The 72,089-nt window shown below is 38.0% G+C and overlaps 2 long non-coding RNA genes across 2 annotated transcripts in view; one reads left to right on the top strand and one right to left on the bottom strand.

The window, feature by feature from the left end:
- The first annotated feature begins 20,340 nt into the window (after positions 1–20,340).
- On the top strand, positions 20,341–26,598 carry LOC140143111 (uncharacterized). Its single transcript, XR_011857620.1, has 4 exons — positions 20,341–20,726; positions 22,893–22,978; positions 24,520–24,689; positions 25,900–26,598. It is a non-coding gene; the product is annotated as an uncharacterized lncRNA (long non-coding RNA).
- Positions 26,599–56,574: 29,976 nt separating this feature from the next.
- The window catches only part of LOC140142464 (uncharacterized), a 24,903-nt gene continuing 9,388 nt past the window's right edge, over positions 56,575–72,089 (bottom strand). Inside the window, exons 3-5 of the long non-coding RNA XR_011857515.1 lie at positions 67,233–67,416; positions 65,810–65,988; positions 56,575–57,750 (exon numbers count right to left, since the gene is read on the bottom strand). This is a non-coding gene — a long non-coding RNA (uncharacterized lncRNA). The remainder of the gene's footprint in view (positions 57,751–65,809; positions 65,989–67,232; positions 67,417–72,089) is intronic.

Below are 72,089 nucleotides of genomic sequence, written 5' to 3'. Positions count from 1 at the left end.
TTGGATTCGTGGGTAACGCCGAATTCGTGGGTAAAGCTATAAGTACAATAGTGCCGTTTGGGGTTTGCGTTTCTTAGGTGCATAAACTGTAAGTACTGTAAAAATTATAGCATACCCATGGCTTGAATATGTGCTGATTTAAACTTAAAATAAACAATCTCCTTGTTTTTCAAGGTTAGCATCTATTCGGGATTCGTGGGTAACAAAAGTTTAAACCGTCGTAGATTCTTTTTAAAACGGTGAACGTATTTTTACGATTTACAATTTTAAGCGCTTGTCAAACTAAATTCAGTGTCCAAAGTCATTAAATGTTAATTTAAGTTATGGCAATTATATTTGCTGGACTCGTGGGTAACAGTTGATACGTGGGTAACGTCAAATTTGATTTTATGGAATTTTATGGGTAAAACGTATTTGCATAAAATAATCACTTGGACCTCAGAATTATAGAACGAAACTTCGTTTCATGATATAGTCATTTATGGCATATTTACTTAACATTTTTCAGAACGATCATTTTATTTTTGACACGCGGGTAACAAAATTATTAGCCAAATTGACTTAATGGCCTCTAGAGTCCACAAACTTTGATGGAATTCAATCGTTTTACATATGATGAGAGATCATGCAAACGTCTTTCTAACGGTAATAATTTCATTTTGATTGAAGGACATTCAGTGACATATATGGTGCTTTATCTTTGAATTCGTGGGTAACGCCAATTCATTTAAGCCATCATAACTTGTCCCTGGTATGACTTGCTAGTAAAGGCCTATATGCACAAAGAGAGCACATTGGACGTGACATGATATGCTCCATCAATAACGTGATTTCCTTTATTAATGACATTTTAAAGTGGAAAGTTAACATAGAGAGAATTTTGTCCCGCTTTCGCTGGAATTGACCATATACGCGTGCACCTGTAAAACGTGCACCGTATACCCGAATAGTATACTTCTATGTGAACGCAGCCTTATAGACGAATCCAACGAGCCAAGTCATGGTCAGGATTTGGTCAGACATCTTTGGGTAGCCGCTAGCACCAACTTAGTGTTTTGAGCGTCCAATTGTGCAAATAAAAGCCGCCTAACACCTAGAGAAGATGCAAGGACGAGAAGTACATCAAAGCATAGATACCGCGTGTAGTTAATCCGATTATTATGAAAGGTGTAAAACGGGTGATGGAATGCAGTTTAAAATTTCCGCCAAGGCCGAATCATTTCACATTTTGAGTGCATTGCAGCCGACGGCTACCCAACTAAAGGCTGCTAGTCAGGTGTAGGAATGCGTGAATTTAGATTCGTCTATACCAAATGATAGAGCAAGTTACTATGCGGCTGGAGTGTATTGTGAATTATACTCCTCACCAAATGACAAAGGTACCAAGATTTGAATTTTGATCATTTTTACGATCGTCCGGATGAGCAAATCACTGAATGGGCCTTTAAGTATTAAATGCATGTATTAGTGCAATAATCATGTGTAGGTTTACTCTCTAAAAGAGTGAAAACTCACTCCCCAAAGAGTGAATCACTTATAAGATCACTCAAAAAAGAGAGAAATGTGTTTTTTTAACTTTAAAACCACTCAAAATAGAGTGAAAACCACTCTAAAAGAGTGAATTTCAACTCGTTCAAGGAGTTAAATGAAGGACAACTCGAAAAATGTGTTGTCCTTCATTTAACTCCTTGAAAGAGTTGAAATTCACTCTTTAGAGTGGTTTCTATTTTGAGTGGTTTTAAAGTTAAAAACACATTTCACTCTTTTTTGAGTGGTCTTATAAGTGAATCACTCTTTTGGGAGTGAGTTTTTCACTCTTTACATTTAGAGATATACCCGGGGTGGTGAACTATGGGAGGGGTCAAGATATTTTGGCAGGCCAAATGGGGGCAGCATTTTGGCAGGTCGGTAGGTACAGGTGGAGGGACAAGCGATTTTAGCAGGTTAAAGGGGCGGGGGTAAGCAGGGAGGTAAATAGGTAAATAAGGATAATTTATTGGGTGGGCGATTTTTGTTATTTTTGCCCTCAAGTCAGGGAAAAGAATTTGCTGGGTGAGCAGCTGTAATTAATGGCCATAGGGCCTGCACTTTGGCTCGACATTTGAAAGGGGTGTGAATTCATTTTTGGATACGCCCCTATTATAATTAGGTAATACTCGAACACATTCCCTATATGTATATACATGTACCACATGTAGTAAATCTGTCTGCTTTATCTGTATTGTGCCTTTCTTAAGCAAATAGTTAAACACGATTTCATCAAACATTATAACAATAGCTCTTTTACAGTGTGCAATCATCCCGGGCAATAATTGGGCAATAATAGAGGATGTGCGTGGAATTATTGATTAGCTCCATACAAAGGATTTGAACCGGTGTCCTTCACCGTAATCATGGCGCAATGCAGTGCATTCAATCAAACGTTGTCGTCAACCTATTTGATCCTATAGTGCATTTGTTATGTGTGTGAGACGAGCTGTCGCGGTAGATTGCAATAGCTTGTAATCATGCTTTTGTTGAATGAATTTGAGTACTCCGCCATATTTACGGTATGAACGTCATAATCTAGGTGATTATTTGCATTGGATGTCTTGAATACGCTGGCGAAGTTGTGTAATAATCGGATTAATGCTATAACAGTAGGTGAATACAAGTTTTGAATATATCGCGTTGCAAAGCCCCATTCAGTGATCCCAGCGAAAGTGAAAAAAAAATCAAATTGTTACTTTTATAAATTTTTTAATGAAAAATATGGCAAAAACCCAAGAAAACGGCAGTATCGACGAAGTTGAAGCCCCATTCAAATAGGCCTACATGTAGCTAATTTATATATACTGTCAGTATATAAATTCAATCAGTTCAATTCACGCCGAGTGTCCTTGACAGGTTTGACTCTGCTTCAGCGGTCATGAAAGAATTCAAAAGATAACCGCTGCCCCAACAATTCCAAGCAATTGTCTGAAACTGCTCTTCGGATGATGATAGTCATATAATGATCAACAGATTATTACTGACTATATCATTGAAGACTGAGTTCCGCAGTCTAGTACAAAATCTGAATTTTGATGATTTTTACAATCGTCCAGATGAAAAAATCACTGAATGGGCCGTTAGTTCCTCCACTCCTTACCCTGGCAATATGAATCAAAGAAAAATAAAGACAAAATTAAATAAAACAAGAAAAAAAAGACAAAGAAAAGAAACAATAAAAGAAAAACAAATATGAAAAGTTCGAACAATATTTGGTTTATAAAATTAATGTGACCGTGATGAGGCTCGAACTCACCACCTTCCGATTTAAAGTTCGAAGCGCTCGTGTACCAAATTCTGACGCCTTACCAAGTGAGCTGTGCTCCTGAGATACGAAATAAAAATAAAATAATACACTGTATACCTGCTTGTGTCGGTAATTGATTAATGGTACAGTGCAACTGAGCAAAAATGCCCAAAATTTAAAAGCTATATAATTTATGAACAATATACACTACACATAAAAATACTAATACAAGGGAATTTCAACATAAGAATCCAAACAATTAAGTACCAACATGCACAGCTTTGTCCTTATATCACATTTGGTTTTTAACAAAATGTTATCAAACCTCTACTGTGATTGGCAGCTGCACAAGGCATCTCTTTGATAGCTGATAATGGCCATCCATTCAGCAAGTGGCTACTAACTGACCCTGACAGGCTTGAATGAGCACTGTCATCTGCTACAAAACCATCACACTCTAGGACCTGGTCGCCTATATTAATTTACTAGTCAACATTTGCATAGGAACCGCATAGTCGGAGGCAAGGTTCATTATTGATTGGAGATTATATACGTATTTATTAGTAATAGACAAGTAATATATATATCGTGTGTTTGCGATTTATTCCGTAATCAATAAGTATGATGAACAAACGCATTTCTGGCAGAACCACTCACAGCGTAGTGGTATTCGATCTCGACTGTTAAATAAAAAGTTGTGGGTTCGAAATCTGGTAGAATTTTAATTGGAATAAATTTGTTTTTCTTTTGTTAAGGGATCTAAAATGAGCATTTATTGCGTTTCGACAGTATTTTTTGTGGGACATGAGAGCACCTCAGACCTATCGAATTGCATTCTGAATACGAAGCATGTCTTTCTCAATCTGATATCAAATAATTTTCATTTTTGAAAATCACAATATAATAAAATTTTATGACAAATTATAAAAATTTGATATTTTTCAAATTTTTGATATATAACAGTCCTCGAAGTAAATTATATGAATCTAATGACATATTCTTAAAGTGTATGTAGCAGGGAGGAAAAGCCGACAGTCAATTGAAAATTTTGACCTTTCATATTGAAGATATGGATTTTTTTCCCAAAAAGACCTAATTTTTTTGGTGTTTTGGGAAAAAAATCCATATCTTCAATACGAAAGGTCAAAATTTTCAATTGATCGTCGGCTTTTCATCCCACCTACACACACTTTAAGTATAAATCATCAGATATATAAAGTTTACTTCAAGTACTGTTAAATATCAAAATATCAATTTTTAATGATTTGCCATAAAATGTGTATTAAATTGCGAATTTCAAAAATCTAAATTATTTGATATCAGAATGACATTCTTCGTATTCAGAATGCAATTCGATATGTCTGATGTGCTCTAATGTCCCACAATAAATACTGTCCAAACGTTCATACCCCAGCCCTTAAGTAAGAGGTAATAATTATGGCAATAAATCCGCCGTATAAAACTGAACACACCTCAATCCAGCCTCATATAGGCCTATATCATGTAAATGTATTATGTGATGCAAATGTTGACTAGGAAAAAAAATATCGCGACCTGGTACAGGGAGCACAGTACTTTGACAATGGAGTGAAAGACTATTATAGGCGCGGATTCTAAAAGTACAGCTCCTATGCGTGTGTAGCAAAAAAATTGGAATAGAATGTTTGGAATCATGTAACTAAAATACTAAATGCATTCTGCAAAATGTGTCTTACCAATTTATAAAGCATTTCATTAGCTTTAATTTGACATATTGTTTGACATGTTTGGAATTATGGTAAATCATTAAATACAATATTTATTAATTAATCAATTATGTCAATTTAATGCAAATATGCATATTTTCTCTGACATAATTGTAGGATTTGACAAGAGCCATCTTTCTTGTAAGTTTGATTCTTATAACATACCGGTATCGTATTGCGTCCCGTTATAGTTGCAGAAAAATACGCGTGCAGGACACACATACGCACCCCCTCCCCCCACACACCCCCACACACCCAGAGGATCGTACCGCTTTACAATCGTATAACATTCATTGGCGCTAGTAGTAGTAAATTCCAATTTTCTTTGCTTTACCTCACTTGTTCTGCTCAAAATTAAAAGGGGACATATCTGACAGTAAAAGCTTACATTTTATGGAAATTGTGTTTAAATTTGCTTAAACAGCACAAAACAGATAAAGCAGACTAATGTACTATACATAGGCCTATACATGTATGGTATGCCAGGGACTGTTTAAGAATATATCATTAGATTTATGATATTTACTTCGAGGACTGTTATATATCAAAAATGTGAAAAATATCAAATTTTAATAATTTGTCATAAAATTTGTATTATATCGTGAATTCCAAACAATGAAATTTATTGGATATCAGAAAGACATTCTTCGTATTCAGAATGCAATTCGACATGTCTGATGTCCTCTGATGTCCCACAAAAAATACTATCGAAACGCTCAAAACGCTCATTCCAGATCCCTTAATTTGGTTAATTTTCTTTGTCTTTTTTTTTCTTTTCTTGTTTTATTTATTTTTTTCTTTATTTTTCTTTGATTTATATTGCCAGGGTAAGGAGAGTAGGGAACTAAAGGCCCATTCAGTGATTTTTTGATTTTTGTTTTCAGCCCGACGATCGTAAAAATCATCAAAATTCAGATTTTGGATACTAGACTTCGGAACTCAGTCTTCAATGATAGTCAGTACTTTTTATATTTTGGACATTATTATGACTATCATTTGAGGACTGAGTTCTTATGATCCGAGGAGCAGTTTCAGATAATTGCCTGGGATTATTGGGGCAGAGGTTATCTTTTGAATTCTTTCATGACCACTGAAGCATAGTCGAACCTGTCAAGGACACTCGGCGTGAATTGAAAGACCATGTCACTCGCCACAAAAGAATGTCAAAGGTCATAAAAGGCCTATGGCTGATTTTGTACCTTTCGTCATTGTCATAGATGTGCTAACATAGCTTGCTAGTGTAGTGGTTCAGCCGAAAGCCGTGTGTCTAAGACAAAAAATAATGCATTTACGTGAGTCTGTAATTTATATACCGGTACTGACAGTATATAAATTAGCTACATGTATTTGAATGGGGCTTCAACTTCGTCAATACTGTCGTTTTCCTGTTTTGTTTTTTTGCCATTTGTTTTTCATTAAAAATTTATACACGTAACAATTTGATTTTTTTCACTTTCGCTGGGATCACTGAATGGGACTTTGTAGCGCGGATTATTCAAAACTTGTTTTTACCTACTGCTATATAGTATTAATCCGATTATTACATAACTTTGCCAGCGTATTCAAGACATAGGTTATGTAAGGGATAAACTGTACATGGGTATAGGGTATAGAGGCCCTGCATGCTTTTATCGATTGGCTCCAAACAAAGGATTTGAACCGGTGTCCTTCACCGTAATCACGGCGCAGTCCATTCAATCAAATGTCGTCAGTGTGCGAGACGAACGATGTATAAATCTGGAGGTCACATCATCACTTATCATGCTTATTGTAAAAAGTTTGTCCAACGCATATACTGTGTGTATTGTTCCCGGTATTGGCAATGCAGTCAAGCAAACAGGTATTATATTTTGAAAAGGCCGCTATAGTATATTCACAGGGGTGTCTTGAATGGCCAATCATATGGGACATAATCAAATTGCAGTGACTGCTTCCTTTGTTACCACATGTCAGTCATCTTGTGATTATTGGACCATGTAAACCTGCAAAAACGAGCCAAAGTGCAGGCCCTATGCATCCATACGTTTGAATTTAGACCTAGGCCTATTCAGTGGCGTTCCGCGGCCGCTCATATCCAGGGGGCTGCGGAAAAGGTAAACTTTGCCGCCCCGTCATCAACAGCCCGAAAAGGTTGACCCATTTTTTTCGATGGTTTGAAAAATTGAAAAGCAAAAAAAAAGGGGGATTATAGGCATTATCAGGCTAAAAGCACAAAATTGTATGTATAGTTCAAACTTTTAAAACATTTTTCATAATTTCTACACCTTGTTTTGTTTAATGATTCCTATTTACCGCTCCTTTTTTCGACGCCCCTTCTTTTTACCGCCCCTGCTCGCGCCCCTAAAGCCCCCAAAAAAAAAAAAATACAGTCATGTACGTGACAAAAAACCCAAAACAAAACAACAAAAAACAGCTCAAATTCGGTGTAAAATTGGACTTTACCGCTCCCTAAATGAACAATTGGTGGCTCTTTGCATCATATTTCCTCAATTGGAATTTTGCTGTGAACCAACAATCACAGTGCGGGTTCCGCTCCAAGAGATCAACAATTGACATGATCTTCTCGCTACGGCAACTGCAAGAAAAATGCAGAGAGCAGCAACAACCCATTTGGCATTCATTGATTTGACTTAAGCGTTTGTTCTAGTTAGCAGGGTCGGCCTTTTCAAGATGCTTCCTCAGATTGGCTGTCCACCCAAACTACTCAGCATAACTCGTTCTTTCCATGATGGGATGATGAGTTAGAGTATACTGTCCAGTTTGATGGCTCAATGTCTGAAGAATTTGGTGTCAAAAGTGGAGTAAAGCAAGGCTGCGTACTCGCACCAATACTGTTTGGCAATTTCTTTCCAACTACTCAAGCACGCCTTCAAGTCATGCACAGAGGGAGTGTACCTTCACTCACGATCTGACGGTAAACACTTTAACATTGCACGCCTGAAGGCCAAGACCAAAAGGGAAGTGCTGATTAGAGACATGCTATTCGCTGATGATGCTGCGATAGCTGACCACTCTTGAAGTTGAGCTACAGAAAGTGATGGATTATTATTTCGCATCAGCCTGCGACCTCTTCAGCCTAATCATGAGTCTGAAGAAGACTTAAGTCATGGGACAGGGCACTATAATAGCTCCACCATCAATCCAAGCACATCATCAGTGATCAGTATAACTTGAGGTAGTTAATCAATTCACCTATCTAGGCTCTACTGCCACAGACAATCTATCTCTGGATGCTGAGCTCAACGAAAGGATCGGCAAGGCGGCCTCTACTCTCTCCAGCTTATCTAAGAAAGTAGGCCTATAGGAGAACTTGTAAGCAACTCACCAATACAATAAAAATGGCGGTCTACAAGGCAAGTGTAATCAGCATGCTCATCTGGTAGTGAATCATGGACGACTTAGAAGAACGGAAGCTGCAAGTATTTCATTTGAGATGTCCCTATACGCCGCATTCTTGGAATCTCCTGGAAAGACAAGGTCACAAACAATGAAGTCATGTCCAAGGCGGGTGTCCCATCAATGCGGGTATCCCATCTTCGCTACTACGTCAACGTCGCCTTCGATGGCTAGGACATAGGTCATGCGAGTCGAATGGAAGATGGTCGCATTCCCAAGGATCTCCTCTGCGGTCTACAAGGCAAGTGTAATTAGCATGCTCATCTGGTAGTGAATCATGGACGACTTAGAAGAACGGAAGCTGCAAGTATTTCATTTGAGATGTCCCTATACGCCGCATTCTTGGAATCTCCTGGAAAGACAAGGTCACAAACAATGAAGTCATGTCCAAGGCGGGTGTCCCATCAATGCGGGTATCCCATCTTCGCTACTACGTCAACGTCGCCTTCGATGGCTAGGACATAGGACATGCGAGTCGAACGGAAAATGGTCGCATTCCCAAGGATCTCCTCTGCGGAGAAGTGCCATCAGGACACAGAAGAAAGGGTCGACCGCTACTCCGCGTCAAGGATGTCTGTAAGCGTGACATGAAAGCACTTGACATGATCTGGGTCACCTGAGAATCTACTGCTAGTGACGGAAAAACTTTGAAGCAACATCTCTCTGATGGCCTGAAAAGGGGAGAAGACCTCATCCAGAATGCTGCTGATGACAAATGAGCAAGGCGCAAAGCCAGTCAGTGAGAACATTCAAACCAACCCTACCAGTCGCACCATCAGTCTTCAAATGCCAGGTCTGCAGTGGCGTAGATTTCTTTTTGACATTGGGGGATGGAGTTGGAAAAAAAATTCTTCAAGTATAGTCAATCCAGCACCTTTTGGCGACAGAATAAGTATTTATGGTTCAATTGTGCAATTTTACTATTTTGAAGCTAAACTGATGAAATATGGTGTAAAAGTAGAATATGTAAATGCGTGCGAAGCGCGCGAAAATTTACACTTTTGGAGCTAAAATGGGCAAATATGAGGTTAATTTGGTCACGTAACTCATTATCAGGAGTCAACATTAGGGGATGATTGTATGGACCATCCCCCCTGGTAAAATATTGGGGATTTGCAAGTCTCGCATTGGTCTATTCAGCCACACAAGACGAAGCTTTTCAACCACCTCAGACAGCGCTACTCTATAGTCTGCGAAGACTGACGGATGCCAAAAAAAAATCTAATTATAATGTCCGTTTTATTTCAACAAGTAATATTCAAATTAACAAGATTATTACTTAACGAGATTTCAATTTTCCAAGATTCTGTTATGTCCCCCTCTGGTAATTTTGATGAGAATGCCCGATTCATAAAATAAACGTAATTTTTGAACAGGTATGTAGAAAAAGTTATACCGGCCGGGATCGAACCCACGACCTTAGGTTTACGGGACCTATGCCTTAACCACTGGGCCAAGGGAGCTTAGAATAAGGATATGATTGCACCATCTAGGATGTTTTGTTACCTACCCAGCAAACACAAAAACGTTTTAAAAACGTTTTAAATAAGTTATATTTTGGCTTTTGGTTTATGTAAAAACGTTTTAATAACATTAAAATATCGGGTTATATAAAGGTCATGATAACGTTTTAAAACGTTTTGTATGAAAATACACTACAACAATATTTTTAAATGTTTTCAAAAAATGTTATTGTAAACTATTTTTGCAAACATTTTTGCCAAATATTGTGTCAATACTTAAATATCATTATGTTAAAACATTTGAACCAAGCAAACACAGAAATGTTCTTAAAATGTTTTTTCAAAACCTTTTAATAACATTTAAATGTCGGGTTATATAAAGGTCATGAAAACGTTTTTAAAACGTTATTGAAAATATTTTGGGCAAACATTTTTCGCAAAATATTTTTCAATTCAACCCCAAAATAACATTCTGTTTAGAATGTTTTGTATCAAGTTTTCAAGAATGTTTTTGGAATGTTATTAAACCGTTTTTATACCCTTTATATAACCCGACATTTAAACGTTTTCTGTAAAACATTTTTGTTTGCTGGGCAGTAGATTATCAAAAGATGTTTTTAAGGTTATGAAAACGTTTTATACTCTTAATATATCCTTTATATAACCCGACATTTAAACGTTTTCTGACAACCTTTTATAACCTTTTGCGAATGATGTCGAACACGTTTTGTGTTTGCTGGGTAGATATAACACAGCAAAAACTTGAAACAGATTTTTTCAACTGTGAGAAATCAACCTATAGCTACCTATGAAATTGGGTAGAAAAGTGTAGTAAAGTGTACATTATTATTGTCGTGGAATGTGAGTTAAAAGTGTGACATTTCCAATCTTGACCTATTTTCAACATGATACACATAGCAGCATTCTCATTTTGAGGGAACAGGGCAACAGCAACAGCATTGGGCTATTCCAAAAAATAAGTGCACACCCCCTATAGAGGATTTCCAAGTTTGCTTTCTGAAAACGACTGGAATTCCAGTTGCCAATGTTACTGGAAAAAAGCTTGGAAATCCAATCAAATGAAGGAAAAATCACGGAAATGTTAAAAATGAGCTCTCAAATTGAGGATTTCTGATTTTGAACTATTGTTCTGCCGGATTTTTTTGCCTTTGGGTACTTTAAAAGTCTGGATTTCCAACAGTCACGACTGGACAAAAAATCCGGATATCTGAACTCCTCTATAGGGGATGTGCATCTATCTTCTGGAATAGCCGATTACAATAAGCAATATTATGCACTCTGTGTAGCTTCTCGAGGATTAGAAATAATTAATTTACTAAAACTATCATTTTTTAACAATAGGCCTCAGGGCCGCAGCTAGAGGGAGGATATTGGAGGGGGAGGGAGGATATGGGAGGGGTGGGGGATATGGGAGGGGGCGAGAGGAGAGGAGAGGAGAGGAGAGGGAGGAGAGGAGAGGAGAGTATTATTAAGAGGGACTCCGTGCTGACTTCAACATCGATACATGCATGCTTTAATTGTCTCAATCTCAGTTGTAAAGCAATGATTTAAATACTGTAAAAATGATGCACATAAACAAATGGCCATTTTCGCTTCTGCTTTCAACATTTGGCAATTTAGGCCTTATGTGTGACATAATTTATACACTTACAATAATAGGGAAAGCTTGTCCACGAAAGGCTTCAAACTAACATTTTACACACTAATAGTGCCAAAATGGTCCACCAAATCTGAAATCGCTTCAATTAGGTCTTCATTTTGCAAGTTTCCCTGCGTAGTGCACAAAGAGTAGCCATTTTCGCTTCTGCTTTCGACATTTGCCAATTTATGTTAAACACAATTTATAGGCCTACAATAATAGGAAAACTTGTCCACGAAATTCGTGGGAAAGGTTTCATGGACCGCTCATTTCACAAATTTTCGGCTTTTTCAAACTAAAATTTTACACTCTAATAGTGTCAAAATGGTCCACTAAATCGCTTCAATTAGGTCTTCCTTTTGCAAACTTCAGACCCCCCCATGCGTTGTGGTCAAACAAATGGCCATTTTGCTTCTGCTTTCGACATTTCTCAATAATATTTATGTGTAACACAATTTATAGGGCTACGATATTATAGGGAAAACTTGTCCACAAAATTCAAAGACCCCCCCTGCGTCGCGCAAACGCGATGCGATTTTTTTTTATTTTTTTATAATGATTTTCCCATTTAACGGACGTTTCTACGGAGCCCCTGAAGTAACATGTTAAACATATTTTTTTAATGTTAAAAATATTTTTTTTGGAAATTATCTCGAGATAATAAAATTATCGGGATAAGATCTCGAGATAATTTCCGAAAAAATATTTTTAACATCCCAAAAAAATATTTTTACCATGTCACTTCAGGGCTCCGTACGTTTCTAATCGTATATAGGCTATAGATAAAATTTCTTGGTACACATTGTAGTATTTATTCATTATGTATACCGATTTGACCACATTATACTGTTTATTCAGCTATTTTCTTTGTCTTGTTATATAGTTTTGTAGGTAAATTACTAGGCAATTGTAGGCAATTACTAGGCATATAATTATTAAATCTGAAGTCGCACAATTGGGCTCCTAACACAGGTTTGGTAACTTTTTAGATACAATAACTGCCTGTTTGAACTTAATTAACTAATTAATTATTAATCAATTAATAATCACGCCCCTAATAAATCATGCCTGCAAATCTTTGTAAAAGTAAATAAATGGCCCATAATATATTAAAGGGGCATTTCGTGATCCACAGCCTCATCCCCCCACTTTTCTCAAAAAAAGTTGAGATTTTTATATCACTGGAAACCTCCGGCTACATAATGTTTATGTACAAAATATTTCTTGCAGATTAATTCGTTTAGCAAAGATATCGTGAAATTTGAATTTCGTTCTGGTGCACCAGAACGAAATGACAACGCATTGTCTATGTAGCAGTGTAATACACATAATCATGCATAACTCGCGAACGCAAAATCGGAATCAACTGAAATTTTAGGAATAGGTTTTTTCGTGGATATCTACTGAAAAATGTCATAAAAAGAGAATGTTAGTATCACGAAATACTCCTTTAAAAATTATTTCCTACCGGGGTGACACTCCTCACAAGCTGGATCAGTATTCATATTTTGGTCCATTTCGAAATGCCAAGAAGGTATACCTATGATCCCCAAGGTGTCAAATGAAATATAACAAAGCCCCCCCCCGGCTGATCACATGGTTCAGTTATCATGCGATAACCGCTCTAGTATTTGGTATGTCGGCACACAGATGGCTCGCCTGCAATCATTGACTCTTACCCCCTTAATGAAATAGGTCTGGCGACGCCCCTGATAGGCCTATGCATGTAAACTATCTGTAGTTATTTTGTGACTCCCTACATTTTGGTCATTAAAAATTTTATGACGCCCTATTTCTCTTTCCAAAAATTTATGACCCCTATATTTGGGACCTCCTTTCGAAGAAAATGATAGCCCCCAAGTAGTACTAGCTAAACAACATGTAGCTTTTATAACACTGGGAACCATGCACCCCTGGAGAGCGGAAACCATCAAAAATTATTACCTGTAATATTTGTTCACAAAAATAATTTGCAACATCCAAAATAACAATCCATGAAAACAAAGATCAATCAATGCAATTAGTACCAGCTGAAAAACATGGAGCCAATCTGGAGAGTGGAAACAATAAAAAATTATTAATATTTGTTCAAACAATAATTTGCAACATCCAAAATAACAAAATCCACGAAAACAATGATCAATCAATGCATTAGTAGGCCTACCAGCTGAAAAAAATGGAGCCAATAACACTGGGAACCACCTCTGGAGAGTGGAAACCAATAAAAATTATCATTATTTGTTCAAAAAATAATTTGCAACATCCAAAATGAACAAAATCCATGAAAACAAAGGTCAAGCAAAGCATTAGTAGGCCTACTGACCAGCTAAACAACATGACAACTTGGAGCCAATAACACCGGGAACCGTCATTGGAACGTGGAAACCATCAAAAAGAAGATTTTTGTTCCAAAATTAAGTTGCAACGTCAAAAATAACAAAATTCATGAAAAAGGATCTTGAAGCAACGCATTAGTAGGCCTACCAGCTAAACAACATGGAGCCAATAACACTGGGAACCGCTACTGAAACGTGGAAACCATCAAAAAGAAGATTTTTGTTCCAAAAATAATTTGCAACATCCAAAATAACAAAATCCATTAAAACAAAGATCAAGCAAAGCATTAGTACCACCTAAACAACATAAAAACTTGGAGCCAATAACACCGGGAACCACCACTGGAAAGTGGAAACCATCAAAAAGTAGATTTTTGTTCCAAAAATAAGTTGCAACATCAAAAATAACAAAATTCACGAAAAAAGATCTTGAGAAACGCATTAGTACCAGCTGAACAACACGGAGCCAATAACACCGGGAACCGCTACTGAAACGTGGAAACCGCCAAAAAGTATAATTTTTGATCAAAAAAAAATTTGCAGCATCCAAAATAACAAAAATCCATGAAAACAAAGATCAAGCAATGCATTAGTAATAGCTAAACAACTTGGAGCCAATAAAACCGCGAACCACGAATGGAAAGTGGAAACCATCAAAAAGTAGGTTTTTGTTATAAAAATAATTTGTAAAATTCAAAATAACAAAACCCATGAAAACAAAGATCAACCAACGCATATACGTACTATCCAAACAACACAGAGTTAGAAAAGAAAAGAAAATGGGAACCACCACAGGAGCCATCTGGAAATTAAATCGGCCAAAAACTTAAAAAATAAAGATCATGCCAAAAATATTTGAGGTATGTGAGATTGCATTTATGGCCAATTGGACGTGGCAAATGGACGCGCGTCCGTTTTGAAACCGACGCCAAAAATGTCCAAATGGACGTGAGAAATGATCAAATGGACGCAGTGTCACTACTCGTGTCCATTTCCAAAACGGACGCGAGAAGAGGGCAAACAGACGTGCGTCCATTTCCAAAACGGACGTCAAAAGAAAAAAAAAAAAGAAAAAAACCAAACAGACGCGGATTGAGAACTCAATCAAACACTGCTATCACTGACACTGCACTCCACCGTACTATCGTAACATCAAGTTCCCGGTCATATTTTAGTATTAGAAAATTAGTAGGCCTATTGTAAGAAAAAGTAACATTGTAAAATTTGTTTATTTCTTCTCATTCTTCCTGTTATTTATGTATTTATTATGTATTGCTTTAAATTATTTATTGGTTGTTTATTTATTTATTTATTATTATTTATTTATTATCAATTATTTATTATCATTTAGGGGTCTACTTAAAGTGTTAGTAGGCCTACTTTTTTGTGGAAACTATTTATCTGTTCATTGCATATTGTATAATAGGTGGTTATAATAATAATAATAATAATAATAGTAAAATAGGGCCTAATGATAAAAGATAATAGCTTAAAATAGAAGGTGAAGATTGCATAGGAAATGATATCATAGCAATATGTTTGTATTGTCCACTTTATAATCAGGTGATTAGCGCAATGCCATGCCACGTTATATATACAATAGGAACAATGGCCGAATAATGGTTAGGATATTGAATTCGTTGGTACTAATCAGTGTGCTATAAATAATCAATGGTATTATAGGCCTAGAATACTACATGAACCGATGAACGTTACATCTCTAAAGACCTAATTTTGTCTTGTTTTCACACAAACGGCCCATTTTTGCTCCCAAGATCTAGTGGAAAAAGTCTGTTAAACATTTGAAACCAAAAGCCGCAAGTTTTAGAATAACCAGAAAGAACTAATTTGTTTGGTCTTCCCTCCTCAAAAGGTCCCACCGTTTAGCATCTGCCACCGAAAGACCCCATTTTTCGCGCGACCCCCCCAAAGACCCCATGTTGTATATAAAGTTGCTACCGCACATGCATGTGACTTTACTATTGGAGTGACCCCACCACCATCAGTTTGAACCATTTGATTGCTGACAGAGTGTACACTTGGCATGTGGTTTAGTTCATGGCCCAAAAGACCGGGTTTTTCGCACGACCGTATATAACTGAGTCCTCTAAATTAATTTTCTAGATTATAATTTTCTAAAAGGAAGACAAGACTAACTCAATTTCGTTTTGTTTGAGCATAATTTGTCAGTTGAATACTATTAGTATACATGCATGTGTATTTGTCCAAGACTGAGTGGTTACTTGTTTTATTGGTTTTTTTGGGTTTTTTGGGGTTTTTGGTTGTTTGTTTGTTGTTGTTGTTGTTGTTGTTGTTAATTGTTGGTTTTTTTAATTCATACTAACACATGACACAGAAAACAAAGGTATTATTATTTGCGCAAATTCACTCAACAAACAACATCTATTACTTTTAACAATAAAGGACTACTTCGTATAACTTCCAAATCTGGGTGTTTGATAAACCTAGATTTGGAAGACGTGTGTGAACTTTATTCATTACAATATTCATAGCTAGCTATCACACAAGAAACTGTAATATAATCAAACAAGAAACAAGAAAGTATTCACTGATTATTCAGGACTACTGAGGCACATCCACTATTATGGAATTCCATTAAGGGATGGGGTATGAGCGCTTGGACAGTATTTTTGTGGGCCATTAGAGCACATCAGACATATCGAATTGCATTCTGAATACGAAGAATGTCCTTCTGATATAAAATAATTTTGAATTTTTGAAAAATTCGCGATATAGGCCTAATACTTTATGACAAATTATTAAAATTTGATATTTCTTTAAATTTTTGATTTATAACAGTCCTCGAAGTAAACTTTATAAATCTAATGATACATTTAAAATAGACTTGGTGATTTATTAAAGCATGCAAGCCAGCCGAAGCCGACCTACACTCGTCAGAATATGCTTATCACTGGAAACTGATTTCTATTTCTAGCGCGGAATGCTCACGCCGCGAAGTGGCGACGGCGAGCGCGAAGCGCGATCACCGAGCGTAAAACGCGCGGAGCTAGTGCTAGATCTTTAAGCTGAATTTATACTCGATCGCCGAGCGATGCGATTAATCGCTTTTGAAAAAGCGATTTGCAATCGCCGAATTTTGCGATGCATCGCCCGTCGCTTTTGCATTTATGCTTATCACGGCGATAGCGATTGCAGACGACAATTAAAATATTCTAAATGCCACAAAATACATTTTTAAAACATCAGTTGCTGTCAATAATTATTGCTTTGAATAAATTCATCATTAAAAGTTAAAAATCGAGAAAGGTAAATTAATTAGCAAAATAATAGATCCAGTTGGTTGTATATGATTGGTTGACGCATTCACGTGTCAAGCGATATCGCTGGGAAGTTGAGATTTCTTCAACTTGCAAAAGCGACGTCGTTTTGCCTCCGCGATTTGAATCGATTGATCGGCTTGACGCTCTGGAAATGTAAGTAAACATTGAGCATGCGTGAAAATCGCTTTTCTGCAAAAGCGATTGAGTATAAAGACAGTTTAATTGGCATACATATCTAATGATATGTACTTTAAGTGTATGTAGCTGGGAGGAAAAGCCGATGATCAATTGAAAATTTTGACCTTTCATATTGAAGGTATACATTTGTTCCCCAAAAGACCTAATTTTTTCAATACGAAAGGTCAACATTTTCAATTGGTCGTCGGTTATCATCACAGCTATACATACACTACATATCATCAATGTATTTATAAAGTTTACTTCGAGGACTGTTAAATATCAAAAATATCAATTTTTATCATTTGCCATAAAATGTGTATTATATTGCGAAAAAAAAAAATCAAAATTATTTTATATCATCAGGACATTCTTCGTATTCAGAGTGCAATTCGATATGTCTGATGTGCCCTCATGTCACACAAAAATACTGTCCAAGCGCTCATACCCCATCCCTTAAGGGAATTCCATAACGGTGCACGTGACTGTAGTCCTGAATGATCAGTGAATACTTACTTGTTTGAATATACTTACTACAGTTTCTTGTGTGATAGCTAGCTATGAATATTGTAATGAATACCTGTAAGATGTTGAACAATTTCTTTAGCTATTTTTTTTTACAATGAAGTTTCCTACGTCATAGCTTTTATTCTGATCAAATTTGTTGATTATCTTCAAGATCTCCGAAATTAATTTTTTGGCATTCTGCGTTCAAAATCTTTCAAGTGTGTTGTGAGTACAGAAAAAGATGCTCTAATGTCCCAAAATAAATACTGTCCAAACGTTCATACCCCAGCCCTTAAAGTATTTATAAATGTTTACCTCCCGGGGACACTCAAGTCATATGAAATTGGTATCCTATGTATAGGGCCGCATCGGACACTTTCAAATTGGATGAGGGCATGATCATGGCATTCGGTGAGAGCAAAAAGTACAATTTGGGTCATTGGGTGAGAGACCGTCGTTTGGACCTAAGGCGGGCATGGGTGAATACATGATTTTTTTTTCAGGCCTATGGTCTTTGGGTGAGAGCCAAAACAAACCCACAGCAGGCCTAACCTCTAGTTTTCGCTTAATTGCTTTGTTATTTCAAAAGAAGTTGTTAAGATTAAAATTTTGTTCCTATGGTGATAATGAATTTGCTGTTCAAAATAAGGACCCTTGGACGATGAAAGAATAAATGGCGAAATAAGGGGTCTTTAGGTGCATGGCAGAACATTAAAAAAAAAGTGGTGAGGAGCGGGGGTGACAGCGATGCTGAAAAGGGGCTTCCTAACAACCTATAGGCTTATTGGCATACGCGTCACCTCCAAAGTTAAACACGTTTTTGCATATAGGTCCTACTATTCAATTCAATTTAAATTTTACCCATATGCCTACACAGAAAGGCACACTCAGCCCTTGAGCTAGTCATTTTGAACATTCATGTGTCAACTTCCATAAACATTTATTGACTAAACATTTATCAAAATTCAATGGCTAAACATTTGACATAGTAAATAATGTTTCCATATAGGCCTATTATAAATTATACAGGACCAAGTATTTTAAGAATGTGTACATAGAAAAAGTCTTAAATTGATAAACACAGGTTTTTGCAGTGTAGGCCTATTATACCAGGAAAAATTTGAAACGTTTTCAATAATAGTAATAATTAGATGAATGATGATCAAAACTTATCATAAGCGCCGGTGAGTCCACAGATTCAGGACCTATAATCAGCACTTCGCTCTGGTTTCGATAATACAGAAATAAAACAAAATCAACCGCGTTTTAAACATGATAACATCTAATTTTCTGACACAGTAAGCACAAAAATGTTTTACGACATTATTTAAAATGTTGTCGAATATCGATCAGGCCTAAATTATTATATATTTTTGCAGCAAACTGTACGGGCAAAACACGGAGTATGCGGCCCGTCTCTACATAATAAAGCTTAATAAATATGTATAGTAGGCCCTACTGAATGACTTTTATTCAATTAATAGGTATGAGGCCGTAAACGGCTGGAGATAAAGACTATCACGTCCATTTCCCACGTCCATTAGGGCATTTTTGCCGCGTCCATTTGCCACGTCCATTTGGCCATTTTCCACGTCCATTTGGCCTTTATTGCAGACTGGACGCGCGTCCGTTTTCCACGTCTGTTTCGTGCTTTTTGCTCTGTTACATACCAGAATATTTTGTTGATGACTGCATGTATAGATGGGCCTGGTATGTCTACATCTGCAGTGCAATCGCATGTATGCAATCATAATGCTAACAGATGTCTACATCTGAATTCTAACTAGGTGTAAACATCTTTCAGCATACCTGTTGTCCACATCAGGTAGGCCACCAGATGTCACCACATCCTCATGTCCACCTGGTGCAGCTGCATCCAGTTGCCCACTAGATGTTGCCACAACCGGTGGGCATCTAGTGGTGCACCTAGTTGCCCACCGGATGTCGTGACATCCGGTGGGCAACTGGATGCGCCAAACGGCTGTGATACCCATTTACATGCGCGCATAGCACTCACTGACTCAGACATGTATGGCCGTACATGCATGGCCGGTCTCGTTCTATTTACTTGCATACGAGACTCATACCGGTATATATAATAATGCCTATTACTATACCTCATAAATATTTATTAGGTAATCCATACATCTTATTGGTTAATAACGTCAGCGTCCGAGTACGGTATTTTGATTACTTCCCCGCGCCTGTGCAATTACGCGCACGCGGGGAAGTAGGAAAAACTTCCGCACCCTACTACCCATCGATATTAAATACAATCAGATGTCTAACGTGCGTACTGAAGAATAGTACGAGTGCGTAACCGCATTTTCGAAAAAAGTTCCACAAATTATGATAATGAGTTCCACAAATTATGATAATGAGTCGAATATCTGTTAATGCGCATGCGCAACATGTACAATATGCCGTACATTGTACATGGAATTTGATGAAATCTTATGACGTCATTTTTTGTTCGTCCGATCAAAAAATTAATGGCGACCAATTTTCACCGCTTACATTGAAATTTCCGGGTTTTCATCCAAAATATCTCAACATCAGCTGATGTTTATGACTTGGTACTTTGTCACCCGTGAGCATTTGCGGACTTTTACCACTTGGATTACATTGGGCACACGTAGCTCTTCGATTTTAAGTGATTTTGGACAAGAAACTCCGTCTCCAAATCGGTGTACATTTTACACGCAATTTTCGCATTAGGCAGTGCACTGCAATGCAGTGTGAGTTGAGAGGTTGTACTGCAATGGCAACAACCGGGTCACGGATGTCATGGATAATGTAGTCTGTAGTTCTCTGACCGGGATCTCTGATTGATTTCATCAGCTACTTCTCCTGTCACTCACGGGTAAGTAAGTTTAGCCCGGATTTTAGCTCATATTTGGACAGGAAATCTACTGTTACTGACGGCCGTATACATGTATACCCATCAATCCCATCATTCAATCATGCCCATGCCATGCATGCATGATTGCATGGTTACATTTTTCACTTGCATGCTTGTCAATGCTGAGACTAGCATGACTAGTAAACCAACAGGTCAATGTCATACTCATAGTCGACAAATTGTCGTTGATAGCAGTAGTTATGCATAGACTCTGGAGTTTAACATTTGTGACATTAAATCACCGACGACACACCAAGTAAATGTTCGCGCCCATGCCATGCCGGCATGGGTTTGAATTTGATCTTATTTAAATAGAAAAATTATTTAAATAGAGGCCGTCAGCGTGACGTCATATGCCGCCATCTTGTGGGTACACGCTGCGATGGTCGTTCGATCTCCATGCGTAAACAGCAAAATCACGGCGTTGTTGCGTGATAACAGCTGCGTGGCAAGCTGCGACCATCGCAGCGATCATTTGTACGATCCACAAGATGGCGAAATGCTGACGGCGTGGCCTCTATTTGTGTACATCGTGGAACATTCAACTACGATTGTTACTCACAACTAATCATGCTAAAATAATACACGAGTGTACAGTGCTACTCTACGCGAGTACGCGTCCATATTAGCGAGGTTATACTATGATCAGCTCTTAATAGGCGGGAATTATTCGGTTTTTGTTACTGCGCGAGTCAATAAAGTTCCAACTTACGCACACGTAAATTCACAAAAGCACGCATCTTCACGCAAGACGCAAACATGGCAAAGCGCAGATCGCGTAACTGCTGCGCCCAGCTGTGTGTACGCCGTTCTATATCAATCCACGATGTTATGAGTCCCCGCCTATTAAGAGCTGACCAGAGTATATCTGTGTACAACAGCTTACTACGCATAGCCACGCAAAGAGTATGTTCCACGATGCACATGAATTAAATAATTTTTCTATAGCATGCTTACAAAATGTAGTACTAGTAGGCAGGCATATAATGTAAATTTGACGAAAATTTAAGTACAGGGCGTTCATGCGTGGTCTGACGTGCCGCTATACCATTTTTCACCCTGATGTAGCAGTGCGTCAGTGCGTATTTCATTGGGTGCAGCTTCAAGTCGCTAGTTTTTGCTCTAAAGCGCTGGCGGTGGCGGCATACATGCACATGCTCAAAGCATGAAAGATGTGCGACGTCGCATGGATGCGTGTGAGATACAGATGCCACAACTCGTTCACGTCACTGTCACATCAGGCTGAAAAATGGCACACACGACACCGCTATTCCGACCACACAAATCAGGGTCTTAGGCAGGATTTGAAGGTTTGGGTGGGTAAATAAAAAAAACTGGGTAGGCCTACTGTGTAAATTTAAAATTTGTGTGGGCTAAAACTGGGTGGTTACAAATTTGGGTGTGTAAAACATTAAAACACTCCCTATATGGCTGGCTGCCTAATCCCTTGTACTGTACATGCTGTATGTCAGTCCGAATATGAAAATCACTGCACTCATCTGACACTGTCCGAAATTTAATTCTAAAAAACATGTAGCTAGTCCAAATGTTTTTCAGACTAGTGCAGTATTTTATTAAAATTCTGAAAATCATGTCACCAGCCCAAATCTGAATAGCACAGATTTAGATCAATATGCAGCTAGTCTGAATATGAAAAGTGTATACTGCACAAGATGGCAAGAAAAATACTGCACCAGTCCAAAACTGAAAACCATTGGCATTGCTCTAGTCTGAATCTAAAAAAAAACCACTGTGCTGGTCTGGATATGAAAAACACTGCGCTGGTCTAAATATGGGAAATATTTGGACTAGCTATGGACTATGCAGTGTTTTCAAATTCGGACTAGTAAGTCCTGTGGTTCTCAGTGTCGGGCTACAACGCTATATGGTTTTCAGTTTCGGACTGGCGCTGTATTTTTCAGATTCGGACTAGCGCAGTGTTTTTCAGATTCGACTAGAGCAACACGAACGCCACTGATTTGAACTCCTTACTATAGGGCCTGTGGGCTATTTTGTTGGCAGGGCCCTTATCCTTAAATCCGCCACTGGGCTGCAATATGCTAAAAAAATAATAATTAATAACCACAATAACACACTCATATTTCACTTTTTTATTTCACAAACTAGGTCGTGACGGTGACAGTAACCTGGATTATGATGATAAGGAGAATGAACGAACAATAGTACATCATGGATGGAATATAATTAACCTGGTATGTTGGCCTACACTACAGTAAATTTGATTTAAAGCCATTAAAATGTACATTGTACAAACTACTAGTACATCAAATTTTAATTTTATTATTCTTTACACAAAATGTGGAAATAGTATTAGAAATAACTGTCAGAAATGGGGTCTGTCCATTTTAACAAGATAAAGTTAAAGAAACCCTGCTGGCTATTTTGGCTGTCACCTACAACATGGAGTTCTATGGGGAATTAAATGTCTGATTAGTTTGAATATAAATGCGACATTATGTCAAAATTACATTTTGATCTGACCAACACAGTGTAAACATTACAAATATGCATTTTTACAAATTTCATAAAATTTTACAAATATGGCTTTAAATAAAAATGCAAACAAAATTGTATAGTAGTATACACATTAGGCCTAAAAAATTGTTTGATTGGGGTAACATAAAAAAAAAATATTAGGGTAGGTCAGTTGGCAATTAAAAAAAAAAATTTACTCACACAATTTAAACTGTAGGCCCTATTTACCGTAATTGCATGATAAAGGCCTTGGAACTTTTTGTTTTGTTTTTTTAATTTAATTTTTTTTTTAATTTTAAAAACTTTTGCAAAAAAAATAAGAAAAAAAGTCTAGGGTCGGGCTTATTATTAGGTCGGTTGGGTTACATAAATCAAACAATTTTTAGGTCTTGCATGTGAGGAGAGCGTGGCCTAGTGGTTAAGGCATAGGACTGTGAACCCAAGGGTCAAGGGTTCGAATCCCAGGTCCGGCTCTTTGTGTCTTTGAGCAAGACACTTCACTCTACTTGCTTAGTGCTTCGGAGGGCACTTTAAGCTGTCGGTCCTGTGTACATGCATATTTTCTCACATTAATGTAGTGTGCACGTTAAAGAACGTCACAGGCTATTCGAAAAGAGCAGGGGATCATCCCGGTCATGTTGACTGTAGGCCTACTTCAAAATACACTCATCTACTCTAGGTTCCAGAGTAAAAAATAAGTACAGCTTGCTTAACTTGTCTGTACGCAGTGCGATAATACTCATACATATGAGGGAGGCACTTATAAGGAAGAAGAAGAAGAATCAAAATATATGTACATTTTATGGACTACACTTTCCATATAAAACATTTTTAGCTTCAAAATGTATCACTGATTCTGATTCACTGTCTTATTAGTAGGGACAGATACAAATGTACATGGCGAGTTAAAAAAGGTGAGTTAGGAAAAGCGAGGTACCCCTACAAGGCTACAAAGTTTCAAAGTGACCACCTGCTGAGATTGTAGCAAGTCCCAGTGGTGAGTTAGGTTCTTATGCCAAGTCCAACTTAGTGTTGGGGCATGCACTTTCCTGGAGTGGACAGTCGGTAGCTTCAATGTTGCAAATTTGACTTAGTCTGCGACTTTGCTGATACAAAATTTCGAAGGTTGGATTTTTAAAATATACATAAAAACAATCTATATTCATGCACCGAAGTGTATCACTTGTACATGTACAAAATGTATACACTAATAAATTTTAAACAAATATTTTAACATTTTTCTTTCTTCTTTTTCAAGGCAATGGAGATTGATCAATTTGGCGTAACTCACCACTGGGACTTGAATTGCTATGGCGTCATTCGCCGGTGGGACTTGGTTACTTTGGCGTAACTTGCCAGTGGGACTTGATTGCTTTAATTGGCCTAACTAAACTTGCAGACTGTGACTTGATGGACAGCTCCATGGGGGTATGTGACAAATTGTGTATCTTTGTGGGCTGTAACTCGCTTTTTCACTAACTTGCCTTTTCTTAATTTGCCAAAAAAATATTCCCCTTGTTGGTAGATGAGCTGTGCAAAACAACAACAATTCAGCAATTTTGAGTGTGCAGGTAACTGACGATTTAAAAAAAAGGCAGGTTTACAACTTTACAAGGCGAGTTTAATCATGACCCACACAAATATTTACTCTACCCCCTCACAAATATTTACGTCAGTGTGCGAAATAAAGAAAATACAGAGGTTATCCCAACGATAACTAAAGAATAAATTCTGTTTGTCCTCAAAACATTTTGGTTGTCCCCAAAATGTGTCATATTTTTTAATGCAAAAAATCAAATTTGTTTGATGTCTTTTGGTGTGGTAAATCTGTAGCCACAAATTGCTAAACCTGAGGCCCTTTCATTTGATGAAATTCACGATATAATACAAATTTTATGACAAATTATTAAAATTTGATATTTTTCACATTTTGGAGATATTACAGTCCTCAAAGTAAATTTTATAAATTTAATGATATAGTCTTAAAGTGTATGTAGCTGGGAGTCTTCAATACAAAAGGTCAAAATTTTCAATTGATCATCGGCTTTTCATCCCACCTACATACACTTTAGGTAGAAATCATCAGATTTATAAAGTTTACTTCGAGTACTGTTAAATATCAAAAATATCAATTTTGAATGATTTGCCATAAAATGTGTATTACATTGCGAATTTCAAAAAATCAAAATTATTTGATCTATCAGAAGGCCATTCTTCGTATTCAGAATGCAATTCGATATGTCTGATGTGCTCTAATGTCCCACAATAATACTGTCCAAACATTCATACCCCTTCCCTTAAGGATACAAATTACAATCAATTTACATGAAGTCAAAAGTCAAAATTTCATGTCAAGTTTATCATGATTTTGGAGGTAAAATATAGTGGTTGTCCCCAGTCCCCAGTGGTTGATAAGTACATAGCTCAATATGGTTGTCCCCGCTAATTCTTGGACAAGAGGACAGACAAGAGGATTTATTTCGAACACTGATTGACATCCAGAGGCTTGCCTATGTGATAAAGCTAAAGTGAGTGTGTACTCTCTTTAACCAAAATTATGTGTACATAGGCCTACATGTACTGTTGGAACTGCAAGAATCACAATTTTGTCTCTGTCTTCAATTATTTTATTTTACAGATGAAAACAAGAACTTGCACTGGAAGTCTGGAAGGACCGTGGAGATAGGAGTACCGATCTGTATACAATTTTATACATCAAACCTATCAGACACAGAAGGGGTCATCCAATTTGAAATGACAGCCACCAACAGGACAGTTTTATGAGCTTTTATGCACATTCGTACTTCCCCCTGTACTACATGTATAAAGCACACATCCAGGAAAGAACTCCAGGACTGTGTAAAGACATGGAATGGTGATGGTCTCCAATCTTTGGCAGTCACACAAGCAAATCCATCTAAATTCAAGGCTACTGTTCTTCTTGAAAAACTGCCCTTAAATTAGTCATGCATGCCACCATGATACCACATGCTTGCTGCCACCACTAGTGGAAACTTGATAATGGGACTGAGTATTTTGGAGGAAAACAAACCATGAACTCAGGGGTAGCAATAAACCAGTGCTTAGAGGTCCAGGACTGCCATTGTTAAAGCCATATTATAACATTTGCTGAGGAGGACTCCCTCAATATTTTTCAAAATTCTGTTTTTTACACAATAATATCCAGCAAAAATCAGGACTCTAGGTGCTGCAGTTTTAATTATTACTATGGAATGTGTCCCCAGAACAGTGGCATAGATTTCTTTGTGACATGGGGGGATGAGGTTGGAAAAATTGTCTTGATAGTGAATCCAACACATTTTGGCGACAAAAGAAGTTTTTTTTTTTTGGTTTTTGGTTTAAGGGGTTGAAATTTTCGGGGGGAGGTTGAGTGAGCAAACCAACTCATTTTGGGGTTCATTACACCACACTGGGCTATACTTAACTAATACTATACTTTTATAGTGCGCCTTTTCCATTAGCTTCAAAGCGAAATGTCAAAAGAATACCAGAAATGATCAAATACAGAAAAAAAGGCAACATTATCAGCTATACATGTCATGGAAAAAGATATATCTTGACCATGGTTTTGAATTATTCCAGGGGACATAGGCGTAGATCCCAGGGGGATATGCGCGAATTTATTCCACTTTTGCACTATTTCATCGATTTTACCTTCAAAATGGCAAAATTTTTCGCACGCATTTGTGCCATATACTGGTTCTGTTGCCAAAAGTGACGGATTCTCTATATTTCAAGAATTTTTTCCAACCCATCCCCCCCAATGTCAAAAAGAAATCTACGCCACTGCCAGAGGAGCAGCATTCCTGTTATGAACCGGTAAGGTATTCCACAAGCGTGGATCTGCCACTGGTAAAATAGCAATGTGGTGGTACAGGTGTGCCAAAATATTCCTCTATCCAGTCAGAATCATTATCATACATGTATCAGTAATCTTGGTAATGAGCTTTTAATTTGATGGGGAAATAAAACAATTAAAAAGATACATGCTTCTTGTGTGTGTTTCATTGCAAATCGCCTAATTAATGATTGTAGATACTGAATGTTAATTTTATTATTTGAGTTTCTCAAACATTGCTAGTATATCTTTAGTATCTACCCTATGGGGTTTAATACCCCAGGTTACAAAATGATTTTCAAAACATAAATTGTAGCGCTTGCTAAACTTTGGTTCACCTCAAGTACAGTAGTGACGTCAATGCTTTTTCGCGGTTGCGCTGCAAACAAGCGTCGCTTGGACTTGTGTGGCTACGCTCTCTGCGACTAACTTTACGCGCACAGTTAAATCCTGCACATACATGTAGTGAAATACGCACCTACGTCATTACCAAACTTGAGGCGAACCATGTTGCAATTGGATAAACAAGTTCACCTTTTTGTGTTGACTCACTTAAAGAGTGACAATCTTGGTTCTAGCAACAAAGGGTACCTAAAAAAACCTTTTTATTTCGAACAGAATTTTGAACCATTTTGCTTTCAGGTCATAAATTTGTGATTTTGAGTTTTACATAAAAGAACATATCATGTGTTTTCATTTTTGCAATAGCTGTGTGGAGCACAAAAAGTGCAACTCATCTTCTGCAAAAATTGCCACTTTTACAGGACTGTGCCCCCAAAACTGAACTGTTTATGGCCAACAACAAGTTCAGGATTTTGTATGTCAAACCCCGAAACTGAATACTTTTTTTACACCTACAGTACACTTGGACTTTAATTTGGACACTTCGTCATGTGTGTGCGACAGGAACCAAAGCGGTCCAAATCCACTGAGTTGGACATAGAATTGTTAAACATTATAGGTTACATATGATTTTTGCTTCATACTAATAGAAATTTAGATATAGGCCTAAATAAATTAAAAATGCTAGTGTCAATAATGCATGTGATAAATCTTCTCGCCAGTTGAAAGCCCAAGCATGTTTTGTTTAATAACTTTTTTAGCAACTGCTTTATCTCCTCAACAAATATATGAACTTGATTCGATTTTTGTAGCTTTTTCAGGGCCAGATCAGAATTTCGTTTCACAGTGCGAGAATCAATCCTGATTCTTTCAGAATAAATTTGCAGGGAATCATTTGATTCTCGCAAATCAACTCATCTATCTCATTTATTCTGACCCTGTCTTTATTGTTTGTCCAAATAGAAATGAGAGGGTTTTTAGTAGCGTCTATGCGTATAGGTTAGGAGACTGAAGGATGTAAAAAATGCCGAAATACAGGCAAAAACATGGATCTTTCCCAAGTCCCCAAATTTGAGATATATTTAGTATTCGGACACGTTATAAAGATTTAGGTGACTAGGCAAGATCCAGGCTACGTACTGCACATTTATTGCAGTATAAATCATGAATATTAATTAACATGCCCATATAAGGATCGTACATCCGGGCGATCATGCCATTATTAGCGTTCCTCATTAACATTATTTGTGGAACTTTATCTAATTAACATTATTTGTGGAACTCATTAACATTATCTGTGGAACTTTATGCAGTACTTCCGGTTACGCCGTATATCGAAAGCACACCACCTCAATGCCTTCGGCAAAATATTTCCCTAAAATATCGCAAAGTAGTTTGATTGACAGATTTCACCTCTGACCTCGATCACAAACATGGCTGCGCCCAGTGGGACATTCACACACACACAAAATGCAATACACACGATAGTTGTGAAAATCAATCGCATTATTTGCCTCGTTTACCGACGTGCTTTGACAAGTTTGCAATAGGGTTTCAATTCATCATGTATCAGAGAAGCAAATAATAATATGGACTAAGAACAAATATTGCCACGGACATCGAATCCCGCATCGAATAGACGGCGAAAACATGACGATATCGAGATTTGTTCCATTGACTACCATGTACTGCACTGCCCGTATGTTTTCATATGCATCAATTGATCATACCTTTGTCTGTGTGTACAGCTAGCTGAGCATGCTGTATGTTGGATTGTTTTGCTTGTTGTGTACACGACTCTGCAAGGTGGGTTTCTTTTATATAACCAATACTATAATATTTACAGTAATTTCTTGGCCAAACTGGAACACTATAAACGCTATATCGCTAGTGGCTCCACGATAAACACACGCGAATATAGCGTGGTACAGAAGAAAGCATTCACGCGCCTTACATTGCGTACACGCTTAGTACGAGGACGCAACGCACATGTTCCAGTTTGGCCAAGAAAATACTGTAAATATTATAGTCTAAATCTACCGTTCACAAACACTTGTTAGGGGGCATGATGCAAAAAGGGTGGCCCTGAATTTTTTTGACCCTCTCTAAGGGGGGCTGGGGGACCTGAAAAAAATGACCAGGTGATGACCACAAATTTTCTGGGAAAAATTGAGTTTATATGCTTTTCTATGGGGTTGACCCATAATTTTCATGTCAAAAAGGGAGGTCCCTGAAATTTTCGAGGTCTGTAAAGTCCCCCCTTACAAGTGTTTGTGAACGGTCCTTTACATTTAATTATTTTGTTTAAAAAGGTGATGATTTAACTAAAAAAATGAGGGGTCTTGCCCCCGGGGGGGGTTCTTCGAAAAATTTTGTACGGGGGTGTGCCACGCAGACTTTCGGATGCTGACTTTCTCTATACCTACTTTTTGCTGTTTTTGCTACCCATCAGTATACCAATTTTCAAGAAAAATCACCCAAAAAGCACCCAAATTTGCCATAATTAGGCGCTTTAAGTGCAATTTTTCCAAAATGCGCCTAATTAGGCGCATTGGTCTCCGCTGATAACCCACCCATCGATATACCAAAATTGCTGAAAAGGTACCCCAAAACCGTGGCACACCCCCGTATACCTTCAACCAGGAAGACCCCCCCCCCCCCCCGGGGTCTTGCCACCATGTCTGTATATCAAAAATTAGCTAAGTTTATGGGCAAATGACTGTTTTCAAATTCTGCATATTTCTGCAGCCAACATTGACATAGGGGCTGTGCAATAATTATGCACCGGGGGATTTCCAAACGGCACGCCAAAAATCTCTTGCCCCCCCCTTCTTGCCCCGCCAAAATTTGCTTCCCCCCCTCTCAGCCCGCCAAAAATTCTTTGCCCCCCTTGCGTATCATGCCAAATTTTTGGGATCCCAATTTACAAACCTCAAATGGTCTAGATATATGTTGCGAGCGCAGCGTGAAGGAACATTTACGTATTTAAGCGTTTCCGTCCTGTTTTCCATAAGCCTTTTATTTAAAAGGCGCCCCATGAACGTGTGCCAAAAGTCGTTTGCCCCTCCCTTTTGGCTTGCCAAAAATTGCTTGCCCGGCCACCCATCTCTGCTCGCCAAACATTTCTTGCCCCCCCCAATTTTACCCTCCCCAGGGCTCATAATTATTGCACAGCCCTTACTCAGTTACTGTACAAAAATTTATTCTGCAACCTACTACAGGAATTTTTAATAAATCGTGGCAATGTGATTTTCAATTTTAAAAGCGAGTGCATCCGAGTTAAAAGAACGAAACTAAAAGCATCGCTGGATGCTGTCCATGGTAAAAGGCAGTCTATAATCCTGATACATGGATAATAATTTGTAATTTATCATTGGCTAATATTATTTTACATTTTATTTTATTCTCATTTCCAGGTGCAGTAGAACAACTGAGAATAATGGCGCAATTCTTGAAAGACCGAAAAGATAATGATTTGGAAGTGAACAGCTGGCATCTGTAAACTATCTGTTGCATGCATTTAAAACTCTCCCAACATGCTGCTGGACCGATAAAGTCAACAATTTAATTTTTGAAGAAAAATCTTATCTGGAGGTTTAACATTTTAAAAGAAATTAAAAACTTGCATAGCAATACATGTTGTGCATAAACTAACTACATGCACGATGCAGTAGTAATTTAGTAAATATGAACTCCAATTATAATAACAATAAGGACCTCAAAAAGTGACACTGACAAGTGATGCCTACAAGTACAATGCAGAGTTCCTTGTAGACTGTAAATTATAGCACAGAATGATTGGAAATGTTCAATGTGCAGGCATTTTTATTTGGTTAGCCTCAAGTTCGATAGGCCTAATGACATCAATGTCATTTCGCGGTTGTGCCATTACAAACCAACTAAGGCTCTCACCAATTCTGAGTTCCCGCCTGTTCTTGGCCTACCCGGGTCAAAGTACCTGAAAAATGGCATTTTTTTTTTTACAAAATTTGAAAAAATAACCTGGCAGTTAACCTGGCCTTAAATTACTCAGGTGTTATTCAAGGTTGGAAACCAGAGAAATACTGACCTATATAAAAAAAAAATAATTTTAATTACTTTTGCTTCTATTGAACAGCTAGCAATGCATACTAATTCAATGTGTCCCTGCCTGTTCAATAGAAGCAAAAGTATTTTTTCACAAATTAAATCAGGTACCGGTACCCAAGTACATAATTACCTGTTAGTTGAGAGCCCTAAAACCAACATTGTACATGTCGCTCTACGCAATTAACTTTACGAAAGTGCGATTCAATACTCCACCCGGCCCAAAAATTTTTGCACCAACGTCACTACCGAACTTGAGTCAAACTAGGGTTCCGGTGAGTGTGTGTGGGGGGGGGGGGGGTGGCAGTGATGGGTAAGGTGTACCTTCATTCCAATAATTAAAAATCTGGATACTGCAAATATGATGAGTATCCACTTCAAGGGTTTAAGTCCAGAAGGCCCCAATTGCAATAGCTGCCATGTAGACATCTCAGTAATTTTTGCATTATGTAGTGTACATATCTAAAATATGACACCTGGCAGCTATTGCAGGTAGGGCCTTCTGGTCCTAAATCTTCGACTTGTAAATGCTTTATTATTGGCAGACAAACTATTTCTTTCATGAAGACTAGCATTGGCAGGTGTCAGTCAATACTAGTCTTTTGTGAAAGTACCATATTAAGTAGGGCCAGGCGGCATAGGACACATAACACGGACGTCTGAGGCTGGCGAAGATACAGGGCTGACAGCCCCATTCACAATACTACGGTTAGCGATTATAAATGGACAATTAACATACTTGCAGTGGGGTACTTTGCAGAACCCCACCGGTTTTAGAGTAAGATAATTTTGCTTTGACACCACATAACAAATTTAGAATTGTTTGTGAAGATTTCATGATTATGTGTTAATCCAATGGCGACGTCAAAAATAGCGATATCGCATCCACCATCATCTGAGTAGGGCTTGAATTGCAGTGAGGCCACCAAGGCCATTGCCTGCCCTATTTCAGTTTTGGCCTTGGTGCCCCATATCTTTGTCATTTTCAAGGCATTCTTCATCACTTGTTGGCCTTGGTGCCCTTGCTAGTCTTTTGGGAAATTGGGAAGGCTTGTGTGCAGGCCTCGAATTTCAATGTTTTTTTTGGGGGGGGGCTTGAAAATGGGTGCCCCCCAAAAAAAAAGCACCTTGAAATTCGAGGCCTGCACACAAGCCTTCCCAAAAGACTAGTGACTGCCAATAGACAAACAAATGATCTTTTTGTACTTGCAATTCATTACTAAAGTTATTTTTACACTATATAAAAAAGACAAGAGTTCATGAAAAAAACACAACAAGAAAGCATGGTGAATACGGCCGATATGTAGTTTTGATCACTGTTTATTTTGAGATTTGTAAGAAATTTAAAAAATAAAAAGCACTATTTTTTTAATTAAAAAAGTATGAAGTTCTGTGTTTGCCATCAATAAACAATCAAACCAAAATAGTTCATCACACCTACTAAATAGAGAATAAATGATGGGATTTTTTTTACTAGCCTCTACTATTGTGTGATGGAAGAAGATATCCAGTATACGTTCCCTACAAATTCCTCAATCAGTCTACTAGTGATTGTAATCAGAGACAAGTCCAAAATTGGATTAAAACATTTAAATGAAATTTAACTGAATTCTAATCTATTCTTAAACACTTGAGAATGTTCCTGCAATCTTATTGGTTCTTACCCGTGTGATACGACATGATATCACATGGGTTAGCGCGTGTGCATCGACGCGATAGGCGTACTCACTATTTGAACCAATTGGAGGCGCATAGCAACAATGGGACTGATCGATTTTAAGCCCTAGGTATAATTCCTTGCAAAATGTAGGATTGAAGTGTTTAAGAATGAGAATAAAGGTATTGTTTTTAGCCGCTGTCATGCATCTATCATCTCATATAACATGGGCGAGTTCGGGCGACATCATTATTTTTGTTTTACTTAAAAAAATGATGTCGCCCGTGTTATATAAGACGATAGATGCACTCCAGCGGTTAAAAACAATACCATTATTCTCTAATTAGAAACATTCAATCTAGAATTCAATCTAATTCGATTTTTAAAATCGCTTTGATTTTTTTAAATCCAATTCGATTCAATCTAATTTGATTTTAATTTAAGGGGTTTATAAATCCAAAATTTATTTATTAATCTAAGCAATTTTTAATCCCTTAAATTAAAATTAAATTATATTCTAATCTGTCTAGATTGAATATTTCTAATACTAGATTTGAATAATTTTTTACACATTCCATTACACCTAATTTATGAGTCCCGACTTTTAATACTAGTATTGTTCTTCAATTAGCAACATAGTGAAGTGCCACACGGTGAAGTGCGTTTCTGAACTCCGTTATTTCAGTCCTTTGTTTTGTCTGCCTCTGCTGCAAAAAAGCGACTTGGTCAATGGTGACTGGCAGTTGGTTGTTACTTGTACAGTAGCTCTCATCTTTTGGCAGGTCTGAACGGGGTCTGTAAAGGAAAATAGGATTTTAGAAAATTTGTTAGGGTAGAGCTGGGACAGTGGCACAATACCTCCAGCATGTTACAGCAGCCGTTTGAAATCCTTGCCCCCACTCACACTTCCCCAAATGAACACATTCTTCAATAAAAAATCAGCACTTCCCCAGCCCCCTTTGGTGGTGGTGGCAGATTTACCCCCAGCTACATGTAACTGTTCTCTTGATTGCGGAAGCCTGTTGTCGCCACTGGGGTGTGTTACCCCTGATCCCCCCCCCCCCCCTGTGGTGCGGTGTCATTGAGCACTGAGTGATTTCATTTATGGGGCAAATTATTAACCCCCCCAGTTGGTCGCACACCACAGGGTTCATTAAGGTGTCATATTTGGGAACGTTCACAAACACTTGTAACAGGGGGGGCCTAATGCCCAAAGAAAAATTGCCGGGGGGCTTTAAAAATTTCACCTTAATTTTTCTTGTAGAACATTATTACACTATTTTCTATAGGGTTGACATTCATTAATCATGGCCAAAAAGGGGGCCCTGAAATTAATATTAGGTCTGAAAGTGGGGCCCTAAAAAATATTTCCGACCCCCAAAGCTGAGAGGGGGGGGCAAATGATTTTGGCACACATTCTGGGGCGCCTTTTAAATAAAACGCTCTAAAAAGGCTTAGGAAAACCGTACGGAAACGCTTAAATATGCCAATTTTCCTGCTCGCTGCATTCGCAACATGTAAGCATATAGACCATTTTAAGGTTTGCAAATTGGGATCCCAAGTTTGGCATGTGCAAAAGGAGGGGGGGGGGGAATATTTTTTGGCGGGCCAAGAGGTGGGGCAAGTGATTTTGGCATGCCGTGGGGGGGGGCAAGCAATTTTTGGCAAGCCGTTTGAAATCCCCCCATGAGGGAGCTCATCATTATTGCACAACCCCTAAATGCAGTTTTAAAATACATACTTCATCAAAGAGGTAAACAAATCAAGTGTTTTGTATTTTGAAGGTGATGAGGGGGCTGGCATTTTCTTCAGAAAAAAAAAAAAAAAAATACAGGGGGGTCATAGAATTTTCAGACAAAAGATAGGGGGGTTATAATTTTGTTAACACCCAAAATAGGGGGGTTATAGAATTATTAAGGGCTGGTGACTTAAAATTTTAGCGCATTCTTTGACTTCACAATCGAAATGTGCGTACAATCTATGCAAAATGTTTGCGTGCAACGCGCGCCTTGTTTACACTTACAATAAAAATTTTAACACGCTCAATGCACTTTCTTCACTATAAAGTTTTGAGTGCGTGCAGCATTTAGTTCGCAATAAATAATTTGTCTTGAGTCTGTGTAGATGGAAGGGGGGGTTCATAAAATTTTCCAACCAAATTTAGGGGGGGTCATAAAAATTTGCCGCGATAGGGGGTCATTTCTCCGGTCACCGACATATTTGGGACCCCCCATTTCGAAGAAAATGCCAGCCCTAGGCCCCTTATGTGGGAATTCTCTTAACTAAAATCTAAATTAAGGGTGGTGCAATAATTATGTGTACCCGGGGTGAATTCTCAAAATGGTCTGCCAAAATTTTTGCCCCCCCCCCCCCTTTCGACGTGCCAAAAAACCTTTGCCCCCCCCTTTTGATGTGCCAAAAAATCTTTGCCCCACCCCCCCTTACACATGCAAGATTTTGGGGAACCCGAATTTAAAACCTTAAATTGCCTTATCATATAATGCGAGCGCAGCGAGCAGGAAATTTGAACGTATTCCTAACGTTTTCCTATGCCTTTTTAGAGCGTAATATAGAGACGGTGCCCAAATATCTGTGTCAAAAATTGCTTGCCCCCCTTTCGGCCTGCCAAAAATCACTTGACCCCCCCTTTTGACCTGCCCAAAATCTTTGCCCCCCTATAATTCCCCCAGGGTACACATAATTATTGCACCACCCCTAACAGGTTTGGACGTTTTCTTTTGTAATGAAGACATTTGATATAAATAAAAAAACACTCGTTGGGAGACACTCAGTGATAAAGTGCATTTTAGGGTATGAACTCGTGAAAATACTATCTCGACATTGCCGAATTCCACAGTCTTGCACTACTGGCGAAGGGAACAGAATCCGAAACCGCGGACAAATACCTCGTAATTGTTACACTCGTAAGGCCAAAATTTCCATTCTTAACTATTTAAATGGAAAAAGAGAGTGTATACCACACATGGACGAGTCGATTTACGAGAAAAATTTACAAAATATTGTTGTATAATGCCGAGACTAAAGTTTAGCCTAGCCGAAAGCTTGAGATTCCCATTGAGTTTAATACGAACCCGTCAATTCAATTGACCATTATACCAAAAACATGCCCACATTTCAACTCGATTTTCTACCAAACTGGTAGTAGATCTCCTACAATTTTTTGATATTACATAAATGAAAGTGTTATTTACCTAATATATCCATTTCAGTCGAGATCTACGACTGGAATTCCTGTAATTCGTTGCCAAATATTGGTAATTTCCTCACTTTGCACCACACAAACCAATGGAAAACGTTACTTCCGGGTCGCCGAGAAGGAAGGAAAAGTAGGCGGGGCTTGTGAGAAAAACGTCTAGAATCGTTTGAGCCTGGTTTGAGCCGGGACGGTAGAAACACCGAGTGCATTAAAAGTAACGAACCCAATGTGGTGGTGTGTATCGAAAGCATATGCTTCTGGTTGTTAAATAGACTTCAGTGCTACTACCACACGGTGTATCGACCCCGCGCGTCACCGTTCCTTTTGACGTAGCATTATGCTACACAACGGCGATTCTGCAGATGCGTTTATCGTGAAAATGGCGTCTGCTGCAGTTATTTTGCCGAGATACCGATGGAAAATAACACGCGAATTTGACGTTTTATGAAACAAAATGTTATTTATGGAATGTTAAAAAGAAAATTCGAACAATATAGGTCAAAATGTAGATTGATTGAACAGAAATCCTCCAATAAAATCAGGTAAGCCAAAATATTAAGCTTATTTACCATGCCGGCCGGCACGTTGACTGGTGTGTGTTTTGACTTTTGTTTACGATTTTACCGTGATAGTGAATATATTTATGAGGTATAGTAAAACAAATACAACATGTTTTAGGGGAAGTAGTCAAAACTACTGGTCCCGAGGTGTTGGATGATTTGACTACTTCCCTCCGCTGACGCGTCGGGAAGTAGTCAAATCATCCAACACCTCGGGACCAGTAGTTTTGACTACTTCCCCTCAAAACATGTTGTATTTGTATACTATCATGACTATGTTAAGGGGGAAACAAGTCAGAACTTGGGTGCAAAGTAATGTACAATTTCATGAAATATTCATCGCTGATGATGAAACCGAATTCATTTCAAGAATATTTTAGATCAAATAATTACCTTCGATTCGAAACTGTAGTTGCTCTTGCCATATTAACACCTTTTTGCAGCATTATTATTCCATCACGGTTAATGTTTACGTGTGGGTTCGCGAGCATCCATCTTTAAATAATTGCCTCTTAGTCTTTACCAGTCGTTTCTCTAAATCCATGAAATCTTCCTGTCGGGTTGTTAGCGGTTACCGCACCATAGCTGAACCATGTTATTGTATTATACCAGGGAAGAACAGATTATACCACTGTCCCCCGGGGGGTCAAACCTTCTTGGGATTCTGAAATATAGACCCAAAATAGGCATTTTGAACAGAGTTTTATGAGGATCGTCACCGTGTGGAAATTTATAAAGTAATTTTAATACCGGGAGGGGGTAGGGTACCGGTACATTCTTTATTTTTATTTCTCTTTTATTTGACACCACTCGAGATACAAAAAGGACCCAAAATATGAATATTGACCCAGGTCTTATGAGGAGTGTTACCCCCCAGTGGGGATTTTTTTTTTATATAGGGCCTATTCTTTACTTTGTCCTCTTTCATTTGACAAGCTTGGGCAGACATTCGATTGGAAATGCCCCGAATGTGAAGTCCTTGATTTTCGAGACTCGTTCTTCGATTTAGGGGACACAAGTTGCGCGGATGAAGATGACTCCATTCAAGAGGAAGGAAGAACAGACATCAGACTAGTAATAGAAATCACCTCAACTCGCTGAAAATCCTTGTGATAAACTTCCAAAGCATCATGAATAAAGTGGCTGAAGTGGAAGCATTAATCCAGGAATATAACCCTGACATCATACAGGGTACAGAGACGTGGCTCTCTCCAGACATACAGAACTCTGAGTTTCTTCAAAGCAATTACAACTACAGGAAAGACAGGAAGGTGACAGGCATGGGGTGTTCTTTTTGCTTGTAAAAGGGACCTTATAGTCACGCATAGAACCGAGTTTGACTCTGAATGTGAATTATTGTGGAGCCAAGTGGAAGTAAAGGGAAGGAGAAACCTACTGTTGGGCACCTACTAGCCTACAAGTCCCACCACAACGACATGGACGCAGTTAAAGGTCTCCAAAATTCACTTGCAACCATCAGTTCCAAACATAAAGAGTTTGACATTATTCTGAGTGGCGATGCAAATCAACCAAATGTTAACTGAATAAACCAGACCGTTATTCCAGACAGTTATGCTTCAAAGGAGGTAGCTGAAGAACTCCTTGACAGTCTTTGAAAATGGGCTGGACCAGGTGGTTCACAAACCAACTAGGGGAGATAACATACTTGACGTGGTTTGGACAAACAGCAAAGGAATTAAGACCGTTGATGTAGTACCTGGTATGAGTGATCACAGCGTGGTATTACTTGAATTGGATGAATTGGATTTAGCTGGAAAAAGGGAAAAGAAATCCACCCGCAGAATCTACCTGAAAAACAAAGCTGACGAAGACGAAATTAAAGAGGACCTGACTCATTTCCAAGAAACTTACGAGAAACTGACTGGGTCAACTGTCCAAGAGAAATGGGATGCCATTGAGAATCAAATCAAATCTGTCATGGACAAACATGTTCCATCAAAATGGTCTCTAACAGGCACAGTCTGCCTTGGTTCACGAGGAGCACAGAAGGTTGTGTAGAAAGAAACAAATGGCCTACAACAAGGCAAAGTGTTCTGGAAAATCAACCGACTGGGAGAAGTACAAACTTTGCTCGAAAGAGAGGGAACATGTTAAAGATTACATTGAAAGCTGTCTTAAGGACAATACCAAAGAATTCTGGTCATTTATCAAGAAGCTTCGCCAGGATGGAGGAGGAGTACCAGATCTCAAAGTGAACAACAAAATCCTTAGTACGAACAAAGGGAAGGCTGAGGCGCTCAGCGACCAATTCAGCAGTGTTTTCACTACGGAGGATTCTACTATACCAAATCTGCCAGTAGCACCATTCCTCCCATCAAGAAGCTGATCATACGAGAAGAAGGGGTACTCAAGCAACTTCAGAACCTTAATCCAAATAAGGCATCTGGGCCTGACGGCATTCCAACATGGCTACTCAAGATGGCGGCGACGGAATTGACACCAAGATTCACCAAATTTTTCCAAGAGACCCTTGATAAAGGGAGATTCCACATCAATGGGGTGAAGCCAACGTCAGTGCAATCTACAAAAAGGGTGAAAAATCAAAGCCTGAAAACTACAGGCCTGTCTCATTGACCAGCGTTCCGTGCAAGGTGATGGAGCACATCATCCATTCTCATGTATGTAATGGGACACTTGGAACAGAACAGTATTCTTGTTGACAAGCAGCATGGGTTCCGTGCAAAGCACTCGACGGAAACTCAACTTATCCTGACATTAAATGACCTGACCAAGAGCATCGAAAGAGGTGAAGTCACGCATATAATGGCCATCTCAGACTTCGCCAAAGCGTTCGACAAAGTGCCACATCAACGCCTCCTCAAGAAACTTGAGCATTATGGCATCAGGGGTGCCATTCACAAATGGGTAACAAACTTCCTTACTAGACGTACACAGAGAGTGGTCTGTGAAGGGACACCTTCAGAGCTGAAAATGTGACTTCAGGGGTTCCACAAGGCACAGTCACTGGACCATTGTGGTTCAATGACTTTCCTGCAAACCTCACAAGTACAGCAAGGTTGTTTGCAGATGATTGTGTGCTTTATACATCTAGCAGTTCACCTGAGGAGCTGACAGTCTTGCAAGACGACCTGACAAAACTTCAGGAGTGGCAAGACAAATGGGGCATGAAATTCAATCCCAGCAAGTGCTCTGTTATGCATATGCAGATCACCCTCAAGAAAGAAAGACCGCAGATGAACTCACATTCTGTGGAGAAGAACTCAATGAAGTGACTAGCCATCCATATTTAGGAGTTCAAATCGACAATCGTCTTCAGTGGAAGGGCACATCAAGATGGCAGCCTCAAAAGCAAGCAGGATCCTGGGCTTCCTTAAGAGAAACATCTGGTTTGCATCACAGGAAACTAAAGTAGCAGCATATACAGCGCTGGTTAGACCCGTATTATAATATGCTTCCTGTGTATGGGATCCATACAGAAGAGGAGATAAGCCCAGCGGAAAGCAGCCAGATTGCTTGAAAGACTACGAGCAGCGCAGCAGTGTAACAAAAATGCTGGAGAAACTTGAGTGGAAGACCTTAGAAGACCGACGCAGAACAAACAGACTGACCATGATCATGTACAAAATCATGAACGACTTGGTCGCAATCGACAGGGACGACATGATCACCATGTCAACGGAAACCAGAACCAGGGGTAGTCACCAACATAAAATCCTCAAGATGCAAGGAACAAAGGACATCTATTTGAATTCCTTCCTTCCTCGCACTGTGACAGACTAGAACAAGCTCCAGGGGGACACCACTTCAGCAGCCACACTTGATATCTTCAAAAATAGAGTACAAAAGTAATAGGTAGGCCTACATGTAGTCATATCAATATCAGCTTGAGCAGCATCAAAGTTGGCGAAAGTACAGCAAGACTGAACCTGCCGACTTAACAAAGACAAGACAAGACAAGACACCACTCGGGGGGGGAGGTAATACCTTCTTGGCATTTTGAGATATGAAGAGGAACCGAAATATGAATATTGACCCAGGTCTTATGAAGAATTTCACCCCGGTTGGGAAATTGTTTTATTATATTCCTTACATTTATCACTTTCATTTGACACCACTCAGGGGTCATACCTTTTTCGCATTTTGAGATATGAATAGGACCCATATGGATATTGACTCGGGTCTTATGATGAGTGTCACCCCCGGGCGGGGAAATATTTCTATTGTAATTATTATTCTTTACTTTCTTCTTTTTCATTTGACACACTTGGGGTCATACCCTTGTGGCATTTCAAAATATGTCCATTTCAGACCAAAAGGTAGAGTCAGTAAGTAACGTTAATAAGTTAGTAAGCAAGTAACATTACTATTATAGGCTGATACCATTTTACGCTACCTCCTCACAGTTGAACCAGAAATATCTGAACGCACAATGTTCTAATATCTGTGGTTGTGATAAACAAGACTACAGGAGCATGGGCCAAATAAAAAAAAATAGTTTCATGCCCTCCCCCGCCTTGTCACTTTCTGGGATCAGTCCATATTTTTTTTTTTATTTTCCGTTTTAATATACTAAAATAGTAAAATGTTAATGCTAATAAATTAGTTTATTAATTAGCATAAATCCCGCAAGTGCTGTTTTTTGTGGAACTCTAAAACTCCTCATAATAAGTACAAAAGGGTCTCATCATTTTCCTAGCAGATGCTGAAAAATGCTCGCAATGTCAATTTTACGTGAAAAATGCTGTATTTTGCACAATTTAGCACACACATACTCACCCCCACACACACAACACCCTTCCTGCTCCCTTTCCAAAAAGGTATGGACATGAAACGAATGTCAATTTTATGTGGCCATATCACAGAGCTGTATAAGACAGATTAAAGGGGTACTACACCCATTGATTTATTTTTGTTGCATTTTTTTTGTGCATTTTGTGAAGAAATTATTACAAAAAAAATTAACAAAGTGGTATGCAAAATGACGGGGCTAATCTTCTTGTTTTATTGGTGGCATGCTTTTAAAGGTAGAAGCCAAAAGGTGGTACATCACTGATGTTTTAAATTCACTTCATTTTGGACAGCTTACTATCAACGGATTTCGTTAAAGTTTTGGAATGGGAATAGGGCATAAGTGGTTCCTGATTTCTTTTATGACTTCATGAACTTGGTGCTCCACACCTATCAAAAAACGAACTGGTTAAAATGCTTCTATTTACAATGTTGAGCTATATTTTGTATTTTTAACTTGCGACATTATTTCACTGAAACTTCATTAAGCCATAGGTACCAGGTTACCACAACCACACTACAGCAATGTTGAAAAAATTGTATTTCTTGTCACCTATACCACCATATTTAGGTCTTTTTCCCGTAAGCTTCAGTTTTGTGATTTTGGTAACTATTTTATATTTATTTGTCCAATCCATCTCAACAAGGTATTTTAGTATATCCACCTTGCACTTTTCAATATCCAGTAAAAGACAGAATATCAAAATTTACGCCTCATTAGGATATCTCAGACTCTCACATGTATTCAAATGGATGCTTAAATTTGACCTGAACCAAGTGACCTATTACCTGACCTATGATGACCTCTTTTTAAATCTCTTTTCCTAACAACACATTATAGGAGGTACATATAGTAATTAAATTGACTATGCATCCATTGGGTTAGAGTTTATTTAATTTATTCAGTGTTATTTTGCATGCACCGCCGCGCTGAATAAATTTTCTATAGAGACTATAACAAAGGATTTAATGTATTCTACTCATGTACTCTACTTGAACATGTTGAATAGAATAAATTATGGTTTGTTATGAAACACACATCTGAGTTACTAGGATAAAGTTCAGGACATGCAGTGATGAACATACCCAGCAAACACAAAACGTTTTCGACATCATTCGCAAAAGGTTATAAAAGGTCGTCAGAAAACGTTTAAATGTCGGGTTATATAAAGGGTATATTAAGAGTATAAAACGTTTTCATAACCTTAAAAACATTTTTGATAATCTACTGCTCAGCAAACAAAAACGTTTTACAGAAAACGTTTAAATGTCGGGTTATATAATGGGTATAAAAACGTTTTAATAGCATTCCAAAAATATTCTTGAAAACTTGATACAAAACATTCTAAACAAAATGTTATTTTGGGATTGAAAAAATATTTTGCGAAAAATGTTCGCCCAAAATATTTTCAATAACGTTTTACAAACGTTTTTTCATGACCTTTATGTAACCCGACATTTAAATGTTATTAAAAGGTTTTGAAAAAACATTTTAAGAACATTTCTGTGTTTGCTGGGTTAAAATATTTTAACATAATGTTATTTAAGTATTGACACAATATTTGGCAAAAATGTTTGCAAAAATAGTTTACAATAACATTTTTGAAAACATTTAAAAATATTGTTGTAGTGTGTTTTCATACAAAACGTTTTAAAACGTTATCATGACCTTTATATAACCCGACATTTTAATGTTATTAAAACGTTTTTACCTAAACCAAGAGCCAAAATATAACTTATTTAAAACGTTTTTGTGTTTGCTGGGTATTTATGTACTTCATAAATTTGCAAGGAAAAAAGAAGAGGGGTACTGATGAAAATCAGGGTATTATACCCCCTTAAACAACAATGATCAACATGATGAAAGAAATAATTGAACATGTTAAAGAATTTATTGAATTTTTACACCAAGATATAAAGTATTGATTGCTAAAAAACTTTTTGGTTGGCCGTAAGTTAATCTATTAAATTAACCACTGCAGAGACCTGAATGAAACACCGACCACCACCCCCGCCCACCCCCACCCACCGGAACACACCCACGGGCGAGTTACCCACCCACCCTACGCCACTGGTTAAACACGACTAAGTTAACGGAATTACTTAGTTCTTCTGAGGAGGAGTGTACATCTAAGAAATAAATGTGAAATAGAACCTTTTTGTCCTCTCAGGAGAACCTTCTCTCTTGAACCTCTCAAAAAGGTTCTTTAATTTGGAGAACCCTTAAAGGTTCTCTGAAGGACCGAAAACGGTACTGTATCACATTTTGGGGGCAATTTTTGAGTATAGTAGAAAAATTATAAATTTAATTATACCTAAATTAATTAAAAAAACAAAAAAAGCTCATTGCACAGATTAAAGAAGACTAAAGTAAAAAAAAGTAAAAAAAAAAAACAGCCCTAAAACCGCACGCGCATTCCGGCGCATTCACTTTGGGAAGGGTTTGAGACGAACTATTAAATTAAGGTGACCTTATATATTTTGATGAGGAGGTGCAAGGGAGACCCCAGGGAGAAATAGGCCCTAAAGGAGAATTCCTACATGCTAATATGTAACAAAAAGTGAATGTCACAAAATAATGAACCAATTTGACATTATCGTTGATAACTCCTATATAAATAACTATAATAGCAAACACGGTAAAAAGAGCATAATGCGTGTGGATGTTTCGGGGTGGGGGGGTGTTTCTTGTTATTTCATGTATAATTGAAAACTTGGCATCTTTGTCAATACCATAATATAGGCCTACATCAGAAAAGATAATACAAAAAGTGCTGGGGACAATGGGGGGGAGAATTTTAGCTCCTGAGTCGAACATAATGAATTTGAATTTGAATAGCAACTTTCATTTATCCCTTATTTTTTACCTATTCTTTATAACAAAGCTATTTTAGAGTTCATTCAGCGATTCTTCTTGCAGACTGTTTAAACTATTGCTGTTTAAACCACTAACACGTATGAACATTCACTCGAAAATTATTATTTGTTCCTGTCCCGTTTTAGCGTGCCAATATCAGAAAATATTACCAAAATATTCATAACGTAAGTTCCGGGACTGGAAAGCGTACACGCAAGCACTGATGCATAGTGTAAAATGTGCTGGGGTTTTACTAAAAAAAGCCAAGCCAAGCCTCTCATTCGTTTTAACATGCATTTTCTTCGTCTTCAGTAAAACGATTTTGCAGGCTTAAAAATAGCCTCACTGAGGCTCCCATGACGTGACATATTATATCATGTATTCATTTAGCTACCGTATTATATCCAGCAGATTGGTAATCGAAACTGGTAACTAGTGACATAAAGACATTTGTAAATTCCTTGGTCTTGTTTAAGGAGAAGAAACATTTATTTGTTGTTATTTTCATTTTCCCTTTACTTTAAAGCCGGATGTTTATTCTCTATCAAAAACATATAAATCTGTAGGCTTTCAAATGTCGGAATGAAATGCGCGCAAATTGAAGTGGAGTAAATTACAAAATATCCAGGAAGTTGGACATTATTGGGGTTTTAAACAAACTGGAGTTGGAGTCGAGTGAGGTAGGAAGGGCTTAAATTAATGTTAGAAAGTTAGTTTGAACAGAAAAAAAATTAAAGTAACGCACGCAGCAAACATAAAAATTAAACGGTAGGCATAGTAGCGAGTCACTTCATTTTTTCACAGAAGGTATAACTATTGAATGTGGCATTTATAAAAACGTTCAATGATGGGAAACTTGGTGGTCTGGTTCGTACATAAATATCGATTCTTTGCTCTATTGCACTTTTTTTTACTTACCCTGTATATTTAAACAGTTTTTAATTTTTTCTCTTTCATGTGACACCACTCAGGGGGTCATAGGCCTACCTTCTTGGTATTTGGAAATATGTCCATTTTAGACCAAAAGGTTGCTGAGTAAGGAAGTGAGAAAGACTACGACCATTTCATGGTTTAGCAAAAACTAAAGTAAAAAAAAAGAAAAAGAAAAAAAGAAGGGACTTGAGACGCACTTTTAAATCAAGATAGACTTATTAATTTTGATGAGGAGGTGCAATGGAGACCCCAGTAATTCCTTACATGCTTTCATGAAATAGGGCTATGTAACAAAAAAGTGAATGGGGGGGGTCAAGACCAATTGTAAGGGGGGGGGTGTAAACATTGACAAAAACGGTCCAAATTCAAAATGGGCTAAAAGGACAAAAAAGGCCTAACAACCTTAAATACCGGGCGGCCACCATGGGGGGGGGGGGGGGGGGCTTGGCTACGCCACTGCTCCTGAGTCGAACATAATTTGCATCTTAATAACAACTTTCATTTATCACTCATTGTTTTACCTATTCTTAAAAACAAAGTCATTTTATGTTTCGGGGTTCATTCAGTGACTTTACTTGCAGATTCATTTAGGCCTACAGTAAGCAAAATAACGTCAAAGAAACTTACAGCACAGTGGCCTATGTAGGAAAAATGAGGCATATATGCCTATTCATCATGCATAATTCAACTGAAATTTTGGGAATAAAAGTTTTTGTGGATATAGGTCTACTCAAACATTAAGAGGATAGGCCTACTAGAATCATAAAAATATTCCTGGTACACGCCCGGGGTAGGCCTACACGCGTTATGAAATGAACGTGCCCAGACCTACGTACCTATATATCCCGTATACATGCTATGCAACCCGACAAGATTTTTCTGTACTTAACGTAGCGCGAATAGAGGGCGGTATGTTTCTGATGAAATGAACGTAACATCGAGCCCACACTGTGTGAAACGACTCAAACAAGCCGTACCCTAAACGAGCCGTAAGCCTATGTCCCGTATGCTATGCTACAACACGACAGTTTCTCTGTACTTTTAAGGGATCTAGAATGAGCGTTTATGGCGTTTCGACAGTATTTTTTGTGGGACATGAGAGCACCTCAGACGTATCGAATTGCATTCTGAATACGTAGCATGTCTTTCTGATATCAAATAATTTTCATTTTTTGAAATTCACGATAGGCCTATAATACAAAATTATTAAAATTTGATAATTTGATATTTTTTTAAATTTTTGATATATAGGCCTAACAGTCCTCGAAATAAATTTTATAAATCTAATGATACGAGTATATTCTTACAGTGTATGTAGCTGGGAGGAAAAGCCGACGATCAATTGAAAATTTGGACCTTTTATATTGAAGATATGGATTTTTCCCCAAAAAGACCTTTTTTTGGTGTTTTGGGGAAAAACTCCATATCTTCAATACGAAAGGTCAAAATTTTCAATTGATCGTCGGCTTTTCATCCCACCTACATACACTTTAAATCATCAGATTTATAAAGTTTACTTCAAGTACTGTTAAATATCAAAAATATCAATTTTTAATGATTTGCCATAAAATGTGTATTACATTGCGAATTTCAAAAAATCTAAATTATTTGATATCAGAAGGTAATTCTTCGTATTCAGAATGCAATTCGATATGTCTGATGTGCTCTAATGTCCCACAATAAATACTGTCCAAACGTTCATACCCCTTCCCTTAATGCAGCGCGAGCGCGAATAAACCCCTTGTTTGTCGGGTTTAAAAGTTTAGATTATGTTGCATTTAGGCCTATCCCAGCAAACACAAAACATTTTCGACTTATGATCCGCAAAAGGTTAGAAAAATGTTATTTAATTAAGTGTTGGCAAACTATTTGGCAACAAATGTTTGCAAAAATATTTTATAGGCCTATATAACATAACATTTTGAAAACATTTTAAAAACATTGTTGTAGGCCTATTAGTGTATCATCGGAATTTCAAACGAAACGTTTCATGACCCTGCCCTAATCCAAAATTATAAAGTTATTAAAACGTTTTTATCAAAAAAAAAAAAAAAAAAATAACTTGTTTAAAACGTTTTGAAACGTTTTTGCGTTTGCTGGGACAACATTGTAATTTTTGAGACGATGTTTTGTAGTATACACCAGGCACAAAAAGAAACTCGTCAGTTATATTCATCCTTGCTGTTCAATAACTTGATAATTTTGGATTATTCTGAAATATCCATTTTGTTAATTTGACTTTGCTTTCTCATTTGACACCCTGTTCGTGAAAAACGAACAAGAATTGGCCACGATATGCGCCTCCAAAGCCTCAAAACCCCAAAATCAAAAGTTGCATTTTCAACGATTTTCAATGGGATCGCATCGTTGTATTGCACACAAGCACCAAGGGCCAATCAATAAAGCACACAGTGTAACAGGCACAATTGAATCGTTAAAATTGCAACTTTTCATTTTGGGGTTTGAGAGTTTGGAGGCGCATATCTTGGTTAATTCTTGCTCAATGTTCACGAACAGGGTGTCAAATGAGAAAGAAAAGGCCAATTAACAAAATGTATATTTCAGAATAATCCAAAATTATCAAGTTATTGAACAGCAAGGATGAATATAACTGACGAGTTTCTTTTTGTGCCTGGTGTATTATCATCTGGCACAGGTCCCTATACTCTATACCGTACCATATCATACTTGCCATACAGCTGGCGAATGGAGAAAATGGGCATTTCAAGTAATCAATTTGAAAATAAGACCAAGGGTTAAAAATGGTGACTGATTTTTGTTTTTAAATTCGCGACATAATACAAATTTTATGGCAAATTATATATTTTTTATTTTTGAGATTTAAACTGTCCTCGAAGTAAACTTTATCAATCTATCGATATAGCCTATAGGCCTGTGTACTTAAAGTGCATGTAGCTGGGAGAAAAAGTTTCACGCCATATTTTAGCTTCGAATTGGTAATCATGGTAATAAGTAGGCCTATGTCAGGGCCGGCGCAACCTATGCGACAGGTCAGGCGATCGCCGCACCAGTTTGGAGCAAAGCAAAAAAAAAAAAAAAAAAAAAAAAAGAGAGAGAGAGGAAAGAAAGAAAGAGAGAACGAAAGAAAGGAAAAGTATGCACCAAATCGGGCGAATTGAGTTCAGAAATGCAAAATTTCCCTAGGCAACACCCCGGGCAACACACTGGACCCCCGTAGGCCCTATTGGTCATAACTTTACAGCAGGCGCGGTTTAGGGGGCGGGCCATCCTCCCACAAAAAAGAGGAAATGAGAGAAGAGAAAGGGAAAAAAGGCTTTAAAAAAAAAAAAAAGGAGAAAAGAGAAAAGGAGGATAGAAAAGTTAAATTGCACGTAATTGAGTAGGTCCATGCCTAAAAAACAGCAGTCGGGTCGATCAGAAGTAGGCCCTATAAGATAGGCCTGAAATTATTTTAGGCATTGCTTGAAGGCGGGTCATCGTACCAAAAGCATGTGCAAATTATTACGGGCCCGCCGTTATGCAGGGCCTATCACATTGTGTCACCAAAGTCACTATATTAGATGACAATAATATAGGGAAAACTTGTTCACGAAAGGCTTCATGGACGGGCCGTCATTCACAAATATTTTCGGCTTTTTCAACATGTTCTAACTAAAATTTTACACACTAATAGTGCCAAAATGGTCCACCAAATCGCTTCAATTAGGTCTTCATTTTGCAAAATTTTCCAACTTCTCAGGGGGGAATACCCCCTCAGACACCCCCTTGCGTAGTGGATAAACAAGTGTCCATTTTCGCTTCTGCTTCAACATTTGCCAATTTATATTTAAAACAATTTATAGGCCTACAACAATAGGGAAAGGCTTCATGGCCCGTCATTTCACAAATTTTCAGCTTTTTCAAACTAAAATTGTACACACTAATAGTGCCAAAATGGGCCACCAAATCGCTTCAAATAGGTCTTCATTTTGCAAAATTTCCTCAGACACTCCCTGCGTAGTGCATAAACAAGTGGCCATTTTTGCTTCTGCTTTCAACATTTGCCCATTTATGTTTAAACATAGGCCTACAACAATAGGGAAAACTTGTCCACGAAAGGCTTCATGCCATGTCATTTCACAAATTTTCGGCTTTTTCAAACTAAAATTTTACACACTAATAAAGACAAAATGGTCCACCAAATCGCTTCAATTAGGTCTTCATTTTGCAAAAGTTTCTTACTTCTGAGGGGGCACATCCCCCCTCAGACACCCCCCTGCGATGCTCGCTTCGCACACATTTTTTTACCATTTACGATATTTTATTTTAAAGCACCCCGGGGGAAGCAGTCCTGGATCCGCCCTTCCTTGACACCTTGTATAATTATATTGATGGGTCTACTTTCAAATTCTCAGCGGCACCCCCCACCCCCTTTCCCGGGTTTTATAATGTGAAGTTCTTAATCTACATATTTACCATTGCAAATTGGGGGAAATTATAATAGAGTGAATTGGTTTTTTGTGTGACTGATTCTCGCGCAACCGGGACCTTATTTTGGTGTTAAGTTAAGCCTAGAATATCCGCAATTTTGTTTAAAAAACAACAGGAAATGGCCTCTCTAAGCGCATCCAGAAACAAAAATTTTCCAGGGGCCCTAAAGCGGGCCCCTGCACCCCACGCCGTTAGACGCTCCGCTCGCTTCCCTTGCTACGCTCGAATCCCGGGCTCGAATGGGATAGTATATTTCTAGCGCCACACCACTTATAAATCCCTTGCGCCGGGCCTGTATGTGCGCCTTTATTTGTAAAAAGTTAGGCTATGAGCGAAAACACATGATTCACTGTAAAGGATCAAATAGCAACGTTTGCACATAATACTTCAATTATGAAATGTCAAGTTTTTAAAAGTATTTTAAGTACATATAATTAAATTTGTAAAGTTTACTTCGAGGACTGTTAAATATCAAAAATGGAAAAAATATCAATATTTATTTTTGAGACACCCTGTATGACAGTGATTAGAATAGATGTGCTTTAAGAATTAATTTACAAGGTCAAAGGTCACTTAATGGATGCATCATGTTTATTAATTCTCTATAGTATTGTGTTTGTTGGGTGTTCTACGTTATGGATATGTTTATAATACCATGAATACTGTAAGCAACTTTAGACTGTGCCATAATTTTCATCTCGCGAAAAATGTTACACATTACCGGCCCAACTCAAAACGCATGGCCAAATACATAAAATTAATTAATTAAATAAAGAAATAAATAAATATATAAATAAATAAATAATAAATAACATAACATAACATAACATAACATAACATAACATAACATAAGAACTCGCAATTATGAATGTCACCCCGGGTTGTGAAATATTGTTATTATATTCTTTACGTTTTTCTCTTTCATGTGACACCACTGGGGGGGGGTCATACCTTCTCGACATTTGGAGCCCGGGAGCACTTCAATATGAAATGGATATATGTGTAGGGCTGGTACTTTCGCAGTAAGGGACATTTGGTGAGAGCAAAATATAAAACTAGAGCGGTTACCGCACCATAGCTGAACCATGATGCTTCAACAGTATTGTGGAATATCACTACATAACCCGGGGGGCTCATACCTTCTTGGGAGATATGAAAAGGATAAAAGGACCCAAAATAGGAATATCGACCCAGGTCTTATGAGGAGTGTGACCCCCTAGTGGGGAAATAATTTTAATGCATTCTATACTTCTTTATCTTTCATTTGACACCACTCGGGGCCATACTTTCTTGGCATTTCGAGATATGAAAAGGACCCAAAATATGAATATTAACCCGGGGCTTATGAGTGAGTGTCACCCCCGGTGGGGAAAATAATTTTAATACATTCTTTACTTCTTTCTCTTTCATTTGACACCACCCAGGGGGTCATACCTTCTTGGCATTTCGAGATATGAAAAGGACCCAAAATATGTATAATTATTGACTCATGAAACTATTTTCATATTCGTTACTTTGTTTTCTTTCATTTGACACCACTCGGGGTACATACCTTCTTGGCATTTTGAGATATGAAAAGGACCCATATAAATATTGAGCCAGGGCTTATTATGAGTGCCACCTGGGTGGAAAAATATTTTTATTATATTCTTTACTTCTTCCTCTTTCATTTGACACCACTTCGGGGTACATACCATCGTGGCATATAAAGATATGTCCATTTCAGACCAAAAGGTTGGTAATTATAAGTAAGCAAGTAAGTAATAAGTAACGTACACTAATATAGGCTGATACCATTTCATGGTTCAGCAAAATATGGGGTCATTGCGTAAGAGCATGTGTTTTGGCATTCAGGTGCATATCAATTTGTAAGCGCTCTTTTATCACAGTTCATTGAATTTATAACCGTATGACAAAACAGGCGAAAATAGTAACTTTTTGCACAAGATTTGCAATTTAAAGAGAATTGGGCATTGCTTATTCTAGTGACGCTAGTGTATGGACAATATAAGCAGGGATATGAGACGATATAAGTGTGCTTTTTCATGTAATGACATAAAATTTGACAAAGATTTTAAGGAACACTTGAGGCTTTGACTTTTAAACCTACATTTTGGTCAAAAAATGTGCTTGGACAGGTAGTTTTCAACAGATTTACCGCATTCGCCTTGCTATAACATTGAATTGCGTTATCTGTTGACCTAGTGACGAAAAGTGTTTTTTAGGGGGAAGTGTTAGCTTTCGTTTGATATAAAAAAATTCTGATTGGATGAAGGGAACACTTGAGGTTTCGACAAAAACCAATCAAAGAGGCCCATTTTTCAGCTAGAAGCTCCACAGCTCTCACATTGCTATGCACTCAACCGCGTAGTGTAATCAAAGACTGGTGGAGACATTCACTGCTTGTTCTCTGCTTGGAAGCTCTTGGACGAAAATGTGTGCTCAGGTGTATCGAGGTGGAAACTGAACGCATGATGGTTTATAAGAGAAACGTTTTGTATAGAAACCTTTCCATATGAGAGCAAAATGTACAAACTATGGGGTCATTGGGTGAGAGACGAACCGTTTGGATCTAAATTAGGGGGCATTTGGTGAGAATAGGACCTTTTTTAAAATGGGGTCTGGGTGAGAGCAACAAAAAAAAAAGCCTCGAAAATTGAATTTAGATGACTCGTTGGTGTTCATATGTAAGTATATAGGGTCTTTGGGTGACAAATCGAAAGGAAAAATATGGGGTCTTTGGGTGACAGAGCATATGCACATCAAAAAATATGGTTTCTTTCCGGGGTTTCTTTGGGTGACAGCGGTGCTGAAAAAGGGGCTCTTAACAGGCCTACATACGCGTCACCTCCAAAGTGGGAGTGCCCCCCGGATTTGGAGATATGTCCATTTCAGACCGTTGTTGACTACGTCAGTAAGGAAGAAAGTAAATTAGAATAATAGGCTGAGACCATTTCATGGTTCAGTAAAAATACATGTATGTGCTTGACTCCACGGTTAGCTCTGCCACAAAAACCATTTGGGGGGGGGAATCCAAAAAACATTCGAAATGTCCCCTTCCCCCATCTGAAAAATTCCTGGCTTCGCTGCTGCTTGGTGGCAAAGCCCATGATTGAGGGAAATGCTCACTCCTTCGTAGCCGTCTAGCGTCTCTGGATCATTGTGTCCATTCCTCCTGACACCTTGATTTTATTGGACCAATCATTTTCGAATTTGGATATTTTTCCTACAAACTTGCCACCCCGGGCCCCCAACCCCCATCAGAACAAACCTTCACTGAAAACTACACAATTTCGGGCAAAAAAAATTGCCGAATTTTACACCCATGGCTCCACAGAAAAAGATCCTTCTATCAATTTTAAATTTGCGTTTTCTTTCATGTTCGATCACACCTTTCCATGAAAAAAAAGCTCACCCATAAAATTGTCTAATAATTGATCAGTCCTTACTGTAGGCCGTATGCAGACTTTTTACTAGACGTATGATATTTGATGTAACATATCTCTACGTTATTTAATCTATTGGCATTCTATTTCCAGTAATGTTTAACAAATGTTTGATGACGTAAAAGGGATAATATATTTCTACCAGATATTATACGTAACATATTATCGATTTTACGTCATCAAACATTCGTTAGAACTTAAACATTACTGGAAATAGAATGGGACTAGATTAAATAACGTAGATACATCAAATATTATACGTCTAATACTCAGAGTCTGCATACTGCCTAAACACCAGTCACCATGAAAACAAACTCATAGATACATGCTCTTTTGTATTCTTATTCAATGTCATTTTATTTTTCTAACATGCAAAAACACACACAAAAGTAACTACTCCAAAATTGTAGTCAGTGTATAATTCAGACACAAAATACACAAGTTTGCCAAACCTAAAACAAGTGATACATTTTTATATTAAAAATGTTATTTTTTAAAATCAGGGTCAATAGGAAACTAGAAAATATGCACTTTCCGCTGATACAAAGATCTCCATTTTGATGAGGAGAAGTGGAGATGCCGTTGATTATACCATCCTTTTTTAATTCACAGGACTAGAGGAACATTTTTGACCACTATACGCTGGCAAAGTTACGTAATTAATCGAATTAATTACCATAGCAATAGGTGAAAACAATTTTGAACATATCGCGCTGCACTACAAGCAGGTTACACTCATCACTGAATACAATACTGGCCTTTTCAAAGATACTAATCTTACAGGTGCAAGTGATCAGCATGATGTGATTCAATGCAGAGGTACCGTGTGAACGTATCAGTGCAGCGCGGTAATCCGATTATTACGTAACTTCGCCAGTGTATACAATTTTTTTACCCAACTTAACCCAGGGGCCTAACCAGCTTGGTTGATTGGTTTCTATCCTGAAAATATTCTTTGTGGTCTTGACTATATACTATTCTGCCAAAGTATAGATTTTTTAGCAGTGTGCACAACTGTTGCAATTTTCCTGTTTGCACTACCAGCAGACCATTTTAAAACTTCATAACTTCATGTCCAGGGTCATGAGAACACATTTAAAAACTTTCTTAGTACTAATATTGCTGGCAAAAAACACCCCAAATAAACATTTGATTTTTGAAAACAAATTTTGAAAATGTTCGGAATTATTTTCAAAACTTCCAGTCAAAATCAATACATTTTGGCCAAAAAATGCAAAAAATTAATTGAGTAACTCGGCAAGATTAAAAATAAAAATCTTTCGAAATGCAAAATCTAGGTTGGGCAACCTAAGACATGGTCACATCCGCAACTTTTGTCACATACGCAACACTAAAAAATTATGGCCAAAGAGGGCTAGCCATTTTTTAAAGATCTTTTGACTCACCTACAATTATCCCAAATAAGTGCAATACCAATATTTTCAAGCAGACATTTTTTAACCGTGTGTACAACTCCTGGAACAATCTCCCTGCTGACGTTAGGAACGTTCACATTTTCAAATATTTCAAATCCGAGCTCCTAAATTACTACATCTCAAATTCACTTGTCAGTATCCATAAATAATTTCATCGGGATTGTTCATAATTCACAATTTGCAAGTGTTTCTTCTGTACATGTCCGGAAATGCTTCGGTATGGAGGTCTTAGGCATGCCTCTGTGGCGTTTCGTGCTGCACTGTGGTACTTTCTCGAATTGACGGCACCAACATCAAGTTCCAGCAGGAATCAGACGAGTGTTGATCAGTCAATTTGATATGGTGCTACGGTGTGGTGCGGAGCGTCATTGGGGTGTGTAGGGGATCTTTGTGCCGAGGTGTTCTTGGATTTGTGCGGGGGAACATTTGCAAATTGTGAACTTATCAGTTCAATTGTGCAATTTCACTAATGTCTATTGAATTATGCGATGTCTTTACCTTATATTTGGCAACTCAATTTTAGTGTTATATTGTATTTTTAATGTATTTTATAGTGTTTTTTAAATATGCTTATAATTATGTACTGTGTAATTTTAGTTCTTTTATTTTGGTGTGTGTATACCCTTACGAAAATGCAGGCAAGAAAAAATGTGTGCAGAAGCGTGCTGCACGCTTAAATAAGTGTGCAAAAGTGTGCAGAAGCGAGCAAGAGCGTGTTCATGTGTGCGAACTAGCCATGTGCGTGCAGGCAATGCACGCAAGTATCAATTGCACACATATTTGCATAATAAACTGTGCGCTGCACGCAACTTGCACATTATTCCCTGCACGCACTTTAAAGCATGCAGTGCACGCATTTGCACACCTAATATTCTCTGCACGCAAACTTGAAGCGTGCAGTGCACGCATTGCACACTTATATTCTCTGCACGCAAACTTGATGCGTGCACTGCACGCATAAATGCAGGAAGCAGCAGTGCAGTATGGGATGTCAGAGGTCACCAACTGCCAAGAATCATAGAAGTGCTGGCTCCTCAGAAGCTCCTAATAACTTTGAAAATTTATAAGTTTTAAGTGTATTTTAGGGGTTTTCATCATTGTCTTGTTGATGTTGAGCATATCAAGAATTGTCTCTGCAAGAAAAATCGAATTGCGTAAGTTTCAAAAGTCTGTTTTTTATGATTATTTTTCCCCAGGAAACCATAGTCTAAGTATAGTTGTTGAATTCAGCAGACATGCATGAAGTGTAAATACCTGTATATTATGCGTGCAGCTCCTGCAAGCGTGCAGCACCTGCACGCATGCATGCAGCTTCTGCAAGCGTGCAGCACCTGCACGCATGCAGCCCTGCATGCTATAAAAGCGTGCAGACCGTGCACTGTGCATGCATGTGCATGCGTGTTTTTTTCCAAAAACACGCATGCAGCTCCTGCACGCATGCTGCTCCTGCAAGCGTGCAGCTCCTGCAAACGTGCAGCTCCTGCACGCGTGCAGCTCCTGCAAGCGTGCAGCACCTGCACGCATGCAGCCCTGCATGCTATAAAAGCGTGCAGACCGTGCACCGTGCATGCATGTGCATGCGTGTTTTTTTCCAAAAACACGCATGCGCACGCTTCATATGCACATGTGCGACATGTGTGCGTATTCATGCTGCACGCTTGCAAAAAAAGCGTGTCATTTTCGTAAGGGTAAGGGCCCCCATCCAGTGGGCCTGCGTGCCTGTTCGGGGTTGCCCTTTTGCACCACACACCGCATTTTGATATTTTGTGCAATAAAGATATTAAACTAAACTAAACTAAAAATTTGATAGCGGGCCAAAGATGTACATTGTATTTCTAATTAAAGCTTTCGAAGATGTTAAATCTCAAAATAATAACAGAAATAGCATTTTTATTGGTTGCGGATGTGATGCATACGTGGTGGGGTGGCCTCAAAATGAGCTCTTGTTTACATACATGTATGTTGTTATTTTAAGGTCATGTCTGCATTATATCAAACATCAGTATATTAATATTGTCCAGCATCCACTGTTACATACACTACAGGTACATGAATAACCTACAACACATCTATCTCTGCTAGACCTAATAAGTTCCTTGTATAGACCCTATCAAATAAACTCACCTGGAACGGTACTATAACAATTGAAATAGCAGACATGTTGGTGGACAGTTTTAAGTGACAGAGGGAAAGGTCTTCAGTTCGATTCCGCAACCATTCTTTAGAATTGCCCTATGGTACCTTATGGTTGACAGAATTTTATTTAAATGAGGACACAACGTAGTTATTTGAATTCTTCTACACGTTCCCTGTGAATTGAGCAATGCAATTGTTGCTAAAGCCGGGTGCTAAAGCTCACTACCATTCGCAAGGTGCTGTGAAAAGCAACATAATTTGTGGAACTAATAATTAATACTAGCGAGCTGGTTCCACCAGTAACAAACTACATAATCATCTAGATTAATGTCATATAATCCCAGATTGCACTTATACATGTATATATTGAGATCAACATATTCTCTTCTAAAACTTAATTCTGTTAACGTTTCTTTGTACTCAGTCTTGGGTTAAAAGTTTAACAGCAGGTGACTACTACTAGCTAGTCCTCTAAGCCTAGGTATAGGCCTATACATATACTGTACATGTACATGTTTACATGTAGGTCCTACCAGCCATTTTGTTGACAAGTTGTCTATTTCTGTCAAATTTTAATTCGCTTGCCTAGTTGAAGTGCCAACATGCTATATGGCACAGGTGTTTGCATTTACTTTACACATCGTCATCACTCATCACTACAGTATCATCATCTCGATCCATCTGTTGCTTTAGCATGTTGATCCAGATGATTCCTTCCAGTACAAGTTCAAATGTCATCTGTAAAGAAATAAACCAAAATATAAATTAAAAATTTCATTTTTGAAAATCAGATTGTTCAAATTTAAATCCGATTTTTTTTTATTTAGATCCGATTCTTTTTTATTTATATTGATTTGTTTAATTTTTTTTATTCCGAGAACTATACCCCATGATAGAGTCAAAAGAGACCAGTAAAAAGCTAGACATAATGCGCAATCCTATCAGGTATTTACAAATATTCGAAACATGTTTTTACATTTTCAAAGAAAATATTTGGTAAAATCATGATTCTACATCTTGAAGGTGAATTTTTGGCAATATATAAAAATGACATCATAGAGGTATTTTAATTGTATCCAGAAGTTGTAGAAGCATTAGGGATGAGGTAAAACCATCAATTTAAGAAAGAAATTAACTTACATTTATGATTTATCAAAAATTTTTTTTTGAAACAAGTCATGTGATTTAAATTGCGATTTGATTCAACATGATTTAAATCACGAAACCCGGAATGATTCCATGAAATTTGATTTGTTTTATGATTCTCAATTATCCAGTAGCTGAAATTTACATAGTAGTTGATTTACAGAGCTACAATTCAACTGTAAAGTAGGTAGCTGCAAGTGTAACTTGAAACAAGAATTGTCTTTAAAAAGGCATTAAAGACAAAGTTCACGGATCAGGTATACAGGCTGTATCAAAATGATTATGGACATGACTGGACATAACGGGATGCGTTATGTGTCATAGGTCACATGACAGGGCGCATTATGTGTCATAGGTCACATAACAGGGCATGTGATGTGTCATAGGTCATATAACAGGGCGGGTTGTGTCATGTCATAGGTCACATATGATAGGTCACATAACTGAGCGCACATAATTAAAGACAAAGAATAGGGACTTGACCACCATATTAATACAGGCATGAATGGAGCAAAAATTGGGGGTATTCGGTTTCCCTCGGAATGCACTCGAGGCATTCGTTGTCATGCAAGTGCGACATGGATGAAGGGTGCATTTGAGAGACGCACTTGATGCGACCTGCACACGAGTACCAAGATGCTTCGACGCCACATTGTTTTCGTTCGTCTCTATAATTTTCTCCCCCTAGCTGACGGAGCGATTGTATGTGGCGGTATAGGGAGTCCCAGTTCTCCTTCTCTAATTCTGTGGCCATAGGTCATATAACGGGGTGCGTTATGTGTCATAGGTCATATAACGGGCATGTTATGTGTCATAGGTCACATAACGGGTACGTTATGTGTCATAGTTCACATAACAGGGCATGTTATGTGTCATAGGTCATATAACGGGCGCGTTATGTGTCATAGGTCATATATCGGGGTGCGTTATGTATCATAGGTCCATAACGGGGCATGTTATGCATCATAGGTCACATAACTGGCGCGTTATGGTATGCATCATAGGTCACATAACGGGGCGTGTTATGTGTCATAGGTCACATAATGGGGCGTTTATGTGTCATAGGTCATATAACAGGCAGGTTCTGTGTCATAGGTCACATAACGGGGCACGTTATGTGTAATAGGTCACATAACAGGGCGTGTTATGTGTCATATAGGTCACATAACGGAAGCGTTATTTGTCATAGGTCATATAACGGGGCGTCGTGTCATAGGTCATATAATGGGATGCTTTGTGTCACAGGTCACATAACATGGCGCATTATGTGTCATAGGTCACATAGCATGGCGCATTATGTGTCATAGGTCCACAGAGGAGAGAGAAAACAGAGCCCGTACCATAGGGCCTGCACTTTGGCTCGACATTTGAAAGGGGCGTGAATTCATTTTTGGATACGCCCCTATTATAATTAGGTAATACTCGACTCACACACATTCCCTATATTAATATGTATATACATGTACCACATGTAGTCAATCTGTCTGCTTTATCTGTATTGTGCCCCTTCTTAAGCAAATACGGTAGTTAAACACGATTTCATCAAACATTATAACAATTGCTCTTTTACAGTGTGCAATCATCCCGGGCAATAATTGGGCAATAATAGAGGATGTGCGTGAAATTATTGATTGGCTCCATACAAAGGAATTGAACCGGTGTCCTTCACCGTAATCATGGCACAATGCAGTGCATTCAATCAAACGTTGTCGTCAACCTATTTGATCGTATTTGTGCATTTGTTATGTGTGTGAGACGAGCTGTCGCGGTAGATTGCAATAGCTTGTAATCATGCTTTTGTTGAATGAATTTGAGTACTCCGCCATATTTACGGTATGATACGTCATAATCTAGGTGATTATTTGCATTGGATATCTTGAATACGCTGGTGAGGTTGTGTAATAATCGGATTAATGCTATAACAGTAGGTGAATACAAGTTTTGAATATATCGCGTTGCAAAGCCCCATTCAGTGATCCCAGAAAAAAAAAAAAAAAAATCAAATTGTTACTTTTATAAAAAAATTTAATGAAAAAAATTGGCACAAACCCAAGAAAACGGCAGTATTGACGAAGTTGAAGCCCCATTCAAATACATGTAGCTATTAAATTTATATATACTGTCAGTATATAAATTACAGATTCACGTAAATGCATTATTTTTGTCTTAAATAGGCCTACACGGCTTAGGGCTGAACCACTAGCAGAAGACACCAAGTTGATGTTTTATGACCTTTGACATTCTTTTGTGGCGAGTGACATGGTCAGTTCAATTCACGCCGAGTGTCCTTGACAGGTTTAACTCTGCTTCGGTGGTCATGAAAGAATTCAAAAGATAACCTCTGCCCCAACAATCCCAAGCAATTGTCTGAAACTGCTCTTCGGATGATGTATCATAAGAACTCAGTCGTCAAATGATGATAGTCATATAATGACCAAAAGATTATTACTGACTATATCATTGAAGACTGAGTTCCGCAGTCTTGTACAAAATCTGAATTTTGATGATTTTTACGATCGTCCGGATGAAAAAAATCACTGAATGGGCCGTTAGTTCCCTCCTCTTCTTACACTGGCAATATGGATCAAAGAAAAATAAAGAAAAAAATAAAGAAAACAAGAAAAAAAAAGACAAGAAAAGAAACAATAAAAGAAAAACAAATATGAAAAGTTCGAACAATATTTGGTTTATAAAATTAATGTGACCGTGATGAGGCTCGAACTCACCACCTTCCGATTTAAAGTTCGAAGCGCTAGTGTACCAAATTCTGATGCCTTACCAAGTGAGCTGTGCTCCTGAGATACGAAATAAAAATAAAATAATACACTGTATACCTGCTTATGTCGGTAATTGATTTGCTCAAATTCCATAATGGTACAGTGCAACAGAGCAAAAATGCCCAAAATTTAAAAGCTATATAATTTATGACCACTATACACTACACATAAAAATACTAATACAAGGGAATTTCAACGTAAGAATCCAAACAATTAAGTACCAACATGCACAGCTTTGTCCTTATATCACATTTGGGTTTTTAACAAAATGTTATCAAACCTCTACTGTGATTGGCAGCTGCACAAGGCATCTCTTTGATACCTGATCATGGCCATCCATTCAGCAAGTGGCTACTAACTGACCTTGACAGGCTTGAATGAGCACTGTCATCTGCTACAAAACCATCACACTCTAGGACCTGGTCACTCCATAATGCTACAGCTACAGGGAGCACAGTACTTTGACAATGGAGTGAAAGACTATTATTATTGATTAGGCGCGGATTTTAAAAGTACAGCTCCTATGCGTGTATAGCAAAAAAATTGGAATAGAATGTTTGGAATCATGTAACTAAAGTACTAAATGCATTCTGCAAAATGCGCTCTGACCAATTTATAAAGCATTTCATTAGCTTTAATTTGACATATTGTTTGACATATTTGGAATTATGGTAAATCATTAAATAAAATATTTATTAATTAATCAATTATGTCAATTAATTAAAAATTTAATGCAAATATGCATATTTTCTCTGACAGAATTGTAGGATTTGACAAGAGCCATCTTTCTTGTAAGTTTGATTCTTATAACATACCGATATCGTATTGCGTCCCGTTATAGTTGCAGAAAAAAAATACGCGTGCAGGACACACATACGCACACACCCCCACACACACCCCCACCCAGAGGATCGTACCGTTTTACAATCTTATAACTTTCATTGGCGCTAGTAGTAGTAAATTTCAATTTTCTTTGCTTTACCTCACTTGTTCTGCTCAAAATTAAAAGGGGACATATCTAGCTGACAGGAAAAGCTTACATTTTATGGAAATTATGTTTAACTATTTGCTTAAACAGCACAAAACAGATAAAGCAGACACATTTACTATACATAGGCCTATACATGTATGGTATCATGCCAGGGACTGTTTAAGAATATAACATTAGATTTATGATATTTACTTCGAGGACTGTTATTTATCAAAAATGTGAAAAATATCAAATTTTAATAATTTGCCATAAAATTTGTATTATATCGTGAATTTCAAACAATGAAATTTATTTGATATCAGAAAGACATTCTTCGTATTCAGAATGCAATTCGATATGTCTGATGTGCTCTCATGTCCCACAAAAATACTATCGAAACGCTCAAAACGCTCATTCCAGATCCCTTAATTTGGTTAATTTTCTTTTCTTGTTTTCTTTCTTTATTTTTCTTTGATTTATATTGCCAGGGTAAGGAGAGGGAACTAAAGGCCTATTCAGTGATTTTTTGATTTTTTTCATCCGACGATCGTAAAAATCATCAAAATTCAGATTTTGGATACTAGACTGCGGAACTCAGTCTTCAATGATAGTCAGTAATTTTTATATTTTGGACATTATTATGACTATCATTTGAGGACTGAGTTCTTATGATCCGAGGAGCAGTTTCAGACAATTGCTTGGGATTATTGGAGCAGAGGTTATCTTTTGAATTCTTTCATGACCACTGAAGCATAGTCAAACCTGTCAAGGACACTCGGCGTGAATTGAAAGACCATGTCACTCGCCACAAAAGAATGTCAAAGGTCATAAAACACCACTTTTGTGTCTTCTGCTATCTAAAGGCCTATGGCTGATTTTGTACCTTTCGTCATTGTCATAGATGTGCTAACATAGCTTGCTAGTGCAGTGGTTCAGCCGAAAACCGTGTGTCTAAGACAAAAAATAATGCATTTACGTGAGTCTGTAATTTATATACCGGTACTGACAGTATATAAATTAGCTACATGTATTTGAATGGGGCTTCAACTTCGTCAATACTGTCGTTTTCCTGTTTTGTTTTTTTGCCATTTGTTTTTCATCAAAAAAATTTATAAACGTAACAATTTGATTTTTTTTTCACTTTCGCTGGGATCACTGAATGGGACTTTATAGCGCAGATTATTCAAAACTTGTTTTTACCTACTGCTATATAGTATTAATCCGATTATTACATAACTTTGCCAGCGTATTCAAGACATAGGTTATGTAGGGATAAACTGTACATGCTTTTATCGATTGGCTCCAAACAAAGGATTTGAACCGGTGTCCTTCACCGTAATCACGGCGCAGTAGCCTACAGTCCATTCAATCAAATGTTGTCAGTGTGCGAGACGAACGATGTATAAATCTGGAGGTCACATCATCACTTATCATGCTTATTGTAAAAAGTTTGTCCAATGCATATACTGTGTGTATTGTTCCCGGGTATTGTCAATACAGTCAAGCAAACAGGTATTATAGTTTGAAAAGGCCGCTATAGTATATTCACAGGGGTGTCTTGAATGGCCAATCATATGGGACATAATCAAATTGCAGTGACTGCTTCCTTTGTTACCACATGTCAGTCATCTTGTGATTATTGGACCATGTAAACCTGCAAAAAACGAGCCAAAGTGCAGGCCCTATGCACCAGTCAAAGTCTCCGCATCGATAATGAGGGCCGATTGTTCCATGAAATGCGACAGGCGAGACTGCTACGCAATTACCGCATATTTTCATGGTCTATCGCATAATTGCGAAAGCACGCAATGCTCTATCATGTATACACGAAGGCACACATCGCTGGCGTTATTGTTTGACACAGCACGATCGAACAATCGGCCCTCATGAATATGCGAGAACTCAGCGCATACAACACACGGGGACTTTGACTGGTGGTACGCTCTGTTTTCTCTCTCCTCTGCATAGGTCACATAACGGGGCACGTTGTGTCATAGGTCATATAACGGGGCCCGTTATGTGTCTTAGGTCACATAACCGGGTGCATTATGTGTCATAGGTCACATAACAGGGCATGTTATGTGTCATAGGTCACATAACAGGGCATGTTATGTGTCATAGGGGCATGTTATGTGTCATAGGTCATACATCGGGGCACGTTATGTGACATAGGTCACATAACTGGGCATGTTATGTGTCATAGGTCATACAATGGGGTGTGTTATGTGTCATAGGTCATATAACGGGGCACTTTATGTGTCATATGTTATATAATGGGCATGTTATGTGTCATATGTCATATAACAGGGTGCGTAATGTGTCATAGGTCATATAATGGGGCGTGTTATGTGTCATAGGTCATATAACGGGGGCGCCTTTTGTGTCATTGGTCATATAACGGGGCGTGTTATGTGTCATAGGTCACATAACCGGGCGCATTATGTGTCATAGGTCACATAACGGGGCACGTTATGTGTCATAGATCATATAATGGGGCACGTTACGTGTCATAATGGGGTGCATTGTGTCATAGGTCACATAACGGGGCACGTTATGTGTCATAGGTCACATAACGGTGAGCGTTATGGGTCATAGGTCACATAACGGGGGCGTTATGTGACATACGTTACATAACGGGCGCATTATGTGTCAGGTCATATAACGGGTGCGTTATGTGTCATAGGTCATATAACGAGGCATGTTATGTGTCATAGGTCACATAACAGGTGTGTTATGTGTCACAGGTCACATAACCGGGTGCATTATGTGTCATAGGTCACATAACGGGCGCGGTATGTGTCATAGGTCACATATCGGGGCACGTTATGTGTCAGAGGTCATATAACAGGGCGCGTTATGTGTCATAGGTCATATAACGGAACAACTATCATACTATAGCCTAACCTAACCAGGGGAAGATGAGAGAGTTTAATGTCCAAATTTGTCATTATATAGTGCCCCAATTATTGACAGAAAATATAAGCAAACATTATGGGTAGATATGTATCAATTTCTATGAAGCATGAAGGTTATGGTTAAATCATGTTCAAGAATATAAACTAATTTTTATTTGGCCCACCTCACAGTGGCCCCGGCTTTTGGTAGTAAATTGGCTTAATGAAAAGTCCAGTGTATTTGTCCTATATGCCCAACCTCATACACTGTACAGTCACATTGCTAGATTAAATGGGCTAAATTGTTCTTGACATGTGAGGCAGGATTAGAAAAGATCGACATTCAAACGAGGGTATGAGATATTAGGAAATATTTCCTAGTCTCTTAACCACAGGGTTGGTGGGCTATTCAAAGACACATGGTATATAAGGGATAAATTGTGCATAGGAGATGGGAGTTCACTTCAAGTTGACATCACTGATATCACCTAGTGTGGAAATTCAAGAAATAAGATTTTATAAAATGGAGCAACCTTTCACAAGAACAAGCATTTATCCTCCAGGTTTCTGAAAAAAGGCTTCTCCATGCTGCACTTACATGTAAAAGAATCTTAGCTCCAAAGTTACATGGGAGGTGGGTCTGATCAGTACCAAATTCAAAATGTATTAGTGAATTGTTTGGCTATTTTAATATTTGCACGCTAAAGTAAACTGCGCAGTGAGCACCCTTTCATGCTTTGGATAAGTGCTGCAAATTTCTTCATGCACACATATTGTGTACATCCCAGCTGCGCAATGCTTGGTGCAATATAAATAGATCAATGTAATATGAACAGCAAGCTAAATACACACATTTTAAGCGCTGGAGTGAAATCATAATTTTTGATATTACCTCATTTGTTTGGCTCAAAATTAAAAGGGGGCAATGTGATAAGTGAAAACTAACATTTAGGAATCTATTTTATGAAAATCACACATTATGGCTTTAATAGTCCAGTGCTCGCACTCACTTTATCTGACCCATATGTTTCATACCGTCCAGTGCTGGTCGAGATTTGCTGTGAACATACCAGGTTGGATAATCTGTGTCTGTAAAGGAGAATCGTTGAAGCACTTTTTCACCAGTTATCTAGAGCTGTGTAGCCTGTGTTGTGCCATGCAAAACCAGACCGAAGTGAGAAACAAATCCCTGAGAAAAAACAAAAACAAATTGCATATCTATAACAGAATAATCATTTTATAGGAGTTGAAAGAATAACTTTTTCATACTAAGTAAATCCCTATAATCTATAAGTATTCTTCTTCCTGGTCCTGGTAAATGTGTGTACGTGTGGTAGAGTTTGAAAAACATTGAGGGTGTCCCTATGAACTATGTTACAATATTGCTTTACCTTAATTGACATCTCAATCAGCACCAAATTGAAAATGGGCCAACATTTTAGGTGTTATGATAAAAAGCATTCATACACTCCTAGATAGTGAGAACCAATCAGAGCAAGCATTAGTAAATTACTAGCTGTGCATAAATATTGTATAATTGCACTGGCGCGCAGCGTTTTCGGACGCGTTCATTTTCTTTCGGGTGGATGCATTTATATTTGCTTGCATTTTCCAACATTTTTACTGACAATTTTGTTATAAGAAATTGCAAAAATCACAGGTTTTGTTTTAGTCGTGTATGAAATAGGTTAATAAATACGTATCACATGTTACTCTACTGAGATGTTGATGCGTCTAATACACTCCCCCCTTTGGGGCTCGTGCATTAGACGCATCAACATCTCCGTACACTAGCTCCCAACAAGTGATAGTCCCTGGGATTAAGTCCCACTTTTGTCACTGATCTACATACTATATAGATAATGGGGTTCAGAGCTGTTCAGACATCTATTTTAAGAGTTACAAGTATATACAATCACGGTACATCATTTTGTCTCCTACAGTTTGTCCACTCTGAAGTACAAAGTGCCAACGCACGCGTATACCGCGCGTTAACAGTGCGTAGTGCTGCGTCTCTGCTGCAGGTATATGTATGCCTTCATAGTCGGCAAAATGTGTGCGTCCGCTTTGGTACTTTGTACTTCAGAGTAGGAAGTGTTTGATATTCACATAGAAGTAGTGATGAATACACATTACGTTTTGTAACCTGGAGAGATTTGATCATGTCTTACCTCCTTTCTAACCAAATCGATGGTAACACTTGTAGTGAGGGATCAACATTTAACCATAAATTGCCTCAGGCAAAACTCACATCCTGGGAACTAAATACCACACAAGGTCATTTTGATGTAACCCGGGGATGTAACTCATTGACCCATGTGTGCCATATACTGCCTTTAAAAATGACAGCCATGGTGATGTGGTCAACTCATCGACAGATACCAACTTCATGAGGGAAATCATTTTTTGATCAATTCTCTTTGTGATACTTGCCATCTTGTCATCCGTGCCCTCATCTTGTCTAAAATCGACTATGGACTAGCTCCTATAGGGTCAAACATAACTGACATTCAGTGTATTCAACGCATCCAGAACTGGGCTGTGAAGATGATATGTCAAGTCCGTAAACATGCAAGATCATGCCACTCCATGTTTGGAAGAACTGCATTAAGGTTGCCTGTGGAAATAAGAATTTGTTTTAACTTTTAATCATTTACAAATGCATGAATCATATGGCTCCTAATTACATTTTCTCTTGTATCACTCTCAATCAACCTGGTAGAGCTGGACTGTGCTCAGCATCTGACACAACACAACTGACAGAGCACAAATGTACATCTAAACTGCTGAAGTCTGCGGAGCGCAGGGCCTTCTACTATAATGCTCCCGGAATGTGGAATCGTTTACCAATCAATATCCGTGAATCTACATCACTTGCTGTTTTTAAGAAGGCTCTTAAGACACATTTGTATAATTCTTTCTAATTGCTCTGTTGCTCTCTATATATTTTGCTTGTGTATTTTGGCCTTTTGACACCGGGTTTTGCCACCTTCAATATTGTGTGCACTGTGCAGCGCTACGCTCTTGTAGCAGCACTTTATAAATGCTAAATATGTATGTATGTAGGTAGGTAGGTGAGTGAAACATATAATTACCATAACAAAGTTACACTATTTTTGAATGTAATTGTCCTTCACTATAATCAGGCCACACTCACCACCTGTGTATTTGCTCAATCATTGATTGAATATAAAAATAATACCGCTCTTTGAAACATAGCTACAATGGACTCGGCATAAATATGAAATTACTATTCGTAGTGTAGTAATAATCGGATTAACTAGCTACCATAGCAATAGGTGCACAATTTTTTAATATATGGCGCTGCACTAGTACGCTCATGCGGTTTGTACCACTGCAACAGCATTGAACCACAGATGTCAAAGAGCACATAAATCATATGCTTTGGAACGGGGGGGGGGGCTCAGCCCCTGAATATTAATTTTTGTGGGAGCCTGAATACCTTTCAGCCTCCCCCAATAATCCTATAGGTGGAGTTAACAAATTGTGATAAAATAGAGGAAAGAGTGTTTGTGACCTATATATTTTGCAAACAAGAGCACCAATGGTGCTGTAGTAGGTTTGTTATGGGTTATGGTCAGGAATTGAAATTCATTGTGTTGGTGGTTGTGTGCAGGTTTTATTTGTTATGTTGTTTGTAAGTGCAGTTGTTATTTTTTATTAGTTTATTGGCAGGGCTGTGATAAAGAGTGTAGTTTAGTTTATTACCTTCATTGCACATAAAAATATCAAATTGTGGTGTGTGCTGCAAAAGGGCAACCCCGAACAGGCACGCAGGCCCACTAGATGGGGTCCCTTATACACACACCAAATAAAGGAACTAAAATTACACAGTACATAATTATAAACACATTTAAACAAGAAATGTCTTTAAAAAAGACAATGCCTCCAAGATACCAGTGGGCAACTTTTGTTATTAGTTAAGGATACGATACATGATTTACCGACAAGTGACTCATTTCGGAATGCGATCATGAATTTTGAAGAAAAAAAGTTTCCACAGGCTTCGTTGGGACTCGAACCAGCGATTCTAAACTTCCTTTGATTACGCGTCTAGCGCTTTACCGCTCGACCATGGTGGCAGTTGAGCGGATGAGTGTAATGATAAATGATAAATCTCATAATGCCATCTTTAGCCTTTTGTTTACTAAAAAAAGACGCGGTTTGTAAAGATAGATTAGCCGTTTTATGCATAAATAGCACGAACGTTTGGGAAAGGTTTCAAACAAATAATAAAGACACTGATGTGATGATGAAATTGCGTAAGTCGGGAATTATCTGCGTCGCAATGTTTTGTTTTGGTTTTAGGAATTTGACCTTAAAATTTACGACTTCATGACATTATCAACAAAAGATATTTCAACAGTAGGCTATATGGGCTCATTCTTTCTCTAGTATGTGAAATAGCTTCAACAATGGTTCGCTGCATAATGGTAAAAATAGCCTTGACCTAAAAAAGGGCGAGAGGTACCATATTTACGGATTCAGGCTAAATTTAAAATTGATATAAAACGTTTGTTTTTGATCGATTACAAAAATTAATTTTGTCGTATAAAGAAATTGTGTCTGGCGTGAATTACACTACAGTTTTTATTCCTAGGGCACTTTGACTTCTTCAAATAATTTTTTTAATGATAGAGTGAATCCCCTGGCCCTCTATAATTACGCACAAAAGATCGAGTCCCCTTAAGGAGACACTTATAATGCTAGCTTTAAGGTAACGCTATTGGATATAGATTTTTGTCTGATTGACATATGTGAGCCCATTCTCTCCTGATTACAAGACTGAAAATTTTATTTTAATCGGATATTCGGTTACCAAAATATGGCCTGTCAAAATGGCACGTAACCAAGAAGTTGGCAACAACTTTCTTTTATTTTTGTTATGCAATGTTGTCAGGTAGGCCTTATTTTCTAATTATATATGCAAGAATTATACAAAGTAAAATGTTCAGATCGGCTACAAAATAAGATATAAAACCAATGGATGCCTTTGGCAAATTTCCATTTGCATAATTAATTAGGGCCCTAATCAACTTTTCTAATAAGTGGCCCTAATTAATTATGCAAATTGAAATTTGCCAAAACGCAACCGTAATTTTGTAGTATAGTGTGTGTTCTACCCATGTACCATGCCTCAGTGCCATAGCTCTTTTAATTGTTTGTTTGTTTGTTTACCCAGGTTGGTCCGTGAGGAACACATGCTAATCCATGGAAAATCCATGGACCGTTCCAAGCTCATACAAATGCACAAGCCTGGATAGCCAGTGTAGGCTAATATATGCATGCTGGCCTAGATAGCTTTGATAAACAAAGCAAGAAATGGAAGAAAATAGCTAGGAAAAAGAAAAGAGAGAAGGCCACTCCCAAACACAATTGTACAATTTTACTCTTAGCCCTTACTTCGTGAGAAAGGAAACTGGAATTCCAATCTCAGGCCCCGATGCAAAGACTGTTTTTTTTTGTATCTGATTATCTGAAATCTTTACTTTGCATGAAAAAACTGACATACATACCACCAACATGACCAACCACGCATGGGAATTGGGGAAGCAAATACTTAAAAACGAATTATTCCGAATTATATCAACGCAATAAAATTACAATACTTTAGTAGGCCTACATGTATTTGAACAGCAATGAAGCCGGCCATAGGCGCGGCTAGGCGTATCATACCATACATTGCAGTTCAAATGCAACATCATCATGATCATGACATGCCGTGTGTACGTTGAACACGGCACAGCACATAGGCTACATCTCGTATGCAGAGAAATCAAATAGCTAGCCGGTCTTTTATTATTATTATTATTTATTTATTATTAAAAGACATTTATTAGGCGCCTTTTCAAAAAAGTCCAAATCGCCTTACAATATTAAAAACAACATTATACAATTGAAAATTTGATAAACAAGTATACATTAAATATGTTAAAAGCAAGAAAATAGAATGCATAAAATATATCATAATCATAACAACAGAGCTTTAGAAATATAAATAAACATCAATATTTCTGAAAAGGCATTTTCAATCCCATCATTTCAACCTATTATTATGATGTAGACACGCATGCACGATGATTGCGGCCTAGTCGAGCCTAGCCTGCTAGCCTGCATGCCAGTCGGCCTGCTGACTCCCCGCGTATTAAATGGCACAAAAATACCTCAAATTTTGCACAAAACAATCCATGATGTCAAATTATCACATCCAAAGTGTCGCCATGAACGTCAGCTTCAACTTCTCCAGCCAAAGTTTTTCCATTGATAATCAGATTTCATGTAATCATGAAATTAAACCTTGTTTGATGTGTATTCCCATTGTCACAGCATAACGGTTTTCCGACTTGTCTTCAACGATAAAGCTGCTGATGAGCGCTGAGGCTACAACCTAATAATTAAAGACCGAATTAAAAAAGACTAGTTTGCGTCTGACGTCATGACAAAGGCGCGCCGTGATTGGTTGCTGTCCTGCAGGACGGCATACGCAAGCTAGTCTTTTAATTCGGTCTTCAATTATACTAACATATGAGCTTGAAAAATTCTAATGCATAATTCATGAACTTGATAGACCCACACCATTGTCGCCACGTGCTAGGTGTTTCTAGAATCCCTATAGAATAAGATTAATTTTAATGCTCATTTATTGCACATGCTGAGGAAGCGTGATTACCTTTTTGAACATTCGGAAATGGCGATAGGCGAATTTATGTATGGCGCAAAGAGGTGGGGGATATGTATTGGGCTCTCGATATTGGGCGGAAATTAGAGTACTTGTCACCCCCTTGTCAGAATATAAATTTGTACAATCGGTCTATATGCCGCGCAATGTGCGGCATTTTAGGCTTAAATTTCAAAGCAAACTACCTCCTGCGGAGGCAGAAAAACACTATAAAATACATTAGAAATACAATATTGTACTAAAATTGAGTTGCCAAATTACTTCAAGACATCGCAGAATTCAAATAAGCACCAGTGAAATTGCACAAAGTAGGTATACTGACAAGTTAATTTGAGATGTCGTGGTTAGTGGTGTACCTCTCTTATTGATCATTACTGGTCGATCACGATAGAATTTCAGTCTTTAAAACTTAGACTCCGTGGAGCAAGCGTTAACATTGCTACCCAAGCAGCCTGGGGTCTGGGACTTAGTCTCCGGACCAAGTAAGGTGCCAAATTCGGCAGCCGATGAAATGGGCCGGTATACGTTTGGAGAAGTCTTAGAATTTGATTTGGGTTACAAAATACGGTATACGTATTATGGTTAAGGTT

This window comes from Amphiura filiformis, chromosome 20 (assembly GCF_039555335.1).
Source record: "Amphiura filiformis chromosome 20, Afil_fr2py, whole genome shotgun sequence".
NCBI classification, from domain to species: domain Eukaryota; kingdom Metazoa; phylum Echinodermata; class Ophiuroidea; order Amphilepidida; family Amphiuridae; genus Amphiura; species Amphiura filiformis.
This window is presented reverse-complemented; position numbering and strand designations above follow the sequence as displayed.